The sequence below is a fragment of the Salmo salar genome, chromosome 22, assembly GCF_965601325.2.
Source record: "Salmo salar chromosome 22, fSalSal1, whole genome shotgun sequence".
Lineage (NCBI taxonomy): Eukaryota > Metazoa > Chordata > Actinopteri > Salmoniformes > Salmonidae > Salmo > Salmo salar.
This window is the reverse complement of record NC_138312.1, coordinates 18594382-18666097: the sequence shown is the minus strand read 5'-3', so window position 1 is coordinate 18666097 and position 71716 is coordinate 18594382. Positions and strand designations below refer to the sequence as shown.

Genomic DNA, 71716 nt, shown 5'->3' with positions numbered 1-71716 from the left:
AGTGGCTCGGGTGGTTGTTGTCCTTGATGATCTTTTTGGCCTTCCTGTGACATCGAGTGCTGTAGGTGTCCTGGATGGCAGGTAGTTTGCCCCTGGTGATACGTTGTGCAGACCGCACTACCCTCTGGTTGAGGGCGGTGCAGTTGCCGTACCAGGCGGTGATACAGCCCGACAGGATGCTCTCGATTGTGCATCTGTAGAAGTTTGTAAGGGCTATAGGTGACAAGCCACATTTCTTCAGCCTCCTGAGGTTGAATAGGCACTGTTGCGCCTTCTTCACCACGCTGTCTGTGTGGTTGGACCATTTCAGTTTGTCCGTGATGTGTACGCCGAGGAACTTCAAACTTTCCACCTTCTCCTCTACTGTCCCGTCAATGTGGATAGGGGGGTGCTCCCTCTGCTATTTCCTGAAGTACATGATCATCTCCTTTGTTTTGTTGATGTTGAGTGAGAGGTTATTTTCCTGACACCCCACTCCGAGCGCCCTCACCTCCCTGTAGTCTGTGTCGTCGTTGTTGGTAATCAAGCCTACCACTGTAGTGTTGTCTGCAAACTTGATGATTGAGTTTGGGTGAAGTACAGGAGAGGGTTGAGAATGTACCCTTGTGGGGCCCCAGTGTTGAGGATCAGCGGGTGGGGATGTTGTTTCCTACCTTCACCCCCTGGGGGCGGCACATCAGAACGTCCAGTACCCAGTTGCACAAGGCGGGGTCGAGACCCAGGGTCTCAAGCTTAATGATGAGTTTGGAGGGTACTATGGTGTTGAATGCTGTAGTCAATGAACAGCATTCTTCCATAGGTATTCCTCTTATCCAGATGGGATAGGGCAGTGTGATGGCGATTGAATCGTCTGTGGACCTATTGGGCCGGAAAGCAAATTGGAGTGGGTCTAGGGCTATCAGGTGATATGATCCTTGACTAGTCTCTCAAATCACTTCATGATGACAGAAGTGAGTGCTACGAGGCGATAGTCATTTAGTTCAGTTACCTTAGCTTTCTTGGGAACAGGAACAATGGTGGCCATCTTGAAGCATGTGGGGACAGCAGACTGGGATAGGGATTGATTGAATATGTCCGTAAACACACCAGTCAGCTGGTCAGCGTATGCTCTGAGGACGCGGCTAGGGATGCCGTCTGGGCCGGCAGCCTTACGAGGGTATAAATTGTCTAGGAGCGAGACTTTGATGTCCGCGAAAGGGCTGGTTTTCTTTTTGTAATCCGTGATTGTCTGTAGACCCTACCACATATGTCTCGTGTTTGAGCCGTTGAATTGTGACTCTACTTTGTCTCTATACTGACGCTTTGCTTGTTTGATTGCCTTGCGGAGGGAATAGCTACACTGTTTGTATTCGGTTATGTTTCCAGTCGCATTGCCATGATTAAATGCGGTGGTTCGCACTTTCAGTTTTGCACGAGTGCTGCCATCAATCCACGGTTTCTGGTTAGGGAAGGTTTTAATAGTCACAGTGGGTGCAACATCTCCAATGCACTTCTTAATAAACTCACTCACTGAGTCAATGTATACGTCGATGTTATTGTCTGAGGCTACCCGGAATATATCCCAGTCCACGTGATCGAAGCAATCTTGAAGCATGGAATCCGATTGGTCAGATCAGCGTTGGATAGACCTAAGCAGGGTTTTTGTTTCTGCCTATAGGAGGGGAGCAACAAGATGGAGTCATGGTCAGATTTGCCGAAGGGAGGGCGGGGGAGGGCCTTGTATGCATTGCGGAAGTTAGAGTAGCAGTGGTCCAATGTTTTGCTCGAGCGGGTGCAACAATCAATGTGCTGGTAGAATTTGGGTAACCTTGTTCTCAAATTAGCTTTGTTAAAATCCCCAGCTACAATTAATGTGGCCTCAGGATCTATGGTTTCCAGTTTGCATAAAGTCCAGTGAAGTTCTTTGAGGGCCGTCATGGTATCTGCTTGAGGGGGAATATACACGGCCGTGACTATAACCGAAGAGAATTACAACTACAAGTCCACTCCGAATACCTCTTCTCCGCAGGCGGTGTTTTGCATCAGCCTCTGGAATCAATTCAATTGTCCTGGGGGGTACGAACAAAGGATCCAATTCGGGAAAGTCGTATTCCCGGTCGTAATGCTGGTGAGTTACCACAGCTCTGATATCCAAAACCTATTTTTGTATGTAATAACACAAAAGAATCCTGGGCTAATAATGTAAGAAATAACACACACAAAAAAAAAAATACTGCGAAGTTGCTAAGGAACTAGAAGCAGAGCTGCCCTATCTGTCAGCGCCATCTTGCTTTGTGGCAACAGTTTGGGGATGGCCATTTCCAGTTTCAGTTTGACAATGCCCCCATGAACAAAGCAAAGTCCATACAGAAATGGTTTTTTGAGGTTGGTGTGGAATAACTTGACAGGCCTGCATAGAGCCCTGACCTCAACCCCATCGAAACACCTTCGGGATGAATTGGATCGCCTAGCCAGGCCTAATCGCCTAACATCAGTGCCTAATCTCACTAATTCTCTAGTGTCTGAATGGAATCAAGTCCCCAAAGCAATGTTCCAACATCTATTGGAAAGCCGTCCCAGAAGAGTGGGGCTGTTATAGCACCAAAGGAGGGACCAACTCCATATTAATGCCCATGATTTTGGAATGAGATGTTCGACGAACAGGTGTCCACATTCTCATATATGGCCATATATTACTTTTCCGTATGGGTGGCAAAAAACAAATTGGTCTTAATTTAAGGTTAGAGTTAGTCATAACGTTAGCAGTGTGGTTAAGTTTAGGGATAAGTTTAGGTTTCAAATAAAATGTATGAGTAACTTTCATGAAGAATAAAAGTTCATAAAAAAATTATGTTTTAAGATTAGTTATAGTGAAACACGTCAATTCTAGTCTTAATTTTCACAGTCTGTTGCAAAAGTGATATACACTGAGTGTACAAAACATCAGGAACACCTTCCTAATATTGAGTTGCACCCCCTTTTGCCTTAAGAACAGCCTACATTTGTCGGGGCATGGACTCTACAATGTGTCGAAAGCGTTCCACAGGGATGCTGGTCCATGTTGACTCCAATGCTTCTCACAGTTGTGTCAAGTTGGCTGGATGTCCTTTGGGTGGTGGACCATTCTTGATTCACACGGGAAACTGTTGAGTGTCTTGCCCATTCACCTTCTGAATGGCACACATACACAATACATTTCTCAACTGTCTCAAGGCTTAGAAATCCTTCTTTAACCTGTTTCCTTCCTTTCCTCTACACCAGTGGTTCCCAGACTTTTTATAGTCCATACCCCTTCAATCATTCAACCTCCAGCTGCGTAACCCTTCTAGCACCAGGGTCAGCGCACTCTCAAATGTTGTTTTTTGCCACCATTGTAAGCCTGCCACACACACACTATACAATACATTTATTGAACATAAGAATGAGTGTGAGTTTTTGTCACAACCCAGCTCATGGGAAGTGACAAAGAGCTCTTATAGGACCAGGGCACAAATAATAATATAATAATAATCAATAATTTTGCTCTTTATTTAACCATCTTACATATAAAACCTTATTTGTTCATCAAAAATTGTGAATATCTCACCGCAGGTTAATGAGAAGGGTGTGCTTGAAAGGATGCATATACCTCTGCAATGTTGGATTGTATTGGAGAGAGTCTCAGTCTTAAATCATTTTCCACACACAGTCTGTGCCTGTATTTAGTTTCATGCTAGTGAGGGCCGAGAATCCACTCTCACATAGGTACATGGTGGCAAAGGGCATTAGTCTCTTCACAGCACGATTTGCCAAGGCAGGATACTCTGAGCGCAGCCCAATCCAGAAATCTGGCTATGGCTTCTGATTAAATTCAATTTTCACAGAAGCGCTTGTTGCAATTTTGATGAGGCTCTCTTGTTCAGATATCGGTAAGTGGACTGGAGGCAGGGCATGAAAGGGATAATGAATCCAATTGTTCGTGTCATCCGTTTCGGAAAGTACTTGTGTAATTGCACACCCAACTCACTCAGGTGCTTCGTTATATCATATTTGACATTGTCCATAAACTTGAGTTAATTTGCACACAAACAATCATACACTGATGGAAAGACCTGTGTGTTGTCCTTGTTAATGCAGACAGAGGGGTGCTTCAACTTCTTAATCATATCCTCAATTTTGTCCCACACATTGAATATAGTTGCGGAGAGTCCCTGTAATCCTAGATTCAGATCATTCAGGCAAGGAAAAACATCACCCAGGTAGGTCAGTCGTGAGAGAAACTCGTCATCATGCAAGCGGTCAGACAAGTGAAAATTATGTTCAGTAAAGAAAACTTTAAGCTTGTCTCTCAATTAAAAAAACGTGTCAATACTTTGCCCCTTGATAACCAGCGCACTTCTGTATGTTGTAAAAGCGTTACATGGTCTCTGCCCATATCATTGCATAGTGCAGAAAATACTTGCACGCTACATTACCACTCCACTATGTCTCTCTGTCATGGCTTTTGCGCCATCAATTCAGATACCAACATGAGCAGCGGCTACGTTTGGCTCCATACGGACCGTTAGTCGTATTCCCGTGCGAGTAACGGTTAATGTGATTGGATGTTAATTATTTGACTAGGTTACCTGTATTTGACGTTGTGTTGTTATTTCGCTGAACACTAGATTAATTTTAGGCTGTGAAACGAGGCTACTCAGACGAGAAAAAAACCTCACACAAATGTATAGCCCCATTGGAAAATATAAATGGACTGTTTGAAAATGTGAAGAAAAGTACATTTTGCGTACCCCTGATGGCATTGCGTGTACCCCTGGGGGAACGCGTACCCCAGTTTGGGAATACCTCCTCTACACTGATTGAAGTGGATTTATCAGGTGACATCAATAAGGGATCATGGCTTTCACCTGGATTCACCTGGGTAGTTTATGTATGTCATGGAAAGAGCAGGTGTTCTCAGTGTATTTTGGTCTTTTAGTAGTAAATCTAGCTCTTTTTGCCTTGAAAAGGTGCCTCTTTGTCATCTCAAGGGAGGGGTTCGGTATGAAATACCTTCTAGATGTGCTAAGTGGTAACACCTCAATGCCTTATCAGAGTTTCTAAACCCAGAGGCGCAACATCACAAGACTTCTGGGAATATTTGTGAAACAGACCAGACCTGGGTTTGGGGTTTGAGAAGTCAATGGAAGAAGTGAAAAATGCATCCCTAAATGTTCATTTTCTCGAAATCTAAAGGCACAACCTAGATTTGAAGCGAACGTCTTAAGTAGTTGAACAAGTTATTACTCCAATCTCGTGAAAGTGACAAACTGACACATTTTCATTTTACTAAAAAAACAACTTTTCAGTGCATTCCGAAAGTATTCAGACCCGTTGAATTTTTCCACATTTTGTTACGTTACAGCCTTATTTTAAAATTGATTAAATACATTTTTTCCCTCATCAATCTACACACAAAATCACATTTACGTAAGTATTGAGACCCTTTACTCAGTAAATCAAATCAAATGTATTTATATAGCCCTTCTTACATCAGCAGCTGATATCTCAAAGTGCTGTACAGAAACCCAGCCTAAAACCCCAAACAGCAAGCAATGCATGTGTAGAAGCACGGTGGCTAGAAAAAACTCCCTAGAAAGGCCAAAACCTAGGAAGAAACCTAGAGAGGAACCAGGCTATGAGGGGTGGCCAGTCCTCTTCTGGCTGTGCCGGGTGGAGATTATAACAGAATATGGCCAAGATGTTCAAATGTTCATAAATGACCAGCATGGTCAAATAATAATAACCACAGTAGTTGTCGAGGGTGCAACAAGTCAGCACCTCAAGAGTAAATGTCAGTTGGCTTTTCATAGCCGATCACTAAGAGTATCTCTACCGCTCCCGCTGTCTCTAGAGAGTTGAAAACAGCAGGTCTGGGACAGGTAGCACGTCCGGTGAATAGGTCAGGGTTCCGTAGCCGCAGGCAGAACAGTTGAAACTAGAGCAGCAGCACGGCCAGGTGGACTGGGGACAGCAAGGAGTCATCATGCCAGGTAGTCCTGAGGCATGGTCCTAGGGCTCAGGTCCTCCGAGAGAAAGAAAGAAAGAAAGAAAGAAAGAAAGAAAGAAAGAAAGAAAGAAAGAAAGAAAGAAAGAAAGAAAGAAAGAAAGAAAGAAAGAAAGAAAGAAGTTAGAGACAGCATACTTAAATTCACACAGGACACCGGATAAGACAGGAGAAATACTCCAGATATAACAGACTGACCCTAGCCCCCCGACACATAAACTACTGCAGCATAAATACTGGAGGCTGAGACAGGAGGGGTCAGGAGACACTGTGGCCCCATCCGATGATACCCCCGGACAGGGTCAAACAGGCAGGATATAACCCCACCCACTTTGCAAAAGCACAGCCCCCACACCACTAGAGGGATAGCTTCAACCACCAACTTACCATCCTGAGACAAGGCCGAGTATAACCCACAAAGATCTCCGCCACGGCACAACCCAAGGGTGATGCCAACCCAGACAGGAAGACCACGTCAATGACTCAACACACTCAAGTGATGCATCCCTCCTAGGGACGGCATGGAAGAGCACCAGTAAGCCTGTGATTCAGCCCCTGTAATAGGGTTAGAGGCAGAGAATCCCAGTGGAGAGAGGGGAACCGGCCAGGCAGAGAGAGCAAGGGCGGTTCGTTGCTCCAGAGCCTTTCTGTTCACCTTCACACTCCTGGGCCAGACTACACACATATGACCTACTGAAGAGATGAGTCTTCAGTAAAGACTTACAGGTTGAGACCGAGTCTGCGTCTCTCACATGGGTAGGCAGACCATTCCATAAAAATGGAGCTCTATTGGAGAAAGCCCTGACTCCAGCTGTTTGCTTAGAAATTCTAGGGACAATTAGGAGGCCTGCGGCTTGTGACCGTAGCGTACGTGTAGGTATGTACGGTAGGACCAAATTGGAAAGATAGGTAGGAGCAAGCCCATGTAATGCTTTGTAGGTTAGCAGTAAAACCTTGAAATCAGCCCTTGCCTTAACAGGAAGCCAGTGTAGGGAGGCTTGCACGGTAGTAATATGATCCACATTTTTGGTTCTAGTCAGGATTGTAGCAGCCGTATTTAGCACTAACTGAAGTTAATTTTGTGTTTTATCTCGGTAGCCAGAAAGTAGAGCATTGCAGTAGTCTATCCTAGAAGTAACAAAAGCATGGATACATTTTTCTGCATCATTTTTGGACATAAAGTTTCAGATTTTTGCAACTCAGTACTTTGTTGAAACACCTTTGACAGCGATAACATCCTCAAGTCTTCTTGGGTATGACGCTACAAGCTTGGCATACCTGTATTTGGGGAGTTTCTCCCATTCTTCTCTGCAGATCCTTTCAAGCTCTGTCAGGTTGGATGGGGAGCGTCACTGCACAGCTATTTTCAGGTCTCTCCAGAGATGTTTGATCGGGTTCAAGTCTGGGCTCTGGCTGGGTCACTCAAGGACATTCAGAGATTTGTCCCGAAGCCACTCCTGTGTTGTCCTGGCTGTGTGCTTAGTGTCGTTGTCCTGTTGGAAGGTGAACCTTCGCCCCAGTCTGAGGGCCTGAGCACTCTGGAGCAGGTATTCATCAAGGACCTCTCTGTCCTTTGCTCCGTTCATCTTTGCCTCGATTCTGACTAGTCTCCCAGCCTCTGAAAAACATCCCCACAGCATGATGCTGCCACCACCATGCTTCACCGCAGGGATGGTGCCAAGTTTCCCCCAGAAGAGACGCTTGGCATTCAGGCCAAAGAGTTAAATCTTGGTTTCATCAGACCAGAGAATCTTGTTTCTCATGGTCTGAGAGTCTTTAGGTGCCTTTTGGCAAACTCCAAGCGGGCTGTTATGTGCCTTTTACTGAGGAGTGGCTTCCGTCTGGCCACTCTACCATAAAGGCCTGATTAGTGGAGTGCTGCAGAGATGGTTGTCCTTCTGGAAAGTTCTCCCATCTCCACAGAGGAACTCTGGAGTTCTGTCAGAGTGACAATGGGGTTCTTGGTCACCTCCCTGACCAAGGGCCTTCTCCCCCGACTGCTCAGTTTGCCTGGGCGGCCAGCTCTAGGAAGAGTCTTGGCGGTTCCAAACTTCTGGAGGCCACTGTGTTCTTGGGGACCTTCAATGCTGCAGACATTTTTTGGTACCCTACTCCAGATCTGTGCCTCGGCACAATCCTGTCTCTGAGCTCTACGGACAATTCCTTCTACCTCATGCCTTGGTTTTTGCTCTGACAATCACTGTCAACTGTGGGACCTTATATAGACAGGTGTGTACCTTTTCAAATCATCATCCAATCAATCATCCAATCAATTGAATTTGCCGCAGGTGGACTCCCATCAAGTTGTAGAAACATCTCAAGGATGATCAATGGAAACAGGATGCACTTGAGCTCAATTTCAAGTCTCATAGCCAATGGTCTGAATACTTAGGTAAATTAGCTTTTTTTATATATATATAAATATTTAGATTTTTTTATATATATACATTTCTCAAATGATTGCCTTGCCTGGTTCACCAACTACTTCTCTGATAGAGTTCAATGTGTCAAATCGGATGGCCTGTTGTCTGGGCCTCTGGTAGTCTCTATGGGGGTGCCTCAGGGTTCAATTCTTGGGCCAACTCTTTTCTCTGTATACATCAATGATGTCGCTCTTGCTGCTGGTGAGTCTCTGATCCACCTCTACGCAGACGACACCATTCTGTATACTTCTGGCCCTTCTTTGGACACTGTGTTAACAACCCTCCAGACGAGCTTCAATGCCATACAACTTTCCTTCTGTGGCCTCCAACTGCTCTTAAATACAAGTAAAACTAAATGCATGCGCTTCAACCGATCGCTGCCTGCACCTGCCCGCCCGTCCAGCATCACTACTCTGGACGGTTCTGACTTAGAATATGTGGACAACTACAAATACCTAGGTGTCTGGTTAGACTGTAAGCTCTCCTTCCAGACTCACATCAAACATCTCCAATCCAAAGTTAAATCTAGAATCAACTTCCTATTTCGCAACAAAGCATCCTTCACTCATGCCCTCGTATTAGTGACCATACTACTGATCCTCGACTTTGGCGATGTCATTTACAAAATAGCCTCCAATACCCTTGTGCTGCCATCCTGTCAGAAGGTAACAGATCATTTTATTACAATGGTTAAGTTGGATTTTCATTGTGTTCCATGGTGTTATTTGCCCCCTAGTGGAGCTTTCTGGTACTTAGACTGTACGCAAACAGGAAGTAAAGAATTCGTTCTGCACGCATAGAAGCAGCTAAAAACAACGCTACGGTGCAGGTCTTTCAGTGTAGCTATTTCTTGTCACGCTTCAGCCTTGGAAAAGATTTGTTTTTTCACAACATAAACGTTTTCAATATTCATTCAAGAAAAGTCACGCCTTGGGAGTTTTATTGAAGACTTAGTTGTTAGCTATCTGTCTAGTTTTGCATGGGAACGCAATTCAAGGGCGTTCATTGAGTAGAATGGGCGTTTATTGAGTAGAATAACCCTACTCAATAAACTGGATGCAGTCTATCACAGTGCCATCCGTTTTGTCACCAAAGCCACATATACTACCCACCACTGCGACCTGTACGCTCTCGTTGGCTGGTCCTCGCTTCATACTCGTCGCCAAACCCACTGGCTCCAGGTCATCTACAAGACCCTGCTAGGTAAAGTCCCCCCTTATCTCCGCTCACTGGTCACCATAGCAGCACCCACCTGTAGCACGCGCTCCAGCAGGTATATCTCTCTGGTCACCCCCAAAGCCAATTCCTCCTTTGGCCGTCTCTCCTTCCAGTTCTCTGCTGCCAATGACTGGAACAAACTACAAAAATCTCTGAAACTGGAAACACTTATCTCCCTCACTAGCATTAAGCACCAGCTGTCAGAGCAGCTCACATATCACTGCACCTGTACATAGCCCATCTATAATTTAGCCAATACAACTACCTCTTCCCCTACTGTATTTATTTATTTATTTTGCTCCTTTGCACCCCATAAATTTTCATTCTACTTTGCGCTTTCTTCCACTGCAAATCTACCATTCCAGTGTTTTACTTGCTATATTGTATTTACTTTGCCACCATGGCCTTTTTTGCCTTTACCTCCCTTATCTCACCTCATTTGCTCACATTGTATATAGACTTATTTTCTACTGTATTATTGACTGTATGTTTGTTTTACTCCATGTGTAACTCTGTGTTGTATGTGTCAAACTGCTTTGCTTTATCTTGGCCAGGTCGCAATTGTAAATGAGAACTTGTTCTCAACTTGCCTACCTGGTTAAATAAAGGTGAAATATATATATTTTTTTAACCATTCAGCTACTAAAAACTCTTGGTTTAAAATGGTGCAGTTCCCGCATAGTTAGGAGTTGATAATAAATAATAAATGAATAAATAAAGTTGTAATGGGATGCTGGGAACCCCCTCTTTTTAACAAAGGCCATTAAAACAACTGTTTTCCCCGTGATTGCAGTATGAATTGTTGTGCATTGACTGCTTGTCAGAATGCATGTTTCCCTCCCTATGGGAGTCGCAACTTCAATGTGCCTTGAGAGGAATATTCATCTCGCACAGAATGCACAACAACAAACCGACTAGGTAAATAGATCAACTATGGACTTGTCTGGATTTTCTCTTCATTACTCATTTATTTTGCAAGGGAGAATTAAATGTGGACTGTTCTACTATCGTCAAAGTGCACCCCGGCTGTTCCATTTTTTTTTTTTTTTTCGCGCGCGTTGTCAATGAGTTTGCAATGGTGCAGCGCCACAACTAAATGACTGCAGCGGAAACACTGCACCTGTTGTGAAATCCACAATCCAGTACAGAGGACGTAAGCAAGGTGATCGCCAACCATTTACTCTTTAAAAAAGACCAGAAGTCCTTGCTCTAGCACTTCTGGACATGTTTACCCAAGGAGTTTAAGGCATGCTGATGACTGGTCATTGGTCAACAATCAAGACAATCAACTTTTTGGTTCTGAAGCACAGATGAGATGTTTTTGAGACAGAGGTATATAGATAAAATACAAATGGTACACTATATGTAGCCTATTAAAATATCTAAGAAAAACATTAATTTTCATACATGCGACCCCACAAAAGAACCACTACGCTAGCTCACCTGACCTGGGTTGATTGACAGTTTACTGGTCCAATCAGAGGGCCAAATGTGCGTTTCACTAGCCAATCTGTTGAACGTTTTTTTGCCTGTCGATTCTGCAGCTCGTGTCTGGCTTGGTGGAGAGTAATCATGGAGACTGTTCGACAAAATGAATGACAATGTTACAAAACCTAGCCAGATCATTTAAAATCATCAGTCTTAAGTGAAAGTCGATTCCCAAGTTTTGAGGCTCCAATTTCAAGTCAAGTCTCAAGTTATTTAATTTTCTATCAAGTTAACTCTTCATGAATATGCATAGCCATCTTTTTTAATTTAACTAGGCAAGACAGTTAAGAACGAATTCTTATTTACAATGACGGCCTATCCCGGCCAAAAATCTCGAGACAACTCCTTTATTAAAAGTGTTTTTTTTTCTTCTCAAAGTTACCTGGATAGACAGTATATCCGTACACGAATAACAACTAAGGCATTACGAAACTTCTATTTAATCAATAACCCATTTTTTGGTTGACCACTCTCATTGACCTCCATACAAAAAGCCCTTCCTCTGCAAAACAAGGAAAAAACGTCACCTGCTGGAAGGAGAAAGATTTTCCGCCGAGTTGGGCTTCTCTTCCTCTTCATCCACACCTCTGCCATTCAGTGCTTTCAGTGTTCATTGTCATAGTGACAACTGCAAATAATACTTAAATGTAGGCTACATGTAGGCCTAATGAAAAATAATATAATAACTCATATTTAAAGGTAGCAATTAAACAACAAACCCTATTTAGTCTCCGCATCTATTACAACATGTCATTGTCTCCTTGCTCAAGTGGTTTACAAGTGATTTCCATTTTTGTAATGGTTGTCAATTCCTTTGGGTCTTCTTTTTCACTGTGCTCATCTTTCTGTCTGTCCTGTGCAACTATTTACAATGCATCAGTGCAATAATGTGATCATAACCGGCCAAAAGTGATAACACCAATGCACTTTTTCTCCACAACAATACCGGTCATGCATTTTCTATGCTTCTTTCCTCGAATAGGCTATTAGGCCTAGTCTAACAAAATGGTTGCCTATTGTGCACGTGAAAAGCTGGAAGAGTGAGGCTAGTGATGTGTAGCCCGAAGTAAGAAGCTAAATATTAGTGAGATATTAGGCCATTCATTAGCTAAATATTATCGCTATAGGCTAAATATTTACCTGTCAAAGTTTATAGATCATGTAGTTCGTTCCTCCAGGGTGCGCTCTGTGGTCCCCGGGCACGCAAAGCTCCACTATTGATTAGGCCTACATTTTTAGACAAGAAAATGATTATCCCTCGGCTACAACAACGCAGTGCAATGAGGAATGTATTATTGTTATCAAGTGAGGTCCCCATTATTGTTCATAGACTGTAAACTGTAGTGATGTAGGGTAATTTGAACAGGGGTGCAACTTTCTATTTATTTTTTGTCCTCCCCAGTTTTATCATTGTACTGTGATACAAAATGTGGCATCCGGGGGCCGAGGGGTTCGTGCTGATTGTACGGAGATTGTGCAGCAGTGTGTAAGAGGGAGGTTACTAGGTGTGAGAAGTGTGCAGAAGGGCATGAGACAAAAGAATGTGTAGCATCGGGGAAAGTAGTGGTATGTGTTAATTGTAGGGGTGCTCATGGGGCTTGGGATCAGAAATGTCCCGTGAGAGAGAGGCAGGTTGAGGTTTCCAGGGTTAGAGTAGTGCAGAAGTTGTCATATGCTGAGGCAGTGAAGAAAGTAGAGGAAGATGGGTCAAGGGGGAGGGATCCTGAGAGGAATGGTGTGAGTAGTAGATCTGTACCAGTACAGAGATAAACCAGCAAGTGATATGTTTCAGTAAGATTGGACTGAACTGCAGGGATGGAACATAAGTCGCAAAAAATGTAGATTGTGATGGCAGCTGCAGAGAGGTATTTGGGTGTGAGACTTGATGTCAGAAGAGTTGCAGGGTGTGTTAAGTGGTGGTGTCCCATCCTTTCAAGTTGTTGGCCTGAGGTAGGACTAAATAGATGTAAATAGTGGAGTAGGGTGATGTTTATTATAATATATATATATATATATATATATATATATATATATATTATATATTATATATTGTGAGTGTAGTGTTAAATGGTAGGGTATTTGTTTATTTATTTTTCAAGCAAAGTATAAGGGAGTTATACTCCAGTCTAGTAGGTGGCGGTAATGCAAAATGTATTGGATGCCAATAGCAGTTAAACTTCATCGAATAAGAACATTTCGCTTCGGTGTGTCTTAGGACCATGCGGACAACTCAGGGCCGTCGGGTCGTTTCAGCTGGCAGGATACAGGGCACTCGGAATCATGAGCCCCACCGTCTGCACACACTTGAAACATGGACAAATCGTTTACATTTCTTAGTGGTTTGCGGACAAACGCGCTTAAAGTGTATCTTACATAACCAAGTTTCACATGCGTAGGTAGTTAATCTTCAACAAAAAAACAACAGGACAGACAGACTTATTTTGCTCCATTCCGCCAGCGGGTCAGACGCCGGCCACAACCACACCAGGAATTCTCTTCAGGTAGGTTACTCAACCTGAACATCCGTCTTCACCTCTGAGGTGACTCCTTTGACGGGTGCTCTACTCCTAAATGCAAAGCACGAAACTTTTCCCAGTTCAATCGGCAACTTCACATTTGACAACTCAAATGGGCCTCCTACATATGCATGCTTACTCAACCAACGCATCCCAACACAAAACAATGATCATTCATACACGTATCCTCCACTCCAGTTTTAGGCAACTTCCTTTTTGATCCAGTCTTCGACACTGCTGTTATCCATTCAGGACATTCATCTAAACCAACTTTGCTCGACACACTGTTAATTCGAACTCATCATTCACTTCCACCATCTCTCCCCCGGAAAATGTTGCTATTGCTGCGTACAAAACAAACTGGGAACTCAGAAAGATACGAGGTCAAATCATGACGTCAGCGATCTTCAGGTTGGAGCTCTGGAAAGAGGCCCGATTCAGTTAAGAACAAACTCGTATTTACAATGACGGCCAAAACCGGACGACGCTGGGCCAATTGTGCGCCACCCTATGGGACTCTCAATCATGGCCGGATGTGATACCGCCTGGATTCGAACCAGGGACAGCAGTTACGCCTCTTGCACTGAAATTCAGTGCCTTGAACCGCTGCTCCACTCGGGAGTTTTGGAGTTGTATGACCGTTCAAATATTTTTACCAGTTACCTCGTTTTATTGAGTTCCAAGTTGTTTGTACTTCTGTTTTTAAAGAGGATGAGAGTGAGTCGGTTAGTTTTACAACTAATTGTACATTTTTTGTTATAAAACGAAGAGAAATATATTGATGTTGGGTGTAAGGTTCCTTCCTGTCACCCTGATATTGGCGACTAAGTAGCAACTTTCCAAGCCATTGCTGGACAGTATTGTAACAAACATATTTTGGTATTGCTTGTCAAGCGGGAGCTAAGGTCACATTGTCCTCGTTGTTGCCGTTCATGCCCTCCCCATTGAGTGGTAGACTGTATGTATCAATGTGTAGGCTGCTATCCTACTTGAAATAAAGTAATGTGAGGGGGAAAAATGGCCACGTAACTACCATCGCCGACACGACCACAATACACAAAGAAACACTTCCAAGTCGGCAGGCACAACACCAGAGGTAATGGTCGTTTACTATCGACCAATTGTGAAGCCCAATCAGTCAAGCGAAACGGTCTTGAGTGGCAAGAAACATACCCAATTAGCTGATTCACTTTACATGCACCCATTCTTTTCGACACACCCACTCGCCGGTCGCCATTGGGCTGCAGTTACCCAGACTGAACCAGCGGGAGCCAACCAACACTAAATGAAAATGGAGGACTGAACGTGGACGGTGCAAGAACATAACGTCGAGGTTTACAAGTGGGTCGAATTGTACGTTATTTATCCAAACGATACTTGGTTACCATTCTTTGTAAATTACTAGCCATGTTTCAATAATGTTTGTTTGAAAGTATTAGATAGCGAAGTAGTTGAAAGCTAGCGTCAGCTAGCTAGGCGAAGCGCATGGTTGTGGCCTTGCTTGTTAGCTAACGCTACGCGTTTTGCAATGACGTCGGTTACGGGTGATACAGCACGCTAATTAGTTAACTATATGTTCGTAAATTATTTAGCTCTAAACGAGGCCTTGTTTGTGTGTGCATTAATAACGCATGATGTCTTGTGGCACGAGTTAATGTTGAGGTCACTATGGTGATAGTTAGCTAATCCCAGCAAATGTCTACTAACGGTAACGTTAGGTTAAATGTACGGTGTGATTCTGACTAGTTGCTCCATCTAACACGAGTATCGTCGTTAGGTAGCATGCCGTTTGATTTACCCACCGCGACCTAGCTATAGTAGCTTGCAATCTATCGTGTCGGAGTTCTCAGTGCACGCAGACTCCTTGCGACGTATTGGCGTTTCTTCCGTGTGCAGCCACCTTACGACTGTCGGGATTGTGCGCGGCCTGAAGAGCTATCCAGCATCTAGTTAGCGCAGTCGGAGTGAAATGACGTTAGGTATTAGTTTCAATATCAATTCCCTACGCTTTCGAATAACATTGTAGCTAACCTAACGTTAGCTAGCTAACAATGTTGCATTGACCACCCCTCCCCCACACGACAACTGGGGTGGGTCTGGGAGTGTTTTCCCCCCTTTCTCACGTGGCTGTGTGCGGTGACCATAGTCAGGGAACAATCCGTGGTGAACCTTTCTTACTCTCATCCCAGCATCGTAGTAATTAAATAGTTTGTGTTGAGTCACTGCGTCTTCAAATCCAGACATTTAAAATTCCATATATTGTGTTTTTATTTTTTTATGGCGATGTTTCCAAATGATATGGAGGGTAGGAGTTATCTATAGGCCTGAAGTTACCACTCTGCCTTTTGTTTATGCTCCCATCTATTGGTGAGTTGTAATAATGTGCTGGGTCATTTTGAATTGCGTTTGCAAAGCATCAATGTGGTTCTTTGGAGCACAAAATACCGTTTCTATTCAGAGGTGAGCAGTGCATATGAAAACGATCAGACCAATGAATGGGTTATTGAATGTTCGGTGAAAGTAAATGTCAATGGTTCCCTGCATGTGTGTTTGTCTGTCATTGAAACATGGATCAGAGTACCCATTTAAAACTGAAGAACTGTTGTGTATTAGGCTACTAATATAGAACCAAAGCCATCCCCACAACTGTAGTAATATAATCAGGTGGATTTTGACTTGGTGTTTTTGGTGTGATGTGTTTATTTGGTGCAGACAGAGTTCAGTTCAGTGTGTCATTGTGCACATTATGGTGCAATGTTTCTTGATGTACCAATTCACAAAATAAAAATATGACCTACTTGTATTCCAAACAACCCCAACAAAAACTGCAGAAATGGTGTCTCCATTTCTTGCTGTATTTGTATTACCCAAATCTTCCTTTTCATTGAGATATTATGCTGCATTGATTTATGAGTCACTCTTGCTGTAGAAGGATAGTACCCATGTTTTGGGTATGTTTGTAAAAATCCATGCTCTTCTCACCACAATTCTACAATTGCAACATAGTTGGTTCTATTTATTCTCAGACATGTTTTCAAGTTTGTGGTGTTGTCAGTGGAATTCAGGACGGACTGCTCTTCTGAAAGTTGTACATCTATAGCAAGCTGCTTTGATCGTGGGGAACGTGTTCCACTTTCATGAACTCTTGGTTGATCGAATAGGTAAAAAAAAATGTGGTGACAAGATACTTTAGATACACTCCTAGAATGTTTTATTGAGCTGTGGATTGTCACTTTAGCTCATTGTTTATCATGCTACAGAGGTATTGCTCAGGTGCTCAAAATAATAATTGAAATGCTACCGTTAGCTGGTTTCAGTTCAAATGCTCTGATTTTTAGGCAGGCCAGAGTTATATTATTTTTGGGCAACATTTGTCACAAATACTGTATTCTGTTACTCGGGGGGGGGGGGGGAAAGAGCAGGCATTGTTTAACATGTAGGTCTACTGTTGTGTTTTGTATGATTTGATAGTGTAAACTGCAATGTGGGATTTAGGTTATTTGGGATTGAAACACATTTTTTGTTACTCTGAATGAAGTTAGGTGAGGCTGATAATGATTACCTAGCCTCTTTCTTGAGTACTCCGAAAATCTTTTCTGACATGTTGACTTTGTCTGTACATTGAACATAATTTGCTGTTGCAACTATTATTTTGCAACCCTTTAATTTAAATATATCTGATTGAAGTGAACTATCATGAGACTAAAGGAAGTCAATCTAAAGGAAAATTGTCAGCGATGACATACTGTTTCAGTAGCGTCTTGAATTTTTAATCGGTGACCTATGATCTGAAGTCCCAGACATTGAACAAAATTAGGAGTTGGCTGGGTGCCAATATGTTGTGCTGTATTGTGCTTTTCAAGGCTGCATATTGTTGCAATTTCCATACCCCAAAATACTTAACAGTTTTATTCTGACTTATGTACAGGTCCAAGATCCCACTACCAGGCCTGTGATGATTACTGATCAGAATCTGCTGTGTGCGGAATCTTAAATCATCAGATAAGCCCTCGATCAGTGTCCCACCAATACAGATCAGCAGGTTGGTTCATTTTTTTTATTCCGTGAAAGGACAAATGCCATGTACTCATTTTGACTTTTGTAAATGTAGATGTTTCAACAGACTTGTCCCAGTAGTGGTGTTCTATTGTGTTCTTGTAAGAATTTGATGACATTGGAGTATTTTGCCTAGTTAGTGAACTTCAGATTTTCTGAGCTTCCAATATAATTTCCAATAGTAAATATTTTGTTATTGAGTTAAGATGTATCAATGAGCAGCAAAGTGCCACAATATGGCTTTGTAAAATCGGTGCACTTACAAATATTGTTCTGTGGAGGGTTTTTAGATTATTCATAACTTTGTTACATGAAAATACTCCTGCTGTGGTTTGGTCATCTGGGGTGGGCAAACTACGGGCCATATCCTGCCCACCAGCCGATTTGAAATGTCTTGTGAGGGATTTGGTTTTTAAACAAAATGTAGCAATTGTAATGGACCCATTTTTAAAGAACTGCCCTTTCTCTGACCCGCAAATTGATTTTGACGAACAAATCAATTAAAAAAAATCTACGCGTCAAAATCCAGATGTGGCCCTCGAGCCAAAATGTATTGCCCACCCTGATCTAGAGTAACAACTGTAGCGTTATCATATCTACAGCAGCCAGCCTGCGGTAGCCAGTTTGTGGAAAGGAAGAAAATTGGTATGAAAGGACTGCACTCGCTAACACAAACAAATCCCTGAATTTTTGTTGTTGTTGCAAGGGTTGTTTATGGATATAAAGAAAGTAGTTGAATATGACAGTGCTGCTCCAACCCCCCTCCCCAAAACAACCACGCACTTCAGTTAAATGGAGTTGAAGAGTAGCTGTCTCACAGTCCGTCTCTTGTGCTCTTCTCTTAACTGTAGATATTCTTTTTGAAAGTAGTGAGTGACTCCATCTATGGAGGAGAATGTGAGTCCTGAGCTCTCTCTAGCTCCTGAGCCAGAGCAGAGCCAGGACCCTATGGATAGCAACTCTCAAGGTACCTTGGACTAGCTTCTTTTCCCCTTTTCAGTGAGGGGGGGGGGGGGCGTCATGCTTTGTCTCACCTTAATAGGCACTGCACTGCTGGATCCTCTGCAAATCTTTTGTAGGTTGTTAATTAGGGTATAGGGTCAGGATTGCTAGAATCATGATCAGCACAAGGGATTTCACTATTCCCTTATATGCTTTGAATACCTAATTAGCGTTCTAGTCTTTTGATTGGCAAAATCTGCTACGTTACGTAAATGTATTGTCCCATAATGTGTCATTTACATCAACAGCTATTCTAGAGGACTATAAAGCTGAGAAGGAGGACGGAGAAGACCAAGAGCATGGTAACAATGATACTGAGGAAAAGCTAGAGAACAGAGAGCAATCTGCTAAGACCACAAACGAGTTCAAGAAAACCTGGGGATTCCGTCGGACCACCATAGCCAAGAGAGAAATGCCTGGAGACACTGCTGCTGAGAGCCAGGATGGCCATGTAGGGCCTGTACGTCGCAGTGGGAGGCAGGCAAAACGCACTGACAAGCTGGAGGAGTTCTTGCTCACCACCAAGAGAGCGCGCACAGTAGGGAGGAGGAGTGCACCTGGCAGCATAGAGGCTGGGGATCCTCCCTCCCAGACCCCAACAGATGCAGAGACGGCCTCCGAGGCCAGTTTTGACGGCAACGCAGAGGCCAAGTCTGTGGACGATAAGCCAGATTCCCCAGTGAGGAAGACGAGGAGCAGGAAGAAGACAACTCGGAAGGCTAAAGGCCGTGGCAGAAGCAGAGTTGGCTCTGTCAGTGATGATGGAAGCTCTGACAATGAGAAGTGTAGTGGCGATGCACTCAAAGAGCTGCAGGAGGAGGAGAAGGGTAGCGGGGATGCACCCAAAGAGCTCCAGGAGGAGGAGAAGGGTAGCGGGGATGCACCCAAAGAGCTCCAGGAGGAGGAGAAGGGTAGCGGAGATGCACCCAAAGAGCTCCAGGAAGAGGAGAAGGGTAGCGGAGATGCACCCAAAGAGCTCCAGGAAGAGGAGGGTAGCGGAGATGCACCCAAAGAGCTCCAGGAGGAGGAGGGTAGCGGAGATGCACCCAAAGAGCTCCAGGAAGAGGAGGGTAGCGGAGATGCACCCAAAGAGCCCCAGGAGGAGGAGAAGGGTTGTGGAGATGCACCCAAAGAGCCACAGCCCGAGGAGAAGGAGCAGCAGGAAGAGAAGGATGACACAGTGCAGCCAGAGCAGGACTCTGTGAAGAAAGAAAAAGAGGAGGAAGAGCAGGAGGAGAACGAAAAAAAGGGGAGCGCGGAGAAGCCCATAGACGCCAGTGGCGAGCGTGCCTCCAGGTCCAGGAGTCCTACTAAGGCAGCCAGTAGGGGAACCACCCCCAACAAGAGAGACACCAAGTCCAGAGGAGGGATAAAGACCCGCAATGACCAGGAGGAAGATGAATCCCCATCGTCATCCTCATCATCCAGTGACTCCGGCGATGATGAAGGATACGACCCTAATGCACTGTACTGCATCTGTCGACAGAAACACAACAAAAGGTATGCATTTGGATGTTGATCAATTGGAAATCCAATGCCTCTAGTTCTTATAAATGCTCTGTCTGATCCTTCATGATTACTGAATGTGATCAAATTAACCTCCGTTGCCCACCTACAAGGGGATGAGTGGTTAGTGATTAGTTGGCCGGAGTGATGTGCTTGACTTGTATTCTGTGCTTTAGCAGCGACTTTGTTCCACATTGTTAACCCACTTTCTCTGACTAGCTGTTTTTGCATATCTGTCTGTGCTCTGCTAAGTGTTCTGTGTGCACCCAGGTTCATGATCTGCTGCGACCGCTGTGAGGAGTGGTTCCATGGAGACTGTGTGGGCATCACTGAGGCTCGTGGACGTCTGATGGAGCGGAACGGGGAGGACTACGTCTGCCCTAACTGCACCACCAAGAAGAGCCAGACGGCCAAGCCCAATGGCAAACCCAAAGCAGCTGCCCCCGGTGCCCTCAAGGCCGAGCAAAGCCCCTCTGTGGCGGCTCCCTCACCTACAGCCTCAGCTGGGGCGGAAGAAAAGGGTGACGACTTGGGGATCAAAGGGAGGATAGAGAAGACCACCAACCCCAGTGGGAAAAAGAAGATCAAGATCTTTCAGGCGGTAGGTTTGTTACTTTTCTCACAGCCCCAGTGGATGAACTTAACAAATGACCTATTCAGGCTTATAATGTCATGCCAGCAATGGCTTGCTTAAAGATGTCTGAGAGCACCATATTATGGATGGGCGTGAGTACTCAATTCAAGGTCTGTATTTGATTACTAATAATTGAATACAAGCACTCAAAATGTATACGCACAGATGTAGAGAATGTCAAGTGTAGTGAAAATAGGTTGTTTCCTTTTCAGTTGTGTATCAGAACAACCAGTAATTGGAACAACCAATGGCGTACCGCAAACTGTATTTCCATCAGCCCCTTAAATAATTGAATATACGAACAGACTTTCTTTGAAATCACCATCCCTACTCCATATGACAATTTCTATATTGTAATCCCTGACACTTTTGCCTGTACAAGAATCCGTCTGTGGCATTGTCTGTGTTGCACCTGTGTGACCTGTTTGAATTTCAACAGGCGGCGGAGGAGTCTAAGCTACCCAAATGCATTGGGCCAGGCTGTGAAAAGACTGCCCTGAAGGACTCTGTCTACTGCGGCAGCGAGTGCATCCTGAGACACGCCGCCGCAGCCATGGCAGCCAAGTCAATTTCTGAACCCAAGCAGAAAGATCAAGACAAGGCTAAGGGACAGAAAAAAACACCTGGTGCCAGGGCAACGACCAAGGTAAACAAAGGGTTCATAAGATAACAAAGATGTTTATATTTTCACCTATTGTTGTGGAGAGTTGAGAAACCTTTCACTGAGCGTATTGGAACCTGTGCACTGCTTATTAATACAATGAGTGGAGCATAAATTAAGCTCAATATGTATTCCAATGTTTTGAAATAAGTTTTCTAAATTTGCCCCAAAAATGTACACCAATTTCTTATATGAAATTCTTCTTTCTGTGAAATTGTGACCCATTACCAATGACTAACAAGGCCATACACCAGGTCAGAATTTTTTTCCTGAAATATCTGAGTAATTATAGTGAAATGACAGAAAATGTCTGTTTACTTGCAAGATAATTTTTTCTGAGTCATTGTTAACGAACATTCGTGGGAAGGTTGGTAATTGATTGCTTCAGCAGGAACTACAGAACAGAATTCTGTTATGAGGAACATCTTGCCGAGGAGGGACGGGGCGACGTTGCCCCAGGAGAGAAACAGTGCCTTCAGAAAGTTTTCATACCCTTTGACTTATTCCACATTCTGTTACAGCCTGAATTCAAAAAACATGCTCACCCATATACACACGATACCCCATAATGACAAAGTGAAAACATGTTTTTAGAAATGTCGGCACATTTTTTTTGAAAATTAAATAGAGATATTCACACCCCTTTGCTATCATGCTCAAAATTTAGCTCGGTTTAAAGACCTTCACTGGTCCGAAAAGATGCACCCCTCCCGAAATGGCCCTGGGGCTTTCCCATCCGGACCCGATGTGCATTTAAAAAAAAAAAAATCTCGAGATACAGACCCAAGGACAACTAGACCCATTCCATATAGACCTGGTCGGGTCTGATCGAAGTGAGGGAAGCAGCAGAAAAGTACATTTTTAAGCTACTTTATTAGCCGGAGCTGATAAAGCGTGAGGTAGGAAGTGGTGACTCCAGCAGGGGCCTTGCTGTGTGTGTGTGTGTGTGTGTGGGTGTGTGTAGGCTGTGAGAGTGAGCAAGTGACACTGAGTGCAGGGAGGAGGGAGGGATGGCAACCACCAAGCCGACTGGAGCTATAGTAGACTAATGGCTGCCATATCTAGGTTATTTCATTCAATATGATTACGTAGTACTTGTCTTGACAGCATCAAACTGAGAAGCTACTCCATTTAGAATATTTAAGTAGCAGCCTACATGTTGGCTCTTGGTCGTTGTAGCCTATCCTTCTCCTTTACCTTTTTAATTCCATCTTCCATTGATTTTAGATATCTCCTAACTTTTGCCACACAGGGAGGCTCTGACTGTAGCCTATTTTCATGACTTATGATTGGCCAACAACAAGCTACACACGCCACTCATGAAAAGCAAGACCCGCAGCATAAATTATACAATATCTCTCTCTACTGCAGCGGTCACGTTCGGATATGTATGTATATGTCCCTCCGGACAAGCCAGTTAAAGTTAGACTCGTGACAATCAGATCAGACCCGTGACATTTATTTAGAATTCTGACTCCGGACCCCCTTGGGTATTTGGGTAGAGGTGGATCCGTGACGACCTCTAGCTCAGGTGAATCCAATTTCTTTTGATCAACTTGATTGGAGTCCACCTGTGGCCAATTCAATTGTTTGGACATGATTTAGAAAGTAACGCACCTGTCTATATAAGGTCCCACAGTTGACTGTGCATGTCAGAGCAGAAGCCATACCATAAAGTCCAAGGAACTCTCCGAAGGACCTCGACGTAGATCTCCAAGATGGAATTGTGATGAAGCATATATAGTATCTGGGGAAGGGTATAAATCTATTTCTAGATTGTTGAACGTTTCTAAGAGTAGTGGTCTCCATTAGGAAATGGGGGAAAATATGGAACTACCCAGACTCTGCCTAGAGTTGGCCGTCCGACCAAACTAAGCAACCGGGCAAGAAGGACCTTGGTCAGGGAGGTGACCAAGAACCCAATGAACACTCTGACAGAAATAGAGAGTGCCTTGGCTGAGATGGGATAACCTGGCAGAAGAACAACAGTCTCTGGTGAAGTGCTGTAATCTGAGCTCTATGGGTTAGTGGCCAGACAGAAGCCACTCCTGAGAAATAGGCACATGACTGCATGCCTGGAGTTTACAAAAAGGCATGAGAAAGACTTGTAACGTAAGGCAAACGAGTCTGGTGTGATGAGACCCATTTTACTCTGAATGCAAATGACTATATCTGGAGAGAAGCAAGCACGGCTCATCACCGGTCTAACACAATCCCTACTGTGAAGTATGGTGGTGGCAGCTTAGTTACAGTTCATATAAGGAAATCGGTCAATTCAAATGAACTCATTAGGCCCTAATCTATGGATTTCACATGACCTGGGAATACGGATATGCATTGGTTGGTCAGACAGTGCATTTGGAAAGTATTCAGACCCCTTGACTTTTTCCACATTTTGTTACTTTACAGCCTTATTCTAAAATTGATTAAATCGTTTTTCCCCCCTCATCGATCTACAAACTTACCCCACAATGACGAAGCAGGTTTTAGAAATTTTAGCAAATGTATTACAAATAAACTGATCACATTTACATCGGTATTCAGACCCTTTACTCAGTACTTTGTTGAAGCAGCGATTACAGCCTCGCGTCTTCGGTATGACGCTACAAGCTTGGCACACCTGTATTTGGGGAGTTTCTCTCATTCTTCTCTGCAGATCATCTCAAGCTCTGTCAGGTTGGATGGGGAGCATTGCTGCTCTGCTATTTTCACATCTCCAGAGATTTTCAAGTCCGGGCTCTGGCTGGGCCACTCAAGGACATTCAGAGAATCGTCCCGAAGCCACTCTTGCGCTGTCTTGGCTGTGTGCTTAGGGTTGTTTTCCTGTTGGAAGGTGAACCTCCCCCCCCAGTCTGAGGTCCTGAGCGCTCTGGAGCAGATTTTCATCAAGGATCTCTCTGTACTTTGCTCTGTTCATCTTTGCCTCGGTCCTGACTAGACTCCCAGTCCCTGCTGCTGAAAAACAGGCCTTTCGTCTTGCCACTCAACTATAAAGGCCCTGACCAAGGCCCCCCCCCCCCCACCCGATTGCTCAGTTTGGCCAGGCGGCCAGCTCTAGGAAGAGTCTTGGCGGTTCCAAATGATAGAGGCCGCGGTGTTCTTGGGGACCTTGAATGCTGCAGAAATGTTTTGGTAACCTTCCCTAGATCTGTGCATCGACACAATCCTGTCTCGGAGCTCTACGGACAGTTCATTCGACCTCATGGCTTGGTTTTTGCTCTGACATGCACTGTCAACTGTCGGACCTTTATTTAGACAGGTGTGCCTTTCCAAATCATGTCCAATCATTTGAATTTACCACAGGTGGACTCCAATCAAGTTGTAGAAACATCTCAAGGATGATCAATGGAAACAGGATGCACCCGAGCTCAATTTCAAGTCTCAAAGCAAAGGGTCTGAATACTTATGTATTTAAGGTATTTGTTTTTATTTTTTATAAATTTGCAAACATTTCTAAACATGTTTTCGCTTTGTCATTATGGGGTTGTGTGTGTGTGTGTGTGGATTGAGGAAACATTTATTTAATCCAGTTTAGAATAAGGCTGTAACGTAACCATGTGGAAAGGTCTAGGAGTCCGAATACTTTCTGAATGCACTGTGCCTTAAAGAAAAAGGGCCGTGGATCAGAACCACCGTTTTTGTCATTCAGCCCGACACATCTCCTTTGCATAGAGTTGATCAGGCTGCTGATTGTGTTCTGTGGAATGTTTTCACTCTTCAATGGCTGTGTGAAGTTGCTGGATATTGGCGGCAACTTCAACACGCTGTCGTACATGTCGATCCAGAGCGTCCCAAACATGCTCAATGGGTGACATGTCTGGTGAGTATGCAGGCCATGGAAGAACTGGGACATTTTCAGCTTCCAGGAATTGTGTCCTTGGGGGCCGTGCATTATCATGCTGAAACGTGAGGTAATGGCAGCAGAGGAATGGCATGACAATGGGTCTCAGGATCTCGTCACAGTATCTCTGCATTCAAATTGCCATCGATAAAATGCAATTATTCGTTGTCTGTAGCTTATGCCTGCCCGTACCATAAACCCACCGCCACCATTGGGCACTCTTTACGGAGTCTTCATCATCCTGATAGTTGAAACTGGGATTCGTCCTTGAAGAGCACACTTCTACAGCGTACCAGTGAGCATTTGCACTCTGAAGTGAGGACGACGAGCACACAGATGAGCTTCCCTGAGATGATTTCTGACAGTTTTTGCAGAAATTCTTCGTTTGTGCAAACCTATAGTTTCATCAGCTCTCCGGCTGGCTGGTCTCTGACCATCCCGCAGGTGAATAAGCCGGATATGGAGGTCCTGGGCTGGCATGGTTACATGTGGTCTGCTGTTGAGGCCGGTTGGACGTACTACCGAAGTCTACAAAAATAACTTTGGAGGCGGCTTATGGTAGAGAAATTGCATTTAAATTCTCTGCCAACAGCTCTGGTGGACATTCCTCCAGTCAGCATGCCAGTTGCACGCTCCCTCAACTTGAGACATCTGTGGCGTTGTGTGACAGAACTGCACATTTTAGCGTGGCCTTTTTTGTCCCCAGTGCAAGGTGCACCTATGTAACAATCATGCTGATATGCCACACCTGTCACGTGGATGGATTATCTTGGCAAAGGAGAAATGTAAACAAATTTGACAGAAGTAAGGTTTTTTTTGTGCGTATGGGACATTTATGGGATCTTCTGTTTCAGCTGATGGGACCAACAGTTTAGATGTTTTGTGTAATGCAGGATGTACACTGAACAAAAATAAGTTTTGCTATGGAACCTTTCCTGTGCCCTGTTACTGATTTTTGATTGAATGTCTGTTCATGCAGAGGAGTTCCACCGGAAGGAAGACCAGCAAGAAGTCCACAGAGGAGGAGTCTGACAGTGAGGATGACAAGAAGGATGGTGATGAAGAGCAGAATGCAGTGCAGCAGCCACCACCACCCACTGTGTCGTCCTGGTCCAGCGACCATAATTACAATGCAGTAACGCCAGAAAAGACTACACCCATAGCACCACCAACAGTGTTAAACAAAACGTGTATGTATCTCTTTGAAGGTCTTAATAATCCACTTTTAAACATTTTGTCTTCTCACACTATAGGGGTTGTCAAGTGAGCCATCTGAATGTATTTGCATCGCTCTATTATGGGTTCTTAGAAACAAAACCACATTATTTCCCCATTGATAAATGTGGTTGCTGTCATGGCAACGTAATGCCTTAGATCAGTGGTGTCACATTTATTTCATGGAGGGCTTTAGTTCATCAATCAAGTACAAGGGAGGAGCGAAAACCCGTAGACACTCGGGCCTCCGTGGAATGAGATTGACACACGTGCCTTAGATTTAATGACCCAGATCTTTGGGGAAAGCACTAAAGAGAATGGGTCCCCAAATGTATTTGGAGTTTGAAAGTGTGTTACAAGGTCATGGTTACTTAGTCAGGTATACAGAGTTGCTGAGTGGGTAAGTACACATTGCTATGAATGGAGACAAACGTGACTATTTTAGGGTTTATTTTGAAAGCCGTGTTTAAAAAAAATATATATATCGGTTACCATGAACAAAGCAATGATTGGGGATTATTTATGAGAAATGAATCAAAGGTTACTGTATGCAGTGCGAATGTGTGTTGGCACTCTTGTGGTGCGTGTGAAAATCTCCACGTGCTCCTCAACTGCTGTTCATCTAGAGGCAGTCCCTCTCGAGCAGGTAGGTCTCAGCGGTGTTTTTTTTGTCCCTGGATTTATACAGGGAACGATACAGAAATACAGCTCACACTGCTGATGAATTGAGCTATAAGTATTCGGTGCAACCAAGGAAGTATTCACGATTAGCTTTGTGAATGGTGTGCTGTTTCTTTATTGAATGTCATGCATCCAAACTCCCTCTGGGGCACTGGCGATAAAATAAAAGGTGTTAAGACAGATTTTTGGATGCCTTGATTGATTATATGAGGGGTCTCGGATTACTTAGGATGTCCTGACCAGTTGCTCTCGGACAGCATGTGCCACAGATCTACACGCCACGAGAGGAAGTGAAAGTCTGAAGCGGACTGACTCGGACAGCTGGAACAGGAAATCTATTGTTTCTTCTACTGAGACGACCTGCTGAAGACACTGCTCAGAAGTATTAGATGACTAGAAGAGTGGAACACCAGAGTCGTCATCAACTAAACATAAAGAGCAGGGTGGCAGACCATTATTTCCTAAGTTCTACCACACTTCTGTTTTACTGATATGAAATTACTGAGACATTTAGGGACAATTTAGTATTTTTTGCTATGAACTCTGCTTTGTTTCAAAGCTTTACCCAGGTTTCTAATTTTGAGGGGAGTAATTAGACTGAGGTTATGCATAGTTTGGAATGCGAGTATTTTAAATGTGTATTTGCATTGGTAGTTCATGACTTCAGGAATCTGCTTAGCCATGTAATTACAGCTGCCTGTTCTTCAGATGTATGGAGGGGAAATGCCATATGTTATTCACTCATGACCTGCTTGCATGTCTATATACTCTCAGATCTCCAATATATTATTTTGCGTACATACACATTTTGATAGTTTGCCAAGTTTTTGTGAGCAAATCAGTCACATTGAAATTCCTATTGCTGCCCGTTTGTCTAAACAGGTCTTGTTTGAAATCTGTGTATATGAACATATTGGTGATTTTAAAAGAATGCGAGTGATAATTGTTATACAGGTAAGAACAGGTTTAGTAGTTAGGGCTGGAGGTGAATGATGTGTCCCTTTGGCTCAATGAGAAATTGTTTAATTGGATATGGCAGTAGCATTTTCTGCTGATGGCACTCACAGGTATTTGCCATTTTTAATGTACAGACAGATTTCTCATACTTTGGTAATGAGCAACACCGACGTGGCAAATATCTGCTTTAACAAAGCTATAACTAATATCGATGTCCAGATTTTTCCATATCAAGTCATACAAAAGCAATTGGTACTAGTATACTTGTCATGCACAACCAGTGCCCCTGGGGAAAGATGTTGCATTGATCTTGAATTGTTGAGCTTAATATTACTTGACAAATATTTTGTCTTTATTGAACGCTCATTAGATGTGTGTACAGCTGAAGGTAGATGGTATTGTTAGAACAACCCTAGTTCTGTGTGCTGGCCTCACAGCAATATGAATTTTCAGTGGTGAAAATATCAGATTTGGTGTGGGATGTATGAAGCTATGTAGAAGGAGATGAACGTTCAGACATTTTTTGCCCAAACATGGTAAGTTCCAAGTTAAGTTGAACTATTGGTTGTTTTCTGGCCACTTGATACAGTGGGTCAACTAGTGGGATCTTCAAAGACCAGACACAGGGAGATTCACATCCTAATGGAATCTCATTTTAGTTTTGTGGAGACCCCTGTACCCAATGACTTTCCAGACAGTGTTTTTTTTTAGGGCTTAATATCTGATGGGTTGTTGATCGGGGTCTAGTGCTGTAGCTCAGGAACGGATGTAAAATGGGATGCAGGAACCATTCATACTGTTCATTTAGTACACAGTCAGGCCTAGGAGCATTTAGTACATCGGTCCCTTCTGATAACACTGAAGTGGTGTCTCGTCTACATTCTTCATGAAGAGGATCACCACCATTTGAACTAATGTTGAGAAGACTGGAATTGCAACACCCCAAAAATGGGTCCTTTTTATACAAATTCATTTTACATCAATTTTAGTCAGAGAATAAAATATATTTCCAAGTACTGTTTTATATTTATTTAACCCATTTTATGTGCCTGCCTATGGTTGGCTTTCTCCGTGTGTGGAAAGATGTATTTTAACCAGGTTTATTTTGTGTTTGTCATGGTATTTATTATTAGATCCAACAAAGGGAGGAGGTCCAGCTTCAATTTTTTGTGTTCTATGTATGCATTCTGGTCATGTCTGGCAGTCCGTCATTAAGTGAATCTAAGATCACATTGCATATGCAATCATTGTAAATAAGAATGTGTTCTTAACTGACTTGCTAGTTAAATGTTTTACCTTTTTTACCCTGAATTCAATTTATTTGTCATGTTTTCATGATGGGTCATATACTGTTTCTACTTGTGTTTAATGCAAGTTGTTTTACACTCCACAGCTCCTGTAGAGGAGAGTGAAGAGGACCAGAGTGAGAAGGAATCAACCCCTTCTGAGAAGAAGTCACCTGCTTCTACAGCGCCGCTCAAAGGAGGAAAGAAGTCCCCCGGCCCCAAATTATTAAAGACATACACCAGACGCAATAAACCAGCAACTCCAGGCAGCAGTGCTAAGGCACCAAAGAAACAACCACCCCCCCCTCCTAACAAAACCAAATCCAAGAAACCACCTCCACCACCTGCTGTCCTGACCCCTTCTGCCCCTGGTTCTTTAGATGCCCCACGACATCACGTCACAGGAGCCCTGAGGGTTGGCAAGTCCAGCTTTACCATCCCTAAGAAGCAGGCCCAGCCCCAGCAAAGGGACTCCTCAGGTCGTAGTCCGTCCAGAGTCACATCCTCAGCCCCTTCCACCCGACACCATGAGCCAGGCTCTTCTGCACCTTCCATGATGTGCCCGACAGCTCCGCCCAACAACCAGATGAGACAGAACATCCGCCGCTCGCTCACAGACATCCTCTACAAGAGGTGAGTATCCCAGAAGTCCTAGACCTAGACTGATCCACGTTTCGAGAGAATGGCTTACATTGTCTCTTGAACTTAATGCAAGGTTATTCATCTGATTTTATTTATTTTTTATTTTTTTTATTTTAGCAAATACTAAGAAATTGTTGTAGGCCAATGGAGAATACAGTTGAAGTTGGAAGTTTACATACACTTAGGTTGGAGTCATTAAAACTAATTTTTCAACCACTCCACAAATTTCTTGTTAACAAACTATAGTTATGGCAAATCGGTTAGGATTTACTTTGTGCATGACACAAGTAAATTTTCCAACAATTGTTTGCAGACATTGTTTCACTTATAATGCACTGTATCACAATTCCAGTGGGTCAGAAGTTTACATACACTAAGTTGGCTTTGCCTTTAAACAGCTTGGAAAATTCCAGAAAATTATGTCATGGCTTTAGAAGCTTCTGATCGGCTAATTGACATCATTTGAGTCAATTGGAGGTGGACCTGTGGATGTATTTCATGGCCTACCTTCAAACTCAGTGCTTCTTTGCTTGTCATCATGGGAAAATCAAAAGAAATCGGCCAAGACCTCAGAAAAATAAAAACAATAGTATGCAAGTATAAACACCATGGGACCACGCAGCCGTCATTCCGCTCAGGAAGGAGACCCCTTCTGTCTCCTAGAGATGAACGTACTTTGGTGCGAAAAGTGCAAATCAATCCCAGAACAACATCAAAGGACCTTGTGAAGATGCTGGAGGAAACAGGTACAAAAGTATCTATATCCACAGTAAAACAAGTCCTATATCGACATAACCTGAAAGGCCGCTCAGCAAGGAAGAAGCCACTGCTCCAAAACCGGCATAAAAAAGCCAGACTACGGTTTGCAACTGCACATGCGGACAAAGATCGTACTTTTTGGAGAAATGTCCTCTGGTCTGATGAAACAAAAATAGAACTGTTTGGTCATAATGACCATCGTTATGTTTGGAGGGAAAAGGGGGAGGCTTGCAAGCCGAAGAACACCATCCCAACCGTGAAGCACGGGGGTGGCAGCATCATGTTGTGGGGGTGCTTTGCTGCAGGAGGGACTGGTGCACTTCACAAAATAGATGGCATCATGAGACAGGAAAATTATGTGGATATATTGAAGCAACATTTCAAGACATCAGTCAGGAAGGTAAAGCTTTGTCACAAATGGGTCTTCCAAATGGACAATGACCCCAAGCATACTTCCAAAGTTGTGGCAAAATGGCTTAAGGACAACAAAGTCAAGGTATTGGAGTGGCCATCACAAAGCCCTGACCTCAATCCTATAGAAACTTTGTGGGCAGAACTGAAAAAGCATGTGTGAGCAAGAAGGCCTACAAACCTGACTCGGTTACACCAGCTCTGTCAGGAGGAATGGGCCAAAATTCACCCAACTTATTGTGGGAAGCTTGTGGAAGGCTACCCCAAACGTTTGACCCAAGTTAAACAATTGAAAAGCTTTGCTACCAAATACTAATTGAGTGTATGTGAACTTCTGACCCACTGGGAATGTGATGAAAGAAATAAAAGCTGAAATGAATCATCCTCTCTACTATTATTCAGACTTTTCACATTCTTTAAATAAAGTGGTGATCCTAACTGACCTAAGACAGGGAATTTTTACTAGGATTAAATGTCAGGAATTGTGAAACTGAGTTTAAATGTATTTGGCAAAGGTGTATGTAAACTTCTGACTTCAACTGTTCATGTTCCCCACATCTTTACAACTGCATTGTCTAGAATGTTTAGCTCTAATATGTGTATGTGACCAATGCGATTTGATTTATTGTCCCACCAGGGTGAGTGACAGTGATGATTTGAACATGTCTGAGAACGAGGTGGGAAAACTGGCGGTCAGCATTGAGAAGGAGATGTTCAACCTGTGCCTTTGCACGGACAGCAAGTACAAGAACAAGTACAGATCCCTCATGTTTAACCTGAAGGACCCCAAAAACAAGGTGAGTCCACAGGTGTCTGCAGAAGTGACTAGTCAAGTGATAAGTTGTGTAGGCTAACCAAATATGGCAAATGTTGGAAAGCCATGTACATGTAACTGCCAAAACAACGTAAATACCAACATAAAGTCTCTTAATAGGGCGTTGGGCCACCATGAGACAGAACAGCTTCAATGTGCTTTTGCATAGATTCTACAAGCATCTGGAACTCTATTAGTGGGATGCAACACCATTATTTGTTCTACAGGAAATACCATTTGGTGTGTTGTTGTTGGTGGAGAACGCTGTCTCAGGCGCCACTCCAGAGTCTCCTATAAGTGTTCAATTGGGTTGAGATCTGGTAATTGAGATGGCATATGGTTTACATCGTTTTCATGCTCATAAAACCATTGTGATCACTCGTGTCCTGTGGATGGGGGCATTGTCATCCTGTGGGGGTGTAACCATGGTAGCCAAAATAACTGGGCCTGCCCAACATTTATACATGACCCTAAGCATGATGGGACATTTAATTGCTTAGGAATTGCTCAGGAACCATAACTGTGTGGAAGCACCTGCTTTCAATATATCCCTCATTCACTCAATTGTTTCCTTTTATTTTGGCAGTAACCTGTACATTTGAATGAGTATTTCTATATTATAGTATTGCGTTGTTGGTATGTGGGTGAATTGATCGTGAGTCATGAATTCAATTTAAATGATATTACTGAAATGTTTTATGTTCACAAGCCATATGTGCCAGGTGAGTAAACGGTATGTTGTGCTTGTCTCAGGGCCTGTTCTACCGCGTGGTCTGGGGAGAGGTCAGTCCCTTCAGGCTGGTGAGGCTGAGTGCAGATGAGCTACTCTCCAAAGAGATCTCAGAGTGGAGGAAGCCTGACACCACTGAGGTAAGAAGGAACTCCTCTGTTGACCTATTAGAGATCATGATAATGAAACCAATAATTCTATAGACAGAGCAGTACTAGGAATGGTATTTATTGTGCAACTAAATATCACTACTAAAGAGACCATATAATTAGTCTCATTTTCGCATATTGTTCAATAAGGCCTACATCCAAGTTGATGACCTCTGTTGTATCTCATAGGCTCCCAGTGCTAGATCCCAGACAGGGCAGTCCAAATCGGGCCATAGGCTTGATTCTGGCCCCCTTGATGTGGACATGGAGGACGCTCCTCCAATGTCTGATGGAGACGTATGTAACTCTGGCACTTCTCCATCTCCTCGCATGTCTTTTTCTGCAGTAAGTGGTGGCTTTCTCACCCTTTCTTTCACTTCCGCTTGTCTTTCATTTTCCTTGCATAAGACAAGAACCATGTTGTCCTGGGTGTTAACATGTGGGTAACATATATTGTGGTTTTACAGTTTAATTCTCTTGCCAACCTGTCCCATACCTCTTTAAACTGTCCCTTTGTCCTACTGAAGCTCACTGCCAGCCGCCCTGTGCATCACTCTAATCACGTTTCACACCCACTGTGCATCAATGTAGCTATCGTTTTAGAGATGATCTAATGATTCGTGTGCTCAGAATATTTCTTCCATTCAGGACCTCATCAGATTTGGCTATGGTTTGATGTGCTATTTGAGATTCCATTGTCAGTTTGTAGTTTTGACTGTCTCTCTGTTTTCATTTTACAATGTGTTCAGGAACAAGAGGAAGCTAGCTCCGCTCCCTCTTCTGGCTCTGTTCAGGTGGGGGTGAAAAGTGGCAGTTCCCTGCCAGACATCTTCAGCATGATGCGGGACACCACAGCCGAACACAGGGCCCACCTCTTTGACCTCAACTGCAAAATCTGCACAGGTAAAAATGAATGTTGCAAGAAACGGTGGCATATAAACTTTGAGCATACCTGAACTCCCCTCACATATGTCCCTCATATCTTCATTCTTATTACTCCATGCTTAACTTTGATTAGTGGATTTGGAGGTTTAAGTAACCTGTCTCCCCTCTTCCAGGCCAGAAGTCTGCAGACGATGAACCAGCCGCCAAGAAGGCCAAACTCTCCAAGAAGCCTGAAATGAGGCAAGAGGTGAGGCGCTTGTCCAGGTCCTCCTCAGGTGAAGGTGCCCCGGTCTCCTATCCCGGCAGTGAGACGCCAGTCCCTGAGCCCCTGCCCTACCAGGAGGACACAAGCATCCATTTTCCTCCGCCCCAGACCCCAGCCCCTGTCACTGCACCAGCCGTCTCCTCTGTCAGCATCACCCGCAGAGATCCCCGCATGGCAAGACACAGCTCTGGAGTGACGGTCACCCACTCTGCCCCAGACACATCCATCGTAGCACCCATCTCAACAGATACCTATTCAAGACCCATTCCAACAGAGTCCTATTCAAGACCTTTCCCAGCAGATACTTATTCAAGACCAGCCGTCTCAGTAGAGCCCACTCCGGTTGCAGCGATGGAGGTGGTGCCCAAGGGGCCTCTGCCCATGCCCCCAGCTCCTCCACCTTCCATCCCCAGGCCCATCATGCAGAAAGCTGCCTCGTCAGAGCCTCCTCCAGAGGGCGAGACCGCAATCTTCCTCCATGGCCAGGAGATGATGTGGAAAGGATTAGTCAACATGCACACCGTGGCCAAGTTTGTCACTAAGGCATACCTGGTCTCAGGATCCTTTGAGCACCTGAAAGAGGTTGGTTATTCATTTGTTAGAAAAGATTACATCACTGGTAGTTGTAGTTTTCTTACGTGAACTAAGAAAAACCACAACTAAGACATAACTGCTAAGATAACTGTTATATTTGATCATAGTGAAAGTCTCACTACATTTTGGCCAGAATTCATGCATTACTTACAGCGCCTTCAGAAAGTATTCACACCCCTTGACTTTTCAACATTTTGTTGTGTTACAGCCTCAATTTAAAAATAATTAAATTGAGATTGTGTGTCACTGGCCTACAGTACCCCATAATGTCAGTGTGGAATTATGTTTTTAGGCATTTTTACAAATTAATTCAAAAGGAGGAGCTGAAATGTTTTGAGTAAGTTTTCAACCCCTTTTGTTATTGGAAGTCTGAGTTCAGGAGTCACACAAATTGCACGGACTCACTCTGTATGCAATAATAGTGCTTAACTAGATTTTTGAATGACTACCTTATCTCTGTATCCCACACATACAATTATCTGTAAGGTCCCTCAGTGGAGCAAAGGAATTTCAACCACACAGACCAGGGAGGTTTTCTAGTGCCTCGCAAAGAAGGGCAACTATTGGTAGATGGGTAATTTTTTTATAAAAAGCTGACATTGAATGCCCCTTTTTGATCATGGGTGAAGTTACTAATTACGCTTAATACACCCAGTCACTACAAAGATACAGGCATCCTTCCTAACTCAGTTGCCGGAGAGGAAGGAAACCGCTCAGGGATTTCACCGTGAGGCCAATGGTGACTTTAATGGCTGTGGTAGGAGAAGACTGAGGATGGATCAAAAATATTACAAAACATGCATCCTGTTTGCAATTATTTTATTTTATTTAACCTTTATTTAACTAGGCAAGTCAGTTAAGAACAAATTCTTATTTTCAATGACGGCCTAGGAACAGTGGGTTAACTGCCTTGTTCAGGGGCAGAATGACAGATGTTTACCTTGTCAGCTTGGGGATTTGATCTAGCAACCTTTCGGTTACTGGCCCAACGCTCTAACCACTAGGCTACCTGCCGCCCCAATAAGGCACTAAAGTAAAACTGCAAGAAATGTGACAAAGAAATTCACTTTTTCCTGAATACAACGCATTATGGTTGGCGCAAGTCCAACACATCACTGAGTACCACCCTTTATATTTTCAACCATGGTGGTGGCAGCATCATGTTATGGGTATGCTTGTCATTGTCAAGGACTAGGGAGTTTTTTGAATAAAAAGAAATGGAATAGAGCGAAGCACAGGCAAATCCTAGAGGAAAACCTGCTTCAGTTTGCTTTCCAACAGACACTAGGTGACAAATTCACCTTTCAGCAGGACAATAACTTTAAACACAAGGCCAAATACACACTGTTGCTTACCAAGATGTCATTGAATGTTCCTGAGTGGCCTAGTTACAGTTTTGTCTTAAATCGGCTTGAAAATCTATGGCAAGACTTGAAAATGGCTGTCTAGCAATGATCAACAACCAACTTGACAGCTTGATGAATTTTGCAAAGAATAATTAGCTCATATTGTACAGTCCAGGTGTGCAAAGCTCATAGACTTATTTTCGATAAATTAGCTACAATTTCTAAACATGTTTTCACTTTTGCATATGGGGTATTGTGTGTAGATGAAAATAAAGATTTAATACATTTTGAATTCAGACTCTAATAACAAAATGTGGAATAAGTCTAGGGTTATGAATACTTTCCGAAGGCACTGTACTTGTTTGAATTGGTTGTGAATATATGGTAATGTCATCCGAGTTTAACACAAAGGTGACATTGTTAATCCTGTACAGGATCTGCCTGACACCATCCACATTGGAGGCCGAATCTCTCCCAGCACTGTGTGGGACTATGTGGGAAAACTGAAGACATCTCTGTCCAAGGTAAAGCTTCCACCACAATCTAATAATGTGAGGTATTTATACACAACCTACTTCCTGGTTGAGGACCCTAAAGTCACACCCCTCTCTTTGTTTGCCTCATCTCCAGGAGCTGTGTCTGATCCGGTTCCATCCAGCCACAGAGGAAGAGGAGGTGGCCTACGTCTCTCTCTTCTCTTATTTCAGCAGTAGGAAGCGTTTTGGAGTGGTCGCCAACAACAACCGCCGCATCAAAGACCTGTACCTCATCCCCCTGAGCGCCAAGGACCCCCTGCCCTCCAAACTGTTACCTTTTGATGGGCCAGGTAAGCATCTGCAGGGAGACGCACAGAGGCCTCTGATAACCCTAACACCCAAGCACTGGATTGAATATGATGTGCCAAAGTCTCTATACCTCAAGACAATTAAGTTAGGCATAATGTCAGTCGATAGTTTTGTCCAGAGTGGTCACTATGTTCAGGATTTTGTTAATTTACTTCGTTTTCCTCTGTGTGAAAGGAGAGCTTGTTTCATGAAGTTGGTTTATGATTTATATTGTAGGGGACGAGCATCTACTTCTGCTGTTGCCTTCCTCCATAAACATCCCTCTGTACTTTTTCTATGCCCCCAGTGTGTACTCTGTGTGTATATTACCTTGTATCACACGTCTGTCTTAAATAAAGGATGTTGTGCATCACAGGTTGGTGCGGCCTTAGACGTCAGTCTCAGCCTGTTGTTTTTAAGGCTCAGCTTTTATTCTGTAGATACTCGTGTGAAATGTTTGGGTAATGATGGTGTTTCTGAAAATGACATCTGCCACAATGTCTTACATTTAAATTACCCTTCACTGCAACTTGGTGTACTGTGTTAGTGGATCTACCTGCATCTCCAGTACCCACACATCATAACTGAATGGGCAGCACCTGACCTACACCTAGTCCATCCCATACCACAAACAATGCCTGGAAAGCCATGGTAAGTTATTATGAGAGGTCCAGCTTGGAGAGCCTTGGACAGAGATGGTTCTACTCATGTTGGCGTTTTAAAGAAGATGAAGGACAAGAGAAGAATCTATGGATCTCAAACACTTACTGAATTGAAGAAACAAACACTTAACCATCCATATAATTAGTTGTCAGCAGAGGTTGGATTAGTAGTGTCATAATTAAAAACGTTTCATATAAGTTCAGTGGAATGCACTGTACAACACATATTGTCCTTTTTATATAGAATAGTAAAGAATATGGAAATGTCCACTAATATTGACATGTGACTTCATGAGAATGCATGCTAATGACAATCTAGCAAGATGAGAAGCTTAGTGAAAGTGGCGAATGTTGCGTTTTTGTGTACCTGCAAAGTGTGATGTTAGATCAACAACAGAAACATGTAGTCTAATGCAGTGCACAGACAGTCACAGTTCTCAAATTATCGTGGGGAGTTTAAGACTGCTCAGCAGTGTGATGACTCAGCACTCTTATAAAGGTTGCCTGTAGCTTACAATTCTTGTTTGTATTCTTTTGACACATTAATATTTTAATTTAATGGTTATACCTAAAGCTGATTATATAGGTGTTTTGTGCTCATATTTCTTTTGTTAGAACAATTTGAAATGGAAAGTGACGACCACAACTTGAGGCTTTAAATCAACAGACCTTTTTGTGATCAGTTTTGGTTTGTTTGTGATCTGTGTGATTCCCGGTCTCTGTGAAATACGCTTGTCTGTTGTCCTCCATAGCATCGGGTGTTTGAAACAAGCTCTCATTTCACAGTTTCACTTCAAACAAATTGTATCTCTGGAAATTTTACATTTTAGTCATTTAGCAGACGAATCTATCGGAGGTACACAAGTATGTAAGTGGATAAAGGATATGTTCTAGAATGCTTTTTATTCAATTTTCACTAATTGTTTTAACTTTGTCTTGTAGGACTTGAACCAGCGCGCCCTAACCTCCTGCTTGGTTTGGTGATCTGCCAGAAGGACAAGAAGCGTGCTGGAGCCTCTTTGGAGACTGAGGAGAAGCGTTCCAAGATCCAAATCAGAGACCTAGATGATACTGGCCTTCCAAAACCAACCACCACCATCAAAGCTGAAGTCAAAGCCGAGAAAGCCTTGCGGTACACCCAGGATCTTCCCTTCAGCACAACCCCCCCAGGTACACCTCCCCCTCTCAGCTCCTCAGAGACCTCCACGTCCATGGCAGCCTTATCAGTGCTGTCCTTCCTGTCCTCTGTCAAAGCCCCTGCTACAGACAAAGAGTCACCTGCCTCGAGCTCTGCTGCATCATCTGCTGCCAATGCCACTCCCCTTCAGACCATCCTGAAGACTTTGTTTGGGAACAAGAGGCAAGACTCTGAGGCCTCCATGTCTCCCTCAGAGCATGGTGCTGTTGACGTCTCAGCCGTGCCTGCTACTCTGCTAGATCCCATTGTTCAGCAATTTGGACAGATTTCTAAGGAGAAGCAGGTGGAGGAAGATGAGGATGACAGACCATACGACCCAGAGGAGGAATATGACCCAGGCATGGGCTATGGAGCACCCCAGAAGTCGGTTAAAGAACCTGAGGTCATCAAGCAGCCAGAGGCTACGGATGTGGATGATGTGGCTTATGACCCGGAGGATGACACCATTTTTGAGGCGGTCAAGACTGAGGTCCCTAGTCAAGCCAAGGCCACCGGGGATCTGACCAAACAGCAGAAAATGGTGGAGGATCTCAACAAACAGATTGAGGAGCAGAAACAGCAGCTGGTGGAGCAGGAGGAATCCATCCACGAAAAAAAGTCGTCCACAGGGACATCAGCTGCCTCGTTCTCAGTCACAGACGGTTTGATCTCACAGCCATCCCTACTGGCCAACAGTCGGCTCCTGCAGCTGGGCAAAAAAGTTGAAGAGTTAGTGAAATCTTCTGCTGCTGCTCCTTTGATTAACCAGAGAAGGGACCCAAGACAGAGTAGGGATCCCAGGAGGCTAACCTCAGACTCAATAGAAAAAGTGGAGATACCTCCTGCCAAAGACACCACGCCACCACCACAGACTGATGTCCAAGAACCAGAAACACCACTGCCCAAAGAAGAGGTTATAACAGATTCTCTTCCCTTTCTGGAATCAGACGCAACAGAGGTTTCCATTCCCCTGTTAGGTGAGCATGTAGAACCTGCTACGGAGGTCAATTACATGGAGGAACAAACTGTTGAATCTGAGGAAGTCGACACAACCAAGAGTGACTTGGACAAATACAGTATTTGGCCAAATGCAGACAGCATTTTAAAAACAGGGGAGATCTCTAGTTTTGAGAAGAACCGTCAAGAGCCTACCTCCTCTGGCTACTTCAACATGTCCACAAACAACAACACCTTAGCTTCACCTACAATTAATGTACTGTCGCAGAATGTCACCCAGGATAGCTCCACCCTGGTGGACACTCAAACCTCCCACATGTCACATATGGGAACATCAAGCTACATGGACTATGGAGCTCCTCCTGACATTCTCCCAACAACCACCTTCCCACCCCAGCTTGTACAACCACCAATGCAGGGTCCACCCCCAATGCTCGGGCCACCACCCATGTCAGTTCCCCCACCCATGCAGAGTATTCCTTCCTTGTCAGGCCCTCTACCTATGCAGAGACCTCCTCCACCCATTCAAGTTCCTCCACCCATGCAAGTGGAGAGCAACCAGCCTCCGTACTCCCAATATGGGCCACCTCCTGCTGCTTATCCTCCCTATCAGAACCAATGGGGAGGCTCTCAGCAGCAGTATGAGGGCCCCCCTGGTCCTCCACCCCAGACCATGATGCCACCCAGGGGGCCCCCTCCATTCCAGCCGATGGGCCCGAGAGCCCCACCTCCCCAGATGTTCAATGCCCCCATGGGCTCCATGCCTCCCCAGCACATGGGGCAGCAAGGCCCCCCTCCAGGCCAGTTCATGGAGGGCCATGGCCTTCCCAGACCTAATTTTGACGGGCAAAATGGTTTAGCTCCACCAAGGATCAGTGGACCCCCTCCTCCATTCAACTTCCCTGGACCCAGAGCACCCCCTCCACCCTTCACAGGGCCTCCCCCAGGCCACTTTGACAACAGAGGACCACCTCCATCCCATTTCCCTGGGCCCAGAGGTCCACCTTCTCATTTTGGGGATCATGGGTCCCAAGCCCACATGATTGACCCACCAAGAGGCCCTGTAGATCAGTACAACAATGTCAGTGTTGGGTCCTACCAGCAGGGCATGGACCATCACCAGGGTCAGACCCCTCCACACATGTACAAAGACAACCAGGCTCCCCCACCAGGCCCCTCTTACAGAGGACCTCCACACAACCAGTATGAGGGGCGGAGAGGCCCGCCTCCCAGTGGAGATATGGGTGGACAACGCTTCCATCCACCTAACCAGTTTCGGGGCTCTATAGCACCCTCTCCACCACCACACAGGGGGTCTTATGATGATCAGAGACCCCCTCAGGACCACTGTGGGGCCCCACCACAGCATTTTGGAGGACCTGACCAGTATCGCCTTGACAGTCCAGGGGACTTAAGACCAGTTCGCCACAGTGGGCCTCTGCTCCCGACCCCACCAGAGGGCCCCATACCTCTACCAAACCGCATGGGGGGTCACAGCCCAGAGTCCCACAGGGATGACCACTGGCGACGACACTCGCCTGATATGAGGAGAAGGAGCAGCTCCACCAGAGAGGGCTCAGAACCTTGCGGTGGAGACAGGCCCAGTCGGTTTGAGGGGGGCCACAGAGACCGGGAGCCAATCCCTGGCTCCTCTCGGTTGTCTGAGGAAAGGCAAAGGGACCTGTCTGAGGACCGCAGGAGGGAGCGGGACAGAGAGGGGCCCCATGGAGCCAGGCCATGGGACAGGGGCCAGAGCAAGCCCTGGAGCCGGGAGAGAGAGTGGGACAGAGGCAGGGAGAGAGACAGGGGAGAGAGGGAACGAAGCCGGGAGAGGGAGCGCAGCAGAGGGAGGGAGGGAGAGCGACATGGGGAACCAGAGGGTGACAAACACAGGGTGCCGGAGGGTGACAAACACAGGGCGCCGGAGGGTGACAAACACAGGGCGCCGGAGGGTGACAAACGCAGGGCGCCGGAGGGTGACAGACGCAGGGCGCCGGAGGGGGACAGGCACAGGGCGCCGGAGGGGGACAGACACAGGGCGCCGGAGGGGGACAGACACAGGGCGCCGGAGGGGGACAGGCACAGGGCGCCGGAGGGGGACAGGCACAGGGCGCCGGAGGGGGACAGGCACAGGGCGCCGGAGGGGGACAGGCACAGGGCGCCGGAGGGGGACCGACACAGGGCGCCGGAGGGGGACCGACACAGGGCGCCGGAGGGGGACCGACACAGGGCTCCGGAGGGGGACAAGAGAAGGGACAGGGAGAGAGACCGTGACCGAGAGAGGGACAGGGGCAGGGAGAAAGAGCCTGACAGGAGAGACTACGACCGAGACAGACCCAGGATCAGAGACCGGGAGAGAGACCGCGACAGGAGAAGGGACAGGTCCAGGAGCAGAGACCGAGACAGAGGCAAGGAAAGAGAGCCTGACAGGAGAGACAACGACCGAGACAGAGCACGAGACCGAGATAGAGAGAGGGATAAAGACCGGGACCGGCGCGACAGGAGCAAGAGCAAAGAAAAGAGAGAAGACAAAAAAGAAACAAACAAATCTGATGTCCCAAAGGAGAGCGATAAACCTGCAGAGGTGGAAACTGATAAAAACACATCGTAATGTCTTACTTTTGAGGACTTTTCACTGTAGTAAATCAATCACCCTGTAACTTTTACTTTCAGCAGCATAACTAAATCTAAATAGACATTGGGAATGTGTTTCTACATGACAAATGATTTCATGGTACAATACTCTTGTAGTTTGAAAGGTCGGAACATTTTTTGCCACTTCATATTTTATGAATGTTATCACATTTGAAACTAATATTGAGGTCATTTAAGTTCATCTGACTATGATACCCTGTCATTTACATACAAGTACCTTTCTCCTGTCAAAGTACCTTTTCTAAGAAACACATGAAAGTAACTGATTAACTCCCTGACCTTTAATGTAAATATGAATGTATTTGTGTATATACCGGTATGTTTTTAATCACATTTTTCTAAGTAGAGAAATTATAAGCCATATATCTGGAATGGATAATGTGAGAATTTAGGAAACATTGATTGCTATAGTCTGAAGTCATTGGACAGTATGTGCTTGTATGTTCAGCAGTTACCACTGAATGGATGTACCTATAGTATTGCTAATTACAGTTGACATTAATTTTGTTTAAACTTGGTCAATTAAACCTTCTTTATGGCAATCTTTGTCATTAATGGGCTCTGTCTTTCCATTACATCTCAGACTTAAATGTAATGTTCAAAGACTGTAATAAACACCACATAGACTCCGTTTATCTATTTTTTTTTATTAAAATCAAATGTATCTAATCATTAGGCACCCCTGGTGGTACACATGGTTGGGCACTAAAGATATTTTAAGCAGTAGAAAGTATTTTGAAAAACCTGAGGCAAGCATAATCATTCAAAGCTGAACATTTACCCCAAATCAATATAACATTATAACATTTACCCCAAACTAAAAATATGCTATTACAAAATAAACCACTAACATTATCGTTGCTGGTTTGAAAACTATAATCAATAGTATAACATTTGTATTGTTTGAAAAATGTGGATAATAACACACTGATATATTATACATGTGATCAGAAATCAGATGTAATAAATTGATTCACTAACATTTGTTCATATAAATGGAAATGATTAGAATACATAACAGTTCCTTTATTAGTGCATGACATGGTTGAATAGTCTAATCAATCGTCACTATTACTTCAAACACTGAATATTTCCTTTTGGTATCTTATCTTCATTTTCCTTTGCTGGGCTCAGCAGTACCTCTTCGGTAGGTTTCTTATTCAATTAACTGTCACGGGATGTGCTAATATTGTCCTCTGAAACATCACTGCATGGTTCGCTCACTAAATGCTCCCTTATTCTCCCCATCACCATCATATTCATCTTTGCTGTCTGTGTTTCCCTCCAAATCTCCACTGTCCCCCTCTGGTTGCTCATCTGTACTCTCATTACCATTGGTGTTAAGTCATTCCCTCTGAAACGTCATTGATTGGTTCACTATCTGCTCCCTTATTTTTTCTTTCATCATGATCAGCATTAGTCATTCCCTCTGAAACGTCATTGATTGGTTCACTATCTGCTCCCTTATTCTTTCTTACATCATGATCAGCATTAGTCATTCCCTCTGAAACGTTGATACGTTTGGGAAGTTCATGCTCTGTTGTCTTATCTGCAGCTCTCTTTCTCTGATCGTCAGTAATTCTCCCGGAATGATCGTCAGTAATTCTCTCTGAATGATCGTCAGTAATTCTCTCTGAATGATCGTCAGTAATTCTCTCTGAATGATCGTCAGTAATTCTCTCTGAATGATCGTCAGTAATTCTCTCTGAATGATCGTCAGTAATTCTCTCTGAATGATCGTCAGTAATTCTCTCTGAATGATCGTCAGTAATTCTCTCTGAATGATCGTCAGTATTTCCCTCTGAATGTCCACTGCTAGGTTGACAATCTGATTGCTTCAGAGAATCGATGGTGGGGTGCTGACTAGGGTAGGGGGTAGTTATAGAGCTACCTCTATCACAAGCTCCATAACTGGATTGAGCAATATCGTTTTGCCTAATTGGTAGATCCTCATGAGATGAATCACCATTGGTGTTTTGATTCCTTCCACCAGTAGACTTTGTGCCCTGACTGGTCCCTTTGTTTCTCAGAGTGTACCTCGTCGACAGATCAGGCACATTATCATGAGGTATGGATACATGTCCCAACCATGCATCGTTTGATGACCCAACTCGCATTAAGTCACTAACCTCACCTGCCATTCCACTCCTATCCATTGGCTCATTCTTGTTAACATCGTGAGAGACAGACTGATAACTGGCAGTGTTGTCGTCAATGTCATCCTGTTTAAGATCAATTGGGTTTTCATCATCTGGGAATGTCTCTCCCCTAAATATACTCTGGATTGTCTTGGGGCACCACACAAACTCATGTTTGGGCTCATAGTGTGCATAGGCATATTTAACTAAATTCCTGCGCTCTTGCTTATCAATGACAGCGAAGATGAAGTAGTTGAGGGCACTTTCCTTCACATTGTACAGCTTGCCTTTGACAAGAGTCTGCTCTAGGAAGAAGCGGACCAGTGGGGCCTGGTAGTGGGGAAACCCCAGAGTTCCCAGGCACTTCAGGATGCGGGTGATGCGCAGGTTGTTGTGTGTGTTTCTGCCATGAACAAAAACACAAGAACAACAAAAATACAAGGGTACTGTTAACCTCAAAAGCACTGTTATTCTCAGAAGTTTCATTTGAAAACTGAAATCTTAGCTATTATGTATCGCAATCACTATAAAATAATAACAGTTAAATGATCAAATGAAGAAATTTCTAACCTTTCCAGGTTGTCAAATCTTTCACGCCAGTTATTCGCAAGTTTCACTTCCCCAGTTATGTCATTTGACAGCTCTATGCCGTAGAAGTCCAGCATGAGCTTGTAGGACGTGACCAGCCTCTGCTTTGCTGTGCCATCTTCAAGGAAAGCCTGAGGAGGAAGGGGATTGTCATTCAGAATGATTATGAACACATATTTTCATTTGTTTCTAAGCCCCCAGTCAATAGATAATGTATGACATATGTAAATGCAGTATGCAGAGAACACTTTCCTTGCTCAAAGAAACTACTAGAAGTACCTCAATTTCCTTCTTGGTGAGTTCCTTGGCTTGATAATTCATTCCTGGTTCTTGAAGTGGGAACAACCTAAATAAAATGTTTGTGTATTAAACAAATATTTTAAACAATTTAACTTAAAAATGTAAAGGAAACTGACCATTGGATGTATGAGTGAACTTCTTCCAGTTTTGAATATTTCCTGTGCCATTTATTGTGAAAGTCCTCAATGAAGACACCTAATCAGAGCAAAGTTTACAGTTAAACATGTCCAAGTCTTGTCAAATGGAAACTGCGCTGAAAGAAACAGTAAATAGATTACCATCAGGGGAGGAGGGTATTTGTCCACGGTAGAACTGTAAATTAGGCATATCATCCTGGGGGGGAAAGTCACGCAAATTCAGAAATGAGGATAATTCAGAGAGCTGTATTGAAACAGTACAATAATCACAGAGGAATTGGCCAGTAAAATTATGACTCAAATCGTCCCACTTTTCCATGTACCACATAAAGAGATGAGGACTTGCTTACTTGTTGTTGCCCGCCAAAGTACAAGTTTGATCCTTGCCCCTGTGGAAACAAGAACAAAGGTCTAAAGACTATGTACAAACTATTGACTGATTGATAGTCAGCAGCAGTAACTTACTATAATTGAGGTGGATATATTTTATAGCATAAAGTGTGTAAGATTGTGTGAAGAGAATAATGACTTACTGGATAATCATGCCTGTACTTCTGCATATCCCTTGCTGCACTTCTGAATCGGTTAAACTTGTTTGACTGAAAACACATTCACTCCATGAGTTCACAAAATGGCAGATACTGGAAACACCTGACCTGAACAATACTGATACGCCCACGTGTCTGAGCTATATAAAGTAAAACAAACTTGGAGGGAAACTTTTACTAGCTGCAAAGGCCGGCTTGTATTCTACTTGGCTACTGACGGGCCTAGCACACTTTATTAGTCATATCCATTTTATGTGTCTGGAAGTTATTAGATCACATAGACAGACGTAATAAAAACATCAGAAGTCTTAAACCCTTGACTAAAGCTTTGCATGGTGAACAGACGCCTCACAAATCCTCAACTGGCATTAAATAGTACCCGCAAAACCGCAGTCTCAACGTCAAAAGTGAATCCGGAATGCTGGCCTTCTAGGTAGAGTTGCAAAGAAAAAGCCATATCTCAGAATGGCCAATAAAAAGAAAAGATTAAGATGGGCAAAATAACACAGACCCTGGACAGAGGAACTCTGCCTAGAAGGCCAGCATCCCGGAGTCGCCTCTTCACTTTTGACGTTGAGACTGGTGACTTGCGGGTACTATTTAATGAAGCTGACAGTTTAGGACTTGTGAGGTGTCTGTTTCTCAAACTAGACACTCTAATGTACTTGTCCTCTTGCTCAGTTGTGCACCAGGACCTCCCACTCCTCTTTCTATTCTGGTTAGAGCCAGTTTGCGCTGTTCTGTGAAGGTAGTAGTTCACAGCGTTGTACGGGATCTTCAGTTTCTTGGCAATTTCTCGCATGGAATAGCCTTCATTTCTCAGAACAAGAATAGACTGATGAGTTTCAGAAGAAAGTTATTTGTTTCTGGCCATTTTGAGTCTGTAATCGAACCCACAAATGCTGATGCTCCAGATACGCAACTAGTCTAAAGAAGGCCAGTTTTATTGCTTCTTTAATCAGGACAACAGTTTTCAGCTGTGCTAACATAATTGCAAAATGGTTTTCAAATGATCACTTAGCCATCCAAAATGATAAACTTGGATTAGCTAACACAACTGGCCATTGGAACACAGAAGTGATGGTTGCTGATAATGGGTACACCTATTCCATAAACAATCTGCCGTTTCCAGCTACAATAGTCATTTACAACATCAACAATGTCTACACTGTATTTCTGATCAATTTTATGTTATTTTAATGGACAAAAAAAATTGCTTTTCTTTCAAAAACAAGGACATTTCTAAGTTACCCCAAAAATTGTTGCACATTATTCTTGAAAATAATTATTCAAGCCCTGTCATGTTGATCATTGCTAGACAGCCATTTTTAAGTCTTGCCATTGATTTTGAAGACAATTTAATGCACAACTGTAACTAGGCCACTCAGAAACCTTCGATGTCATCTTGGTAAGCATTTCCAGTATATTTGGCCTTGTGTTTTAGGTTATTGTCCTGCTGAAAGATTAATTTGTCTCCCAGTTTCTGTTGGAAAGCAGACTGAACCAGGTTTTCCTCTAGGATTTTGTCTGTGCTTAGCTCTATTCCGTTTCTTTTCATCCTAAAACTCCCTAGTCCTAGCCGATGACAAGCCTACCCATAACATGATGCAGCCACCACCATGGTTGAAAATATGAAGAGTGGTACTCAGTGATGTGTTGTGTTGGATTTGCCTCAAACATAAAGCTTTGTATTCAGAACTTAAAGTTCATTTCTCTGGCACATTTTTTTTCAGTTTTACTTTAGTAAAAGGGTGCATATTTTGTAATATTTTTATTATGTACAAGCTTCCTTCTTTTCACTGTCATTTACTTTCATTTTTTGGAGTAACTACAATGTTGTTGATCCACCGTCAGTTTTCTCCTATCACAACCATTAAACTCTAACTGTTTTAAAGTCACCATTGGCCTCAGTGTGAACAGTTTCCTTCCTCTCCGGAAACTGAGTTAGGAATGATGCCTGTGTCTTTGTAGTGGCTGGGTGTATTGATACACCATCCAAAGTGTAATTAATAACTTCACCATGCTCAAAGCAATATTCAATGTCTGCTTCTTTTTTTTGTTTACCCATCTACCAATATGTGCCCCTCTTTGAAAGGCACTGGAAAACCTCCCTGGTTGTTGTGATCCAATCTGTGTTTGAAATCCACTGCTCGACTGAGGGACATTACAGATAATTGTATGTGTGGGGTACAGAGATTAACTTGTCATTAAAAAATCCTGTTAAACACTATTATTGCACACATAATGAGTCCATGCATCTTAGGTGACTTGTTAAGCAAATTTTGACTCCTGAACTTATTTAGGCTTGGTATAACAAAGGGATTAAATACTTATTGACAGAAGAGATATCAGCTTTTCATTTTTAATTCATTTGTAAAAATGTCTAAAAACATAATTCCACTTTGACATTATGGGGTATTGTGTGTAGGCCAGTGACAAAATCTAAATGTAATCTATTTTAACTTCAGGCTGTAACGCAACAAAATGTGGAAAAAGTTAAGGGGTGTGAATACTTTCTGAAGGCACTGTATGAGAGAGTACATGTATGAGCCATTGAAGCAAGCATTTTATATAATACATATCTATCTCAAAATTCTGAAAGATTGAGTTATAGATTGGGGAATTTTGTTTTAAATGTAAATGTTTTTTGGGGAAATTAAATATGTCAGTTGTATTTTATGGTGCCAATAAGAGACGTTTGATGATGGGCTACAGTATTCTGAAACTCATCTGCTGAGAGACCTCACCAAAAACATTATCAGGGCCCAAGGGCCTGCATACTGCATACGTACATGTTTGGTCCTTCTTTCACTTGTTTCTTCGCTTGGATGATCCTCCCATGTCGAGTCGTACATGCAGTAGTATTCATCGGTGTCTTCAATATCAAATGACCTGAGAACCGGAACCTCCACTTTTCCACTGGGAATGGATTCAGGTTCCACTACTACACTTACTAGAGACTCTTGACTCTCCACTTCTTCTCTGGGAAGGGAATCAGAAGGCTCCACTACTACACTTACTAGAGACACTTGACTCTCCACTTCTTCTCTGGGAAGGGAATCAGAAGGCTCCACTACTACACTTACTAGAGACTCTTGACTCTCCACTTCTTCTCTGGGAAGGGAATCAGAAGGCTCCACTACTACACTTCCTAGAGACTCCTGGCTCTCCACTTCTTCTCTGGGAAGGGAATCAGAAGGCTCCACTACTACACTTACTTGAGACTCTTGACTCTCCACTTCATCTCTGGGAAGGGAATTCGGACTAGGATAACTTGGCATGATAAATCTCCAGATGCGTTCCAGCCAAGGCCAACAATTTGGTATGAACGACCTCCAGTGTAAGCCCATGTAGGCGAGAACTGGAACCAGTAATAAAGTGCGTTTGTGCCTAAAACATTCAATCCCGGGAAACATCCTTGACATGTGTCGTCTCAGTTTAGCTGACAATTTTAGCGCTGCTCGCAGACCTGTTCCTATTATCCTTAGAAGACCACTAACTCCGGAGCGGCGCATAAGATAATGTAGGACTACGCTGTAGCCTACACAAAATGTTCCAAGGTAACAAATATTAGTTTTATGATTAACTAAATGACGAGAGCCACCACGATATCTTGCATTCGGGTTCGAATAATATGTTCACATTTTCACTTTCGTTTCTTCGTGTCACTAGCTTCTATACTCAACGTAAATCGAAACACTGGCGCAATATCGCGAGACTTCCGCGAATGCTTGCGAAACAGACCAAGCAGACCGGGATTTGAATCAAAATCCTATTTATTTTGTCACATACACATGGTTAATAGGTGTTAATGCAACTGTAGCGAAATGCTTGTGCTTCTAGTTCCGACCATGCAGTAATATCTAACAAGTAATCTACCAATTCCACAACAACTACCTTGTACACACAAGTATAAAGGAATGAATACGAATATGTACATACAAATATATAAATGAGTGATGGCCGAACGGGATAGGCAAGATGTAATAGATGCACAGTATATACATATGAGATGAGTATTGTAGGGTATGAAAACATATAAAGCAACATTGTTTAAGGTGGCTAGTGATACATTACATCAGGATGGCAAGATGCAGTAGATGGTATAGAGTACAGTATATACATATGAGATGAGTAATGTTGGTTATTACATTTACATTTAAGTCATTTAGCAGACGCTCTTATCCAGAGCGACTTACAAAATGGTGCATTCACCTTATGATATCCAGTGGAACAACCACTTTACAATAGTGCATCTAAATATTTTAAGGGGGGGGGGGGGGGGAGGGATTACTTTATCCTATCCTAGGTATTCCTTAAAGAGGTGGGGTTTCAGGTGTCTCCGGAAGGTGGTGATTGACTCCGCTGTCCTGGCGTCGTGAGGGAGCTTGTTCCACCATTGGGGTGCCAGAGCAGCGAACAGTTTTGACTGGGCTGAGCGGGAACTGTGCTTCCTCAGAGGTAGGGGGGCCAGCAGGCCAGTGGTGGATGAACGCAGTGCCCTTGTTTGGGTGTAGGGCCTGATCAGAGCCTGAAGGTATGGAGGTGCCGTTCCCTTCACAGCTCCGTAGGCAATCACCATGGTCTTGTAGTGGATGCGAGCTTCAACTGGAAGCCAGTGGAGAGAGCGGAGGAGCGGGGTGACGTGAGAGAACTTGGGAAGGTTGAACACCAGACGGGCTGCGGCGTTCTGGATGAGTTGTAGGGGTTTAATGGCACAGGCAGGGAGCCCAGCCAACAGCGAGTTGCAGTAATCCAGACGGGAGATGACAAGTGCCCGGATTAGGACCTGCGCCGTTTCCTGTGTGAGGCAGGGTCGTACTCTGCGAATGTTGTAGAGCATGAACCTACAGGATCGGGTACAGTTACGTATTTTATTTTATATTACACTTATGTATCATTCCAATGATTTGATGATTGACAGTCCACTGTAGTGGGTCATGTGACATGTCCTGAGTCTAATTTTTTTCTCACTTTTTTCATTGTTCCTCTCTAATGAAGGACTGATTTAGACCTGGGATACCAGGTGTGCGCAATCAATTATCAGGTAGAGCAGAAAACCAGCAGGCCCCGGACCTCGTAGGGTAAGAGTTAAGTACCCCTGCTCTATAACATGCCACCGATCACTACAAGATTCAGTGCCTATGAGAATAGACGACATAACCACATGGGCAGTCAGTCCGATGAAATTTGCGGTTCATGACCAATTATCTATACAGTGGTCATGACCAATGGAGAACAGTTTTTAGTTTTGCCTACGTCAGGATCTGGCCATTTGTGATGAGCCTATAAGGTACATCAATAACAAGGTATTATATTTTTTAAAAGAGCTCTGTCAGTTGACCAATAGCATATGACATGTCCTTTGAAACTCGCTGATGCACAACCAAGGGTAAAGACCAAGGCCCTGTTTCCCAAAATCATATTTTGTTCATCGTTAGAACCATATGATCCGATGGCTCTTACGATGAACTTAGCCTTAAGATCCTTTTGGAAAATCGAGCCCTGGGCCTCGTTTCCCAGAGCCTTCGTATAGTGTTAAAATCATCGTTAGAACCATTTTAGTAGTCGAGGTGTTTCCCATAGCCTTCGTTACTAACGTGATATAATTCTACAACCATTTATAAGAGTTTAGTGTAAATGGTCATACAATGATACATGTTTTATTTGGGTAATATATAGGATCAAATGTGATATTTAAAAATGTCGTTGTAACATCCCAAGCTGAATCTTATCCGGTACAAATTGGGAACACTGGAAACGCCAAAACATTGCCACATGTCAGCGGAACATTTCCATGTGTAATCCCTAAAACATCAAGACACAGGGTGACATCTAGACATGGAATCATAATATACAAAACAGAAACACATCATACAGTTAAACAAAACAAAAACAAAACAGATCAGGACGTAACACAGAAGTCTAAACATTGTGATGCAGTGTGCAAATCAAATCAAATCAACATTACATGACGAAAATGGTTTGTTTGGAGATTATGGTGTTATTTATTTTCATTCATAAAAACGAGTCTGCGAAATATATAGGCCTAGACTACGTTTCACGTGAAATGTGGGCTATTAAAGGCTCTGCAGTGGTTGCAAAGGACGTTTTCAAGGAAGTCAGTTTGTGTTTATACTGGATCTTCCGCCCTTTACCTACCGTCAACAAATCATGTCAATGGGGAGCTATATGGAGCCACCGCATTGTTACAAAATTTGGGCGGCGCACAGTGATGCGGCACAGAGCTACATTCGGCCTCTGCATGCTTCCAGAGGCTCCGCGATTGCGTCACACCATCCATACGACGCATCTGACCACGTTTTCAGATCAAGCATAAAATGACTTTTAGTGGTGTTTGATTATGACGCAGGCTGCATCTATTTTAACACCATGGAACTGGACAGCTCCCCCAAAGGAATCGTGAAAAAGCAAACATTGCCCAAACAACAACGCACTTAGCTGACGCTCTTACAGGTTAACTCAGCGTGCTTGCTTGGGAAACTATTAAAAAGTTCTACGACCATGAAATGCTTAATGCGGCAATCAGCAGTATAGCAACAATAACAAAGCGGACTCCTCACCTTTGGTTTGGTAAAAAGCCGTGGGATGGGGCTGGAAAAATGCTACCACTCTCAAATTCATAGACAGAGCTATGGATGCCAGGACCATCCATGATATAAAATGATGGTTTTAACCATGTTTTGAGACTATATACGTTTGTTAATTTTGGGGGGTTTCTAAAGTTGGAGTAAAACAGGCTTATATTTTGGTTTCTGATGGGGTATGACAGTTGAACTAAGCTCATGATGATTTATAAGTTATATTCTTCAAGTCCAAAAAATGTATGTAGCGACTACTGATTGCCCCTTGAAGTTACATCAAAACTGCGAAACTAGGCCCTGACTGATCTATCGGTCTCTCTTGGACTGTCACCTTCAGTGTTCTCCAGACAGTCCCGCGGAAAATTGCCTCCCACTTTGAAAACCAAATTGGCAATGAAGTAGGCTACGCAATGGTTTACAATGGTTATTTGTCCAATTATGTAGGCTATATGCCGTTGCTCGCCATATAAGATGGATAAAAGTAGCCTATGCCTACAAGTGGATATCGATCAACCTGAAACGGACTTTACTCTGCCACTCTGAGCTGCTATTTCACTGACGACCAGCAACAATTTTCTAGAATTCCTTGCTTCCCGAATTTCCAGCGATTTTACTATTGCCCCTATTCTGTGACGCAGATGGGCCCATATAGCCTATTGGGCCTAAACGTATATGATCAAATGCGTCGGATAAATTACTTCCCAACGATTTCACAAATTATGGTATTTTTTCAGTAGCCTATTGTGAGGGAAATGGTTCATAGAAATAGGCCTATAGGCTACTGCGATTGGACAATAGCCCACGATTCGGATTACGCTACAAATGAATAGGCCTACGATAGCATATATCTTATAATATAGTACGGGGTTTATGGAGTATTCCATGGTGTCCGTCTCTATAGCCTACCAGTATTGGCGGGCAATCTGAGATTCGACGTGAAGATCCGTGTCTGAGTGTTAGCAGGCAATGCGGAGGCTGGAGGGACAACGAAAAGTCAACAGCCTAACATAGCCTGAATAACTCACGCTGTATTCGTAGGTAGTTCGGAAATTACCATGTCTCAACTGGAGAGCTTTGTATCATGTAGCCTTCCGTCTGGGCTCGGAACAGCAGTCATGTTTCTCCTCCTCGGACAGTATGTGCTTGTATGTTCAGCAGTTACCACTGAATGGATGCATCTATAGTATTGCTAATTACAGTTGGCAGTCATTTTGTTTAAACTTGGTCAATTAAACCTACTGTATGGCAACCTTTCTGTCATTTATGGATTATGTCTTTCCATTACACCTCAAACCAAAAAAATGTAATGTTCAGAGACTGAATAAACACCACATAGACTCCGTTTATCTAATCTTTATTAAAATCACATTTCGAAGTCATGTTTATGCAAATCATTAGGCACCCCTGGTGGTACACATGGTTAGGCACTAAAGCTATTTTAAATATTTTAAGCAGTAGAAAGTATTTTGAAATACCTTTTGAGGCAAGCATAAGCATTCAAATCTGAACATTTACCCCAAATCAATATAACAAATTCCCAAAACTAAAAATATGCTATTACAAAATAAACCACTAACATAATCAATAGTATAACATTTGTATTGTTTTGAAAAATGTGGATAATAACACACTGATATATTATACATGTGATCAGAAATCAGATGTAATAAATTGATTCACTTTAAATAGCTTCTACCCCAATCCATAACACTCCTGAACAGCTAATCAAATGGCTACCCAGACCACTGCCACTCTCTGCTTTCTTGTCTGTAGCTACCCCACTCTTATGATCATTGGCATTAGTCTTTCCTTACCCACAGCTCCCTTATTACCCACAGCTCTCTTATTCTTTCTTTCATCATGATCAGCATTAGTCATTCCCTCTGAAACGTTGATACGTTTGGGAAGTTCATGCTCTGTTGTCTTATCTGCAGCTCTCTTTCTCCAATTATTAGTATTTCCCTCTGAATGTCCACTGCTAGGTTGACAATCTGATTGCTTCGGAGAATCGATGGTGGGGTGCTGACTAGGGTAGGGGGTAGTTATAGAGCTACCTCTATCACAAGCTCCATAACTGGATTGAGCAATATCGTTTTGCCTAATTGGTAGATCCTCATGAGATGAATCACCATTGGTGTTTTGATTCCTTCCACCAGTAGACTTTGTGCCCTGACTGGTCCCTTTGTTTCTCAGAGTGTACCTCGTCGACAGATCAGGCACATTATCATGAGGTATGGATACATGTCTCAACCATGCATCGTTTGGTGACCCAAATCGCATTAAGTCACAAACCTCACCTGCCATTCCACTCCTATCCATTGGCTCATTCTTGTTAACATCGTGAGAGACAGACTGATAACTGGCAGTGTTGTCGTCAATGTCATCCTGTTTCAGATCAATTGGGTTTTTCATCTGGGAATGTCTCTCCCCTAAATATACTCTGGATTGTCTTGGGGCACCACACAAACTCATGTTTGGGCTCATAGTGTGCATAGGCATACTTAACTAAATTCCTGCGCTCTTGCTTAGCAATGACAGCGAAGATGAAGTAGTTGAGGGCACTTTCCTTCACATTGTACAGCTTGCCTTTGACAAGAGTCTGCTCTTGGAAGATGCGGACCAGTGGGGCCTGGTAGTGGGGAAACCCCAGAGTTCCCAGGCACTTCAGGATGCGGGTGATGCGCAGGTTGTTGTGTGTGTTTCTGCCATGAACAAAAACACAAGAACAACAAAAATACAAGGGTACTGTTAACCTCAAAAGCACTGTTATTCTCAGAATTAATTTGAAAACTGAAATCTTAGCTATTATGTATCGCAATCACTATCTAATAATAACAGTTAAATGATCAAATGAAGAAATTTCTAACCTTTCCAGGTTGTCAAATCTCTCACGCCAGTTATTCTCAAGTTTCACTTCCCCTGTTATGTCATTTGACAGCTCTATGCCGTAGAAGTCCAGCATGAGCTTGTAGGACATGACCAGCCTCTGCTTTGCTGTGCCATCTTCAAGGAAAGCCTGAGGAGGAAGGGGATTGTCATTCAGAATGATTATGAACACATATTTTCATTTGTTTCTAAGCCCCCAGTCAATAGATAATGTATGACATATGTAAATGCAGTATGCAGAGAACACTTTCCTTGCTCAAAGAAACTACTAGAAGTACCTCAATTTCCTTCTTGGTGAGTTCCTTGGCTTGATAATTCATTCCTGGTTCTTGAAGTGGGAACCACCTAAATATAATGTTTGTGTATTAAACAAATATTTTAAACAATTTAACTTAAAAATGTAAAGGAAACTGACCATTGGATGTATGAGTGAACTTCTTCCATTTTTGAATATTTCCTGTGCCATTTATTGTGAAAGTCCTCAATGAAGACACCTAATCAGAGCAAAGTTTACAGTTAAACATGTCCAAGTCTTGTCAAATAGAAAATGCGCTGACAGAAACAGTAAATAGATTACCATCAGCGGAGGAGGGTATTTGTCCACGGTAGAACTGTAAATTAGGCATATCATCCTGGGGGGGAAAGTCATGCAAATTCAGAAATGAGGATAATTCAGAGAGCTGTATTGAAACAGTACAATAATCACAGAGGAATTGGCCAGTAAAATTATGACTCAAATCGTCCCACTTTTCCATGTACCACATAAAGAGATGAGGACTTGCTTACTTGTTGTTGCCCGCCAAAGTACAAGTTTGATCCTTGCCCCTGTGGAAACAAGAACAAAGGTCTAAAGACTATGTACAAACTATTGACTGATTGATAGTCAGCAGCAGTAACATAATATAATTGAGGTGGATATATTTTATAGCATAAAGTGTGTAAGATTGTGTGAAGAGAATAATGACTTACTGGATAATCATGCCTGTACTTCTGCATATCCCTTGCTGCACTTCTGAATCTGTTAAACTTGTTTGACTGAAAACACATTCACTCCATGAGTTCACAAAATGGCAGATACTGGAAACACCTGACCTGAACAATACTGATACGCCCACGTGTCTGAGCTATATAAAGTAAAACAAACTTGGAGGGAAACTTTTACTAGCTGCTTATTAGTCATATCCATTTTAGACGGACGTAATAAAAACATAACAATTCTTAAACCCTTGACTAAAGCTTTGCATGGTGAGCGATAGCCTTACATTACTCAATACAACTACTCATCAATTTGAGACCCAATGTTGTACAAATGCAATAATGGTTAAATAAATATTTAGAAAGGAGGTCCCAAAACCCTGTCTCTCAATGTATAAGTACATAAAGTATAAGAACAAAGCATTTACTTGTTGCAACCAACCGGTATACTGGTTTATCTGCTCCTGAGGAAATACAACAGTGAGCATGTGGTACAAAGGACAATAGTGATTCATAGGCCTGACATTTCTCTGCAGATGTTGGCATATACAGTGCCTTCAGAAAGTATTCATACCCCTTGACTAATTCCACATTTTGTTGTGTTACAGCCTGAATTCAAAATGGATTACATTTATTTTTTTCCACGTCTACACACAATATACCCCATGACGACAAAGTAAAAATGTTTTTAGAAATGTTTGCAAATGTATTGAAAATGAAATACAGACATATCTAAATATTCAAACCCCTCAGTCAATCCATGTTAGAATCACCTTTGGCAGCAATTACAGCTGTGTCTTTCTGGGTAAGTAAGAGCTTTGCACACCTGTATGGAATAATATTTGCACAATATTCTTTAAAAATGATTCAAGCTCTGTCATGTTGATCATTGCTAAACAGACATTTTCAAGTCTTGCCATAGATTTTCAAGACGATTTAAGTCAAAACTGTAACTAGTCCACTCAGCAACATTCAATGTCTCAGGAAAATTCAATGTCGTCTTGGTAAGCAACTCCAGTGTATATTTGGCCTTGTATTTTAGGTTATTGTCCTGCTGAAAGATTAATTTGTTTCACAGTGTCTGTTGGAAAGCAGACTGAACCATGTTTTCCTGTAGGATTTTGCCTGTGCTTAGCTCTATTCCGTTTCCCATCCTACAATCTCCCTCGTCTTTGCTGATGACAAGCATACCCATAACATGATGCAGCCACCACTATGCTTGAAAATATGAAGAGTGATGTGTTGTGTTGGATTTTCCCCAAACATAAAGCTTTGTATTCAGAACTTCAAGTAAATTTCTCTGGCATCTTTTTTTTCTCAGTTTTACTTTAGTCCCTTATTGCAAACACGATGCATATTTTTGAATATTTTTATTCTGTACAAGCTTCCTTCTTTTCACTCTGTCATTTACTTTCATTTTGTGACGTAACTGCAATGTTGATCCATCCTCAGTTTTCTCCTATCACAGCCATTAAACTCTAACTGGTTTATAGTCACCATTGGACTCTGTAAAATCCCTGAGCAGTTTCCTTCCTCTCTGGAAACTGAGTTCCGAAGGACGCCTACAGTGTGAAAGTATTCACCCACTTGCATTTTTACTATTTTGTTGCTTTACAACCTGGAATTAAAATAGATTTTTTTGGGGGGGTTGTATCATTTGATTTACACAACATGCCTACCACTTTGAAGATGCAAATATTTTTATTGTGAAACAAAGACAAAAGCCAAAAAAACAGAAAACTATTCACCCCCCAAAGTCAATACTTTGTAGAGCCACCTTTTGCAGCAGTTACAGCTGCACGTTTCTTGGGGTATAAAGCTTGGCACATCTAGCCACTGGGATTTTTGCCCATTCTTCAAGGCAAAACTGCTCCAGCTCCTTCAAGTTTGATTGGTTCTGCTGGTGTACAACAATCTTTAAGTCATACCACAGATTCTCAATTGGTTTGAGGTCTGGGCTTTGACTAGGCCATTCCAAGACATTTAAATGTTTCCTCTTAAACCACATCGAGTGTTGCTTTAGCAGTATGCTTAGGCTCATTGTCCTGTTGGAAGGTGAACCTCTGTCCCAGTCTCAAATCTCTGGAAGACTGAAACAGGTTTCCCTCAATTATTTCCCTGTATTTAGCGGCATCCATCATTCCTTCAATTCTGACCAGTTTCCCAGTCCCTGCCGATGAAAAACATCCCCACAGCATGATGCTGCCACCACCATGCTTCACTGTGGGGATAGTGGTCTCGGGGTGATGAGAGGTGTTGGGTTTGCATCAGACATAGCATTTCCCTTGATGGCGAAAAAGCTACATTTTTAGTCTCATCTGACCAGAGTACCTTCTTCCATATGTTTGGGGAGTCTCCCACAAGCCTTTTGGCGAACACCAAACGTGTTTGCTTATTTTTTTTCTTTAAGCAATGGCTTTTTTCTGGCTACTCTTCCATAAAGCCCAGCTCTGTGGAGTGCGTTATAAAGATTATGTTAACATTATTTTACATTGTGGAATTTTGTTTTAAATGTAAATGTTTTTTGTGGAAATTAAATATGTCAGTTGTATTTTATGGTGCCAATAAGAGACGTTTGATGATGGGCTACAGTATTCTGAAACTCATCTGCTGAGAGACCTCACCAAAAACATTATCAGGGCCCAAGAGCCAGCATACGTACATGTTTGGTCCTTCTTTCACTTGTTTCTTCGCTTGGATGATCCTCCCATGTCGAGTCATACATGCAGTAGTATTCATTGGTGTCTTCAATATCAAATGACCTAAGTGACCTGAGAACCGGAACCTCCACTTTTCCACTGGGAATGGAATCAGAAGGCTCCACTACTACACTTCCTAGAGACTCCTGGCTCTCCACTTCTTCTCTGGGAGAGGGAATCAGAAGGCTCCACTACTACACTTACTAGAGACACTTGACTCTCCACTTCATCTCTGGGAAGGGAATTCGGACTAGGATAACTTGGCATGATAAATCTCCAGATGCGTTCCAGCCAAGGCCAACAATTTGGTATGAACGACCTCCAGTGTAAGCCCATGTAGGCGAGAACTGGAACCAGTAATAAAGTGCGTTTGTGCATAAAAAACAAGATATTTAGTAGACAATTTAGCAGCCAATTTTAGCACTGCTCGCAGACCTGTTCCTATTATCATTAGAAGCCCACTAACTCCGGAGCGGCGCACAAGATAACGATGTAGGACTACGCCGTAGCTTTTACAAAATGTTCCAAGGTAACAAATATTAGTTTTATGATTAACTAAACGACGAGAGCCACCACGATATCTTGCATTCGGATTCGAATAATATGTTGACATTTTCACTTTAGTCTCTTCCTCTGTCACTAGTTTCTTCCTATGTCACTAGTTTCTATACCCACCATAAGTCTTACGGAGTTGCAACATCGCAAGACTTCCGGGAACGCTTGCGAAACAGACCAAGCAGACCACACCGGGGTTTAAATGTGAAGTCAATGAGAGAATTTAAAAATTCTTCTTAGTTTTACATTTTCTCGAAATCTAAAGGTATAACCCTATAACCTAGATTTTAGTTCATGGGTCCATGTAATTTCTGTTCAATTATTGTTTCCTATCAGATAACAAGATACAAAAGAGTAAAAAAGGTCAAACCTAATTTATTTGATTTGAATCTGAAATCAAACAACACATTAACAGTTTTGTTTTTTGTTTTTTTTATTGTCTGAATGAATTATTCAATAACGAGAAACGGAATAATTATTTGATTATTCAAATGTTGTGTTTTTAATTAACGGTTCTGGTTCGACCCCTGCACCATACGTTTTGGTCAATGAATAGTCGTGGTTTCTTGACAACACAGAAACTGATAAATGGGTCTTTCTTCGTGTTATTGATCGATACATGTAATCGAAATAAACAGATAAATGTTGTTTATATATATTTTTTAAAGTATCATTCCAATGATTTGATGATTGACAGTCCACTGTAGTGGGTTATGTGACATGTCCTGAGTCCAAAAAAAATCTCACTTTTTTCATTGTTCCGCTCTAATGAGGGACTGATTTAGACCTGGGATACCAGGTGTGTGCAATCAATTATTAGGTAGAACAGAAAACCAGCAGGCCCCGGACCTCGTAGGGTAAGAGTTAAGTACCCCTGCTCTATAACATGCCACCGATCACTACAAGATTCAGCGCCTATGAGAATAGACAACATAACCACTTGGGCAGTCAGTCCGATGATATTTGCGGTTCATGACCAATTATCTATACAGTGGTCATGACCAATGGAGAACAGTTTTTAGTTTTGCCTACATCAGGATCTGGCTATTTGTGATGAGCCTATAAGGTACATCAATAATAAGGTATGATATAAAAAAAAAGAGAGCTTTGTCCACAGACCTATAGCATATGATACGTCCTTTGAAACTCTCTGATGTGCAATCATGGGTAAAGACCAGGGCCTTGATTCCCAAAATAATTTTGGTTCATCGTTAGAACCATAGGATCCTATGGTTCTTACGATGAACTTAGCTTTAACCCTAGGATGCATAGTAAACATGACGCCCCAATAATGCATATGACGGGTCAAAATGACCCGATAATGTAATATCTGTTTTTTTACTTATATGGGTCTAAAATATTATCCATTATGTGGAACATCATTATTTTGAGTGATGATTTGAACCTATCAATAATTATTTTAATGTTTTTAGTCACTCTTCACCAGTTTGATACACATTTCAATGATAACATATTATGAAAATTATAACAGCTGTTGAATATATTAGCATATTTTTCATACAATCAATCTTACAATCAAAGTTTCACATTCAACCTTTTAGTGTGAATAACAAAATAAAACCACCTTAAGCATGTTTAATAATATTTCAGAACATTTATTTGAAAATCAAAAGTTCATCAGTATAAATGACAAAACTAACAATTGTGAATTTAGAAAACATGAACACTAAAAGGAACAGAGTGTGTGTGTGTGTGTGTGTGTGTGTGTGTGTGTGTGTGTGTGTGATGCTGACTTATGCTGTCTTAGACCATGCATTTGTTACAAACCACAAGCATGTGACTGTGCTCTTTGCAGATGGCTGTGTTGCACTGAGAACACCAGCAGCTGACTTTTCCATCCTTTGCGTTTTGGGCAGAGCTGGCACCTCTTCCTCTTCTGGCCCTGGCTGCTCTGAGTGGTGGTGGCATGGCTCTCTTTCATCACCCCACATCTTTCCATTGACTCAGTTCTTCTGTGGAGAAGGGAGAACCTTCCAGAAGGACAACCATCTCTGCATCACTCCAACAATCAGGCCTTTATGGTAGAGTGGCCAGACGTAAGACACTTCTCAGTAAAAGGCGCACGACAGCCCGCTTGGAATTTGCCAAAAGGCACCTAAAGGACTCTCAGACCATGAGAAACAAGAGTCTCTGGCCTGATGAAACCAAGACTGAACTCTTTGGATGGAATGCCAAGCGTCACGTCTGGAAGAAAGCTGCTCATCCAGTTCACTCCAGTAAGACCCCTTTTTACTCAATCTATTTGACTGCTTTTCACAGATGGGGAGGAGTCCCCCCCATCTGTAGAATCATCTAGGACAGCTGGACTACCAGGTGCCTCCATAACTCCAGCTTGACCCACAGGCACATAGTCTTTGTCATCTGAATTGGATACCTCAGATTCTGAGTAGGACGCACCAATGGCTTCCTCATCCAGCATCTGTAAAACCATTTTAGTTGTATATCTGGGGACATTCTTATGAGCCTCCTTATGAAACTCCTTTTACTCAATGAGTTAAAAAGGACAAATGAAAACGGTGATTAATGAACATTAAAAACAAGATATTTAATAAATATTTGATCAATTACTTGGATTTTATTATTGTAGAGCCCCCCAATTTGGAATATTCTGTGTGTCCATTACATGAAATCCAAATAAAAATCCATATAAATTACAGATTGTAATGCAACAAAATAGGAAAAACACTACGGGGGATGAATTATTTTGCAAGGCACTGTAATATGTAAGATTAAAACATGAAGAACGACCCATTTATAATTTTCTGTGTCGTCTGGAAGCAACAAAACAAACCGTACTGTGCATGGGTTGAACCAGAACCGATCATTAAAAACACATTTGAATAATCTAATCAATAGGCCCTACTGCTTTTCTCGTTATTTAATATTTTCTTTAGACAATAAAAACTAAAAACTAAACCGTTTAGGCCTTGTCAGGAATCCCGCTTCTTGAGTCTGTTTTCTGCCTGAGCTGACTGTTTTTTGTTTTGGAGTCTTTTGTCTGAGGTTCCTGAACGCACCCTGTCTGGTTGCCAGGCGACAAAGCTAGGCGGGAGAACTTTTGATTACCCGCACCTGCATCTCATCAACCATCTGCACACCTGGTCCTGATCATCACCTCTTCATAAGCCCTGACCTGACATCCATTCCCTGCCGGATCGTTAGCAACGAACAGTATGTTGTGCCAGCGTATCAGCCTCATGTTTCCTGAGTTTGTTTTGTTATTCTGTACTTGTTGCCGGTTACTCACTCCCGTTTACTCTGTCTACAGTCATTCTCCCGGAACATTCAATTCCCTTGCCTGGCCGTCGGTGGATTCAGTGATTTCATTGGATCAACCCATTCACTCTCATCAACTCACCTCCTCTGCCGTTCCGTCTCCTGGATTATTCAATTTACACATCAAGACTACCAATAAATACTCACCTTCATTTTACTCACCTTGTCCTGGTCTGCTTCTGGGTTCTGTCTTAGAGAAACGTGACAGGCATATGTGTTATTTGATTTCAGACTCAAAAAGTAGGCTACACCGATCCCAATGTCATAAGTAGTTGAACATGTTCTTACTCCAACCTCGTGAAGGTGACAAACTGACGTGTTTTCATTTTAGTCAAAAACAACTATATTTCAGAAATATGGACACTAAGCGCAAGACTCTAGACCATTACTTGGGCTTCTTCAAGTTTCATGCTTTCTGTTGCTTTCTCCTTCTTATGATAGACTCTACTTTGAGTACATTGCAAATACTGAGGATATCCATTTAAGTTGAAATTTCAATGTTGTCAATTATAAATAAACAACAATGTTCTGTGTAACTGCCTCGATTTGAATTGAGAACTAGACATACGAATACCATTTTAGAAATACAATGTAGGCCGTGATTGTAAATAAGAATTTGTTCTTAACTGACTTGCCTAGTTAAATAAAGGTTACATTAAAAAATGTAAAATATCGAAGGAGTGCCTTTCGTTTGACCGCCTGCACATGTGCGGTTTGGCGTGAGACAACCGTTAGACCCGATTACGTGTTTCTGCGCGTGAGCTTAGCTAGTCAACGTCGATATGACATCTGATAGGCTGATTTGCTATGTGCACAAGCATTTTCTGCCTATCTTGATATTGTACTGTCTTTCTTTGGTCATAAACCCCTATAACACCGGCCATTTCTACAATTTAGAGCTCTCAACCCAAATTGCAACCTTTTCCCAACCCCTTCAAATAAAATAAAACATGTAGGCTATTCAGTAGGCTATTCATAGTTGTACGCATTGGTTGTACCTGATCCCAACACTTTCTCACTAAAGCATGGCCTACTTACCAGAAGTCCACTAGTATGCTCTGATAATACAATTATTTTCAATGTGAGCAAATAGGCTATGGCTCTGGGCCGTTAACTCACTGTAATCCTCATAGCCTAGGCAAAAAAATATATTTGTAAAAACACATAGATGTGTAAGCAAAAAATGCAGAAGTTGGTCATATGCAGAAATGTGTTTTATTGCCTTTTGAATGTTCTGTAACTTTAGTATTCTAGTCATGGAAGCATCATGCAAAATACACTACATGTCCAAAAGTATGTCAAACATCTCATTCCAAAATCATGGGCATAAATATGGAGTTGGTCCCCCCTTTGCTGCTATAACAGCCTCCACTCTTCTGGGAAGGCATTCCAGCAGATGTTGGAACATTGCTCCTGGGACTTGCTTTCATTCAGCCACAAGAGGATTAGTGACGTTGGGAACTGATTTTGGGTGATTAGGCCTGGCTCGCGGTCGGCTTTCCAATTCATCCCAAAGGTGTTTGATGGGGTTGAGGTCAGGGCTCTGTGCAGGCCAGTCAAGTTTTGGTACTCAGGTAGTGAGTGTTGCAACTGAGGACAGACGATTTTTACGTGCTATGCGCTTCAGCACTCGACGGTCCTGTTTTGTCAGGTAGTGATTGTCAAACAAATAACTGCTGGTCTCACTGTAATTGACCATTATTTAACATAAACACATTTAGCACCTCCTGCCTTCCATGTCTACAAACCACTTATGCAGACCTTTGGAACATCTACATTTTAAAAAGTCTAATAAATTCTATTTAATATAGCCTACACCATCACAATAAATCCATTATTTATTTTAAACAGGTCTAAAGAAACATATGAAGAAAATGTAATCTGTTTCAGAAGAACAGAATAGCATACTGTAGCGGTTTCAGGGGTTGTGTTGTGGATGGACGTTATGTGCCTGCGAGGTTTCTTTGCTGTCCATGGTCCTGGCAGCCAAAAAACAATGTTAAGTATTCCCCAGAGGCTGACACTGACACTCAGGTGACTGCAGCAGAGACTACAGCAGAACAGCCACAACTGTCTCCAGTTGTAATCAGATCCAAACTGCAGACAGGTGAAACCAATCAGTTCCTCTACTTAACCGCGCCCTGGGTTTTCTTTCTTGATCTTTCCTTTAACCCTGGCAGGTGAAGGAGTTGGAGGCTATTGGAGAGACAGAACATCCGGTGGAGGAGGAGGTTTTAAAGAAGATTTTGAAATCAACAAGGTTGAACCCCCAAAGACCAAGATTGGAGGACCTTCCACTGGTGATGAAGTGTTTACTATATTTGTTTTTGGGTTTTGTATATCAAAAATGCTAACGAAGCCTGATAGTAATAAACCGGTTTAACCCTTCACTTGGACTGGTGCTGCGTTTGTATGTGTAAACTCTGCCTTACAAAGAACCCGGTGCTGAAACCGCCACATTGGTGGAGAATGGGTTAAGGACAGACAACCATGGAAGATCTGTTGAAGCAATTAGTTACTTCTAATAACATGCAACAAGAAGCCAATTGTCAGCAAGCGGAAACCAATCGCTTGTTATTGGAGCAACAAAGGAAGTGTCAACTGCAGATGAATATGGACATGCAAAAGTTAACTGCTGAAATCACTGCAGTGAAAATTGCTCAACAGACCGCTGGTCTACCCATCGTGGGTTCTCGGTATCTGCAGAAAATGATGGCGAGACTTTCCTAAAGAAATGTGAGCGCACGGCAGAACGAGAGGCATGGCACAGATAAAATGGGCAGGAATACTGGCTCCATTTCTTTGTGGGGAAGCACAATAGGTGTGGTCTGATCTGGAAGCAACAGAAGCCAATGACTATGACACACTGAAGGAAATATTAGCATGGTTGGGAGTCACTGTCTCTGAGGGTACAGCAGTTTTTTTTTTCTTGGATGTATCAACCTGACAAGACACCCAGGTCACAGATGTTTGACCTGGTCCACCTAGCAAAAAAATGTCTAGAGCCCACAACATTCAGTACTGGGGACAGCGTACATCCATTAGCTGTTATTGTGAGTGTAACGAAATGCTTGTGCTTCTAGTTCCGACATTGCAGCAATATCTAACAAGTAATATCTAACAAATACCTAATACACACAAATCTAAGTAAAGGATTAAGAATTTATGGATTCCTGCCGTAAACCCTGGACCATTACTCCTGATCATCACAGCTAGCTAGCTGCCACCGAGTCACCCAGCCCCGAAGCTAGCCTGGAGCGAGGCCCACCTCCCGGCCTACTCTGTGATCACTCGGCTACTCAGCCGATGCCTCCCGGGCTCTACCCCAACATGGCTAGAATCCACTACTCCACCAGATCCTTGCCGTAAGCTCTGGACCTTTGCATCGGATCATCCCTGCTAGCTAGCTGCTACTGAGTGACTATAGTGGCTAACTCCCCCGCCCCGAAGCTAGCACCAGTTAGCCGCGAGCCAGGCGAATCTCCCGGCTAGCAAACAAAATTACTACAACTACAATACCTCTTTCACCATCTGGCCCGGACCCTTTGTCACCACGGCGCCCCGCCGTACCACCACGACTGGTCCGCCGACCTAACTCCATCCTCTGTACCCTCCATCGGCCTTTGCCGAATGTCGGGGCAGACGCTTCTACTTACCCCGGTTTGCTAACTTTAAACACCGTGTCTCCCGCGTGCTAGTGTAGTAATGACTACCCCGCGGCTTCCCTGTTCCATCTATTGCTGTTCACTGGACCCTATTATCACTTGGCTACATAGCTGATGCCTGCTGGACTGTTCATTAATCACGGTACTCCATTTTGTTTATCTGTCGGCCCTAGCCCCGAACTCAGACCCTGTGTGTAGTTAACCGACCCTCTCTGCCCATTCATCGCCATTTTACCTGTTGTTGTCTTAGCTGATTAGCTGTTGTTGTCTTACCCGTTGTTGACTTAGCTAGCTCTCCCAATCAACACCTGTGATTTCTTTATGCCTCACTTTGTCTCTCTCAAATGTCAATATGCCTTGTACACTGTTGTTTAGGATAGTTATCATTGTTTTAGTTTACTGCGGAGCCCCTAGTCCCACTCAACATGCCTCAGATACCTCCTTTGTCCCACACATGCAGTGACCTCACTCAGCATAACTAGCCTGCCCAGAGATGCAACCTCTCTTATCACTCGGTGCCTGGGTTTACCTCCACTGTACCCGCACCCCACCATATCCCTGTCTGTACATTATGCCCTGAATCTTTTCTACCATGCCCAGAAATCTGCTCCTTTTATTCTCTGTCTCCAACGCACTAGATGACCAGTTTTGATAGCCTTTAGCCTAAGGTGACCAGATTTCTGAAATTAAAACATTTCCAGTTCGACGGTCAATATATAATTAAAATATCACATTTTATTTTCTATGAAATAAAAATGGGGGACAATTCCGGTTTCATGTATTTAGTCTAACAGGCACACTGTGATAGAGAAAACAACTATATTACAGAAACACTACAGACAAGACAGAACTGTCTTACCTGAACAGCCATTCAGTGGTCCTGGTAGAATAAGAGCAGAAGAGAACATGAGCAAAATTTAAAAAACAGACAATAGTATATGTGAAATACAATAAGCATGGCCTTGATGGTAGGAGCAGTGAACCTATTTCTTGCTGCTGTCCATATATCATTCATTTGGGAGAACACTCTCTCGACTGGTGCATTACTTCCAGGTAAGCACATGACCACAGACGCTAATCTAGCCAGGTTAGTGTGTGGGATGTCATTCTCTTTGAAGTGGGTAACCACCATGCTCCATCTCTGACTAAGCGTTGTCTCCGATGTTTTCCATTCTTCAAGCGATCCCCCCTTTAGGAACTCTTGCAGGCCAATAACCTTGTCACACAATGCATCCTCATTGATGGTCACATTGGGGCATTTTTCCTGCAGTGTGCCTGCTGCATTCTGGATCTCTTCACGCTGAGGTTGCCTTTTTAAAAGGAGACAATGTAAATCTTTTAGATTATCTGTGTACTTTCCCCATGCTTGCAAGTAGTTCACAGCTATAGTGAAGAATGATTGGGATGTTTTGAGAAAGCTCTCTTTAGACGGCTCCATTTTCCTCTAGCTCTCTCAGAAGTCCTCTGACCAAAACTGGAATGAAGTTGTCATCACGTCTTGCAGTCAATTTTGCCTCACCGTTTCTCAGAATTGCAGCGGACTCCACCTCACAGTGGTTGGGGCCTTCAAGCATCTTGATCGTGTCACTGAATACGGTCAAGTTTCCATGGATAATGGCCAGCCAAAGTTCAGTCAGTGGATCTTCGAACATTGTTCACAGGACAACAGGGCATTTGTCTTCAGTAAGAAAAAAGAATTTCAATGACACATTTTCAGCACTCTTTCTAGAGCAGGGAGCATGGACATCCAGCGAACATTGCTGTGTCCTAAAATGTTATGGTACTCCTGGCCAACAAACTCACAAAAGCCCTTCAGTCTTTCTACTCTGACGGTGAAAATATGAACATATCCAAATATCTTTGTGATAAAATAATTGATCTGTTTAAGGTTTTGACTAAAGTATTCCATTCGGAAACCATATAACTTTGTGAAATATATTAGAATTATAAGGCTATAATGTGTTAAAGACTATAATCCAATACTGTGTGTGAGTAGACTTTGTAAGACTAGGACACTGTTACTATTTCAAAATGAGCAGGGCATAGTTGATAAGACGACCTTGTGAAAGTAACAAGAAAAGGGACCTCCCTGAGTTAGGGAGGGGAACAACTGCCCGAAAACGGCTAGGCGGGCAGAAGATTAGGAGACAGGTTGCAGAAGTGTGATAAAGAATGTATGTGTCCTGTGGAAAAATACAGCCGCCTAAAGCGGGGTAGAGTTCTCTACTGATGTGAGATCATTTGTGTCTGTGTGTGTGTGTGTGTGTGTGTGTACATATAAAAAGACTGTGTCCTCATTTTTAGGCAGAGTTCTCATGAATAAACATTGTTGACTATTGTAAGCTGGGCCTCTGTCTGTGTCATTTAACCAGAATCTTATAAACTCTGGGGTGCAGACTGAGTAGTTTAATTGAAGTTCAGTTTATGAACATTGGGAACAGAATTCTCCTAACACTTTGTGAGCAGGTACTCAACATCAATGGGAATCATATCCAAAGCTGTTCTGGCCGTGTTATGAATGATGTGGGCAGGACAACCTAAGCCAATCACCTCCCGCTGCAGAGCATTTTTAACTTTGGTATGGACATTGACCCTCCGCAGCCTATTCAGTCCTCCAAAGTTGGTATTTGTTGTCGGCAGAGAATGTTTTCCAGGTTACATTTTTGGATGACCACCAGGACCTCAGCTGCAATTTCCTCTGCTGTTTCTCCGTTCAAATCAACAAAATCAAGCAGTTTTGATTCCACAGATGTGCTGCCATCATATATCTGACTACTATTGGCAGCAGCTTTACATGTCCATGATTGGACGCATCAATGGACAGGGACACAAATTCAACCTGGTCTAGGTCCTGTGTTAGCAAAGTAGTGCCCATGTGCTAACACGTTACTTACTATGGCATCACATTTTGTCCTAGCACATGTTGCTAACACCTTACTCACTATGGGGTCACATTTTGTCCTAGCACATGTAAACATTGGTTCATAAAGCTTCCGTGTCAGTTGTGCTGTGCAGTCCATAGATCTGTAACTATGATTGTGTCGGATAGTGTGGTATGCAAAGACACCCTCCTGCACAGCTAAACCATATTCTTCTTGGGAAGGCTCTACCTTCTTGAAGAATGTGGTGACAGAGGGCATACCAACACGGGCAATCAGAGAGGCTTTATGCTTTTTCGTCTGCTGATGTTCTACCACTGCCGTTCTTCTCCGGCAGCCAATTGAAAGAGAGGAATTACAACGGGTGCAGTGAACCATTCTATCGTCTTGACCTGTGCGTATAAATGGCCATTCTCTCATGTTTTTCATAAAAAGTGCATTTCCATTTCTTGGAAAGAGTCATTGTATCTCCTCTGTCTGCTCTTCTTCACTCTCCTTGTGTCACTCTTCTTACTCTCTTAACATTTTCTTCTCCTCCAATCTTTCTCCTCTTTTCTTCACTCATCTTCCTTCTCTTTCTTCCTTTCCTTCTCTTCACCTTTCCACCTCACTCTTCTACTCTCTCCTTGCTTCACTCTTTTTACTCCCTGCATTTTTCCTCCTCCTTCCTCTCCAATCTGTAATAATTAGTATACTATTAGATAAAATACTTTGGTTAACAGATTCCCATTGCTTGCCTCATTTTTGTATTTTATCTCAAAACATTGTTTAGAATAATAAATTGGCAGGCTCTGTAATCATATCTTTACCTTTCCTCTATCTCCTTCACTCTTCTTCCTATCCAGTCTTCCTCCTCTCCTTCCTCTCCACTGCTAATGTTATCCATGAACATTTCTAAATATATTTTCACACTACGTATTATAATGCCAAACCATAAAAATTGTAATCTACAAAAATATTCTCATAAGTATTTCTGCATTAATTTAATATAATCATATTTTCAAAATAGCCCGTCCACTGCATGTTTACATGTGAACATTTTTTAACCTAGCTACCATAACAGTAGCTAGCTAACCTAGCTAGCTAACTTAGTCTTCATAGCTAATGTTAGCTAGCATAACTTATTTAAAACCTTATAGAGCAGATCATCTATCTATATAATAAATTGTGACATTATAACATCACTAGCTAGTCTCTCAAACGATTTTAACTTACCCGGCTTGAAAAGATGTTTGTGGTGATGTTGTGGATTCACTTGACACTTGCTAGCTTCTGGTCGAGTTTTCCACAGCAGTTTTCTCTAAAACTATCGCGAGCAAGTAGTTAGTAGAGGAAGAAGAGTGAATGAAGCTGCTATAGCGAGCAGCACCCTCTGTTGGCCTAAACAAGCACAACGCGATTGAGACGTCAACCGGTAGGCTCTGCTGCCCGGTCTTTCTTGCCAAGTAAAATATTTCACTTTGCGGTCTGTTTTTAACACACAGTTAAAAACGGGGACATTTCCGGGGACAGCTCCAGCCCAGGACATGCCACCAAAAATGGGGACTGTTCCCGGAAAACGGGGACGTCTGGTCACCCTACTTTAGCCGTACCCTCATCCTACTCCTCCTCTGTTCCTCGGGTGATGTGGAGGTTAACCCAGGCCATGCGTGTCCCCAGGCACTCTCATTTGTTGACTTCTGTAACCAAAAAAGCCTTGGTTTCATGCATGTTAACATCAGAAGCCTCCTTCCTAAGTTTGTTTTTCTCACTGCTGGATAAGAGAATTATCTAATAAAGGTAAATGAATCAATAATCCATTATTAATTAGTAGTTATGTAGCATGGATAATGAATAATTAAAGTACTGAACGTTAGTCCCATAAGGTCTAGTAGAGACCCGGAAGGGAGAGAAATGTGTGTGTGTATGTGTGTGTGTGTGTGTGATTAGTAGGCCTAAGGGAACCGTAGACGTGTGTGTGTGAAGAGACCGGGAGTAGCCTTCAAGGTTCTCCTAATCTCGGGGGAAAGGAACAGGCAGCGCTGGATAGTGATTAACAGTGGTGGGAAGTCAGGGGAGAGATACTATTCACCTACTGTTTGTGTGG

The 71716-nt window shown here is 43.0% G+C and overlaps 3 protein-coding genes and 1 long non-coding RNA gene across 10 annotated transcripts; 2 read left to right on the top strand and 2 right to left on the bottom strand.

Moving 5' to 3' along the window:
• The first annotated feature begins 13346 nt into the window (after nt 1-13346).
• On the top strand, nt 13347-42991 carry LOC106582908 (death-inducer obliterator 1). Of its 7 annotated transcripts, none has more exons than XM_082967412.1 (17): nt 13367-13634; nt 13848-14990; nt 17578-17691; nt 18557-18672; nt 18956-20207; nt 20484-20814; nt 21287-21493; nt 26329-26539; nt 29596-30121; nt 31938-32097; nt 32868-32984; nt 33183-33338; nt 33743-33896; nt 34052-34725; nt 36518-36607; nt 36714-36909; nt 38512-42991. In XM_082967412.1, the coding sequence occupies exons 4-17, from the start codon at nt 18591-18593 to the stop codon at nt 42312-42314; spliced, it is 7959 nt and encodes a 2652-aa protein (XP_082823538.1). In that variant the 5' UTR covers nt 13367-13634; nt 13848-14990; nt 17578-17691; nt 18557-18590; the 3' UTR covers nt 42315-42991. The 7 variants fall into 7 exon arrangements, with proteins under 7 accessions (XP_014021998.3, XP_014022002.3, XP_082823538.1 ...); XM_014166524.3 differs by having other exon boundaries at nt 13848-15002; nt 33183-33290; XM_082967411.1 differs by having other exon boundaries at nt 13848-15002.
• Nucleotides 42990-49760, bottom strand: LOC100136421 (uncharacterized). Its single transcript, XM_014166529.3, has 8 exons — nt 48862-49760; nt 46055-46120; nt 45872-45910; nt 45663-45717; nt 45501-45579; nt 45364-45430; nt 45067-45215; nt 42990-44899 (listed from the first exon to the last, which is right to left on the bottom strand). Exons 1-8 carry the CDS (start codon nt 49582-49584, stop codon nt 43699-43701), a joined length of 2379 nt encoding a protein of 792 aa, XP_014022004.3. The 5' UTR covers nt 49585-49760; the 3' UTR covers nt 42990-43698.
• Nucleotides 49761-50460: 700 nt separating this feature from the next.
• LOC123729712 (uncharacterized) lies at nt 50461-63622 on the top strand. Its single transcript, XR_006761414.2, has 3 exons — nt 50461-50928; nt 51071-62981; nt 63079-63622. It is a non-coding gene; the product is annotated as an uncharacterized LOC123729712 (long non-coding RNA).
• LOC106582910 (opioid growth factor receptor) lies at nt 54013-59303 on the bottom strand. Its single transcript, XM_014166533.3, has 8 exons — nt 59198-59303; nt 56530-56595; nt 56347-56385; nt 56138-56192; nt 55976-56054; nt 55839-55905; nt 55542-55690; nt 54013-55376 (listed from the first exon to the last, which is right to left on the bottom strand). Exons 1-8 carry the CDS (start codon nt 59258-59260, stop codon nt 55070-55072), a joined length of 825 nt encoding a protein of 274 aa, XP_014022008.3. The 5' UTR covers nt 59261-59303; the 3' UTR covers nt 54013-55069.
• Nucleotides 63623-71716: the final 8094 nt, after the last annotated feature.

Excerpts from the sequence above, each read along its gene's own strand:
- LOC106582908 (XM_014166523.3), top strand. The coding sequence starts at position 18,591 with ATGGAGGAGAATGTGAGTCCTGAGCTCTCTCTAGCTCCTGAGCCAGAG. Across the intron at positions 32,098-32,867 it reads TGAAGGACCCCAAAAACAAG|GGCCTGTTCTACCGCGTGGT; the intron begins GTGAGTCCACAG and ends TGCTTGTCTCAG. Across the intron at positions 33,339-33,742 it reads CTCGCATGTCTTTTTCTGCA|GAACAAGAGGAAGCTAGCTC; the intron begins GTAAGTGGTGGC and ends CAATGTGTTCAG.
- LOC100136421 (XM_014166529.3), bottom strand. The coding sequence starts at position 49,584 with ATGCGCCGCTCCGGAGTTAGTGGTCTTCTAAGGATAATAGGAACAGGT. Across the intron at positions 45,580-45,662 it reads AATACCCTCCTCCCCTGATG|GTGTCTTCATTGAGGACTTT; the intron begins GTAATCTATTTA and ends TGCTCTGATTAG. Across the intron at positions 45,216-45,363 it reads TCACCAAGAAGGAAATTGAG|GCTTTCCTTGAAGATGGCAC; the intron begins GTACTTCTAGTA and ends CTTCCTCCTCAG.
- LOC106582910 (XM_014166533.3), bottom strand. The coding sequence starts at position 59,260 with ATGTATGACTCGACATGGGAGGATCATCCAAGCGAAGAAACAAGTGAA. Across the intron at positions 56,193-56,346 it reads ACTTTGGCGGGCAACAACAA|GATGATATGCCTAATTTACA; the intron begins GTAAGCAAGTCC and ends TTTCCCCCCCAG. Across the intron at positions 55,691-55,838 it reads TCACCAAGAAGGAAATTGAG|GCTTTCCTTGAAGATGGCAC; the intron begins GTACTTCTAGTA and ends CTTCCTCCTCAG.